Source organism: Saimiri boliviensis, chromosome 3 (assembly GCF_048565385.1).
Source record: "Saimiri boliviensis isolate mSaiBol1 chromosome 3, mSaiBol1.pri, whole genome shotgun sequence".
Classification (NCBI taxonomy): domain Eukaryota; kingdom Metazoa; phylum Chordata; class Mammalia; order Primates; family Cebidae; genus Saimiri; species Saimiri boliviensis.
The window spans coordinates 129,688,801-129,760,889 of NC_133451.1; positions in this window are offsets into that span (position 1 = coordinate 129,688,801).

A 72,089-nucleotide genomic window follows, 5' to 3' on the forward strand; every position below is an offset into this window, starting at 1 on the left:
TAGTTTTCTTGCTTTCTTTTATCCACAGTAATTTTTCTTTCTGGGGAAAAAAATGAGAATATCGTAAATTATCCCATGATTTTATTTCTTCTGATTGTTATGGTCTGAATGTTTACTCCTCCCCTCATGCCCCCTGACAATTTATAGACTGATATCTAATAATACTCAATGGAATAGTATTGAGAGGTGGGATTGTGATTGAATTCCGGGACCTGGGGGAGGCTCAGCTCGCACCCGGGTGGGCTGTGTTCTTCCAGGCTCTTGGTCTCTCACTCACCCAAGAATGCAAGAGGATACCACGCCAGGCGCAGTGTGTTTGCAAGGAAATATCGAACCCCAAAGAGTTTTACAGAAAGTGATTTATTTAGGCAGAGAAAAGAGAAAAAGGAGAAAGAAAAAGATAAGAGAGAAAAGCTTCCGCAATGATGTGGAAGGGGACCCAGACAAGGAGTCCAAAGAGGTGCGGAAGAAGGGGACTTTTAATCTAGGAGGAATTCCCACCTCATCCAAGCCTTTGGCCTATGTAAGGAGTTCCTTCAAACTTCCGCTGGAGTGTTTGATTTTTCCCATGCACGCCAGATGACCAGATGGAGAAGTGGGGTTATGACACTGGGAAGTTCTTGCCTTTGAAACTACGCCCCCTCGTGGACCCGGAAAGGGAGTACATTCCCTCAGGACCTTTGTAAATTGATTAGGTTGTGAGGACTACAGATTCATAAGTGAGATTTGTGCCCTTCTAAAGGAGACCCGAGGAAGCTCATTGGTCCTTTCCACCATGTAAAGATGCAGCAAGAGGGTGCTGTATGTGAAGCAGACACCAAGCCCTCACCAGACACTGATCTGCTGGTGCCTTGATCTTGAGCTTCCTATCCTCCACATCTGTGAGCAATAAATTTTCATTGTTTGTAAATTACCCAGTCTGAGGTATTTTTTTAAGGCATATAAACTTTTAATTTAAAAAAAGGTACAATAAAATACATTATGGCACACAACATGAGGAAGTTACACGTGGGAAGGGAGCTCATGCCTCAGGTCTCCTGGGAGAGGCCACATGGCATGAGGGCAACAGCTTGGGCCCAGCCCCAGCACCAAGGCTGTGCCAGCTGTATACTCATTAGTATCGTGCCCCACGTACACAGATGTAGGAGAAATAAGAGTGCTGCGGCCCCCACCGGGGGTCCTCCTTGCCGCCCTGGCTGTCTAGGGCCAGCTCTGGGCCATACTCGGCATTTAATAAAGACATTGATGTATGCATGGATGAGTGGATGAAAAAAATAGATGCATATAATTTATGTTTAAATTTTATTTGATGAATCAAATGATGCAAATCAAACTTGAGTTATAAATGAAGGGGATATAATTGTAGGAGTTCAAAAAGAGCAGAGAAGTTTACTTGCTTGCATGTTTGGTTGGTTGTTTTCTCAATACTGCCTTGAAAGGATTTCTAAAAAAAAAAAAAGAAGAGGGTAGAGTAGAATTCTAGTTTATACTACAACATTGGATGGTGAAGATAGTCCCCTTAAGGGGAATTACATGAGCAAAAATATAGGATCAGAAAAGAGAAAACCATGCTTGAGAGCAGTGAATAAATTGTCTTTCCTGGAATGAAATGTTCATGCCGATTAAAAGAGGGTGATACAGTTGAAAAGACTTGAAAAAGACAATGTAGGACTTTGATCATGGAGTAAGAATTGCATAATGATTTAGAAGATAAAGAGAGAGAAGAAATGGAGAAAAGAACAATATGAAGGAAGGAGCACAGTAAGGCAGTAAATGAAAGAAACAGAGAGAAACAGGTGAGTGGGGGGAAGAAATGAGGAAGAGATGAAAGGAGAAAACAAAAATAAGAGATTATGAGTTAGAAAAGAGACATCAGAAGGTAAATGGCCTGCATTAGCGTCCTGCTGTGAGCCAATCCTTACAATAGATTAGTTATACAATCTAGTACAATCTAGATCTCTATAGACACATTCATCCACACTATAACTACTTAACATTCAGAATTTACCTAGTATGATTAAACCACAGTGTTAAAAAAATCAGTTTTAGTTACACATTGCAATCTTTTTATTATATCATGTTACCTCTCACTGTAACATGCAGGTAAGATTTTTATGAGTGTGAGATCGAAATGTCATATAATCATATTAATGACAGCTTATCCAACTACAATCATATCAGCATTTAGCTTCTTTCCTTATCCTAAACTATTAACAGACATTTGGAAAAAATACTTTATATTAAAACCAAACGTTATTCCAACTCATGTCTGAGAGTGGCTTTAGCAAAGCTTTTGCAAAAGAGTATCTGGCATAAGGGCCAGCATCCTTCCAGATTTCACAGGATTGATTAAGAATGATGATTTTTCTTAACTCGGCCATCTGCTCATGGAGAGAATCATGGCCCAAACTGCCCTCAGATTCCCTTGTTATATATTCATTTTGTTAATTCAAGACCTTGGGAATTTTCCAAGGATTTCTTCTAAATTAAGAGACCAGAAAACTGTCCTTTGATTTTATGATCTTCGTATCACCACTTGCCTAAAAATTGTATTCAGACATGGAGACCAGAAGTAAGAAATAAAATATAGTTGATAAAGAGATGTATTTTGAAATGCCAATGATTTTCCCAAGTCGTATCAACATGGGAAACAAGGTTCTTCTCTGTGTATAACTCAGATCAGGCCAGCAGGGATTATGGCAGTCTACGGATATCCCTCACCTGAGAATTTGGGGTCTTATATAGTCAAGGATCAGGAGAGTCTTCTAACTTTTCAGGTGAAACCAAAATGTGGTCTACCCTCTATCAACCACGAAATCATTTACTGCCATTGCTTCTTTTCTTTTTTCTATTGCTAACACCTTATCCCTGAGACGACTAAAACTTATCTCTTCCCCCCTCTTATCCAAATATATTTAGTTAAAAGGATTCCAGTTTTCGAAGGTTCAAACAAGTTAGTAATTGAGACTTAGGTCTATGTTATTTCAATTTGCAATAAATTACCCTATTTTCTTAGCAAGTCATCTTTACTTCACTCTAGGTAGATATCAGTTACTACATCTCACTATAATTGACTATTCCACAGATAATCATCATTCAATCACAGGAGAGCTTTTCACTTTCCTTCTGAAAAAGACCAAAAAAAATTATGAAGTTACTGTTGTATTGCTTTTTAAACTACATCTGCCATTCTTAAGGTAAGCGATTGTCTTCATCGATCAAAAAGAACTCATTTATTTGGTTTGTAACCTGACTCATAAAATACTTAGCATCATTGAGCAGTCCCTTCCTGAAACTGTCCTGTTTTTGAAGACATCATTTGCTTGTCTCTCTGTCTCTCTGATTGCTCTTCTGCAGGGATTTTGTAGATGTTCTTCATGTACATTCCTTTAAATGCCATTTTGTACCCCCCATAATCTGCCTTAGAACCTTTTCTCTTCTTTCTAGAAATATATTCCTTAGATGACAAACAAGCCTCCTAGTTTCAGCCACAACCAAGCTAATATCAAGCTAATATATTTAAAATCTACAGTTCTATTCTAAATGTACTCCCAAACTCTCTGTATATACTACTCTCTAGTCTTGGATATCTAACCGGCAGCTCAAACTCATCATCATGTCACTCATTTGAGAATGTCTCAATAGTTTTCAGGCAGGGATACAATGCATTACTTGACGTACATCTATCTGCTTATTCTCTCCCCCTGCCAATTGCAATATCAACTAACACACAATAGTTCTGGTTTTAGTTTCTTGAGAAACTTTCATATAGTTTTCACAGTGGCTGCACCAATTTTCATACCCACTAACAGTGTTGAAGGGTACCATTTTCTTCACATCTTTGCCAACATTCGTTATCTATACTTTTGTTCATAAAAGCCATTCTAACCAGTGTGAAGTGATATCACATTGTGATTTTGAGTTGCATTTTCCTGATGATAAGTGATGTTGAGCAACTTTTCTTACCATTTATATGTCTTCTTTGGATAAATATCTCTTCATTTGTCCATTTTTAATTAGCCTATTGTGATTATGATTATTGCTATTGAGTTGTAAGAGTTCCTTACATATTTTGGATATTAGCCTTCTATCAGATATAGGGTTTGCAAATATTTTCTTCCGTTCTGTAGATTGCCTTTTCATTTGGTTGATTATTTTCTATTATGTGTGAAAGCTTTTTAGTTTTAAGTAATCCTACTTGTCTATTTTTACTTTTTCATGCTTGTGATTTTGGTGCTATTTCCAAATATTTTTGGAGAGGTCATTGTCCAGAACATTTTTCCTTAAGCTTTTTTTTTTCTACATGTCTTACAGTTTCAGGTCTGCCATATGATCCCTCAATCTTACATGTGGACATATATCCAAAGGGAATAAAATCATGATCCTGAAAAGATATCTTCTCCCCTATGTTCACTGTAGCATGGAATGCTACCTAAATGTCTATCAACCAATAGATTTTTTTTAAATGTGGCAAATACATACAATGGATTATTATTCAGGCTTGAAAAATGAGGAAATCTTTCCATTTGTAACAACATAGATGAACATGGAGGATAATACACTTAAGTGCAATAAGCAGACACAGAACAAAACCTACTACAAGATACCATTTAGACAGTGGATGTAAAACAGTCAAACTCATAGGAGCCAAGAAGGGAATGGTGAATGGCAGGGGCTTGTGGTGGGGGAATGGAAACTTATTAGTCAGAGAGTGCAATGCTTCAGCTATACAAGATAAATAAGTCCTAGAGAGCTACAGTACAACATAGTGTCTATAGTGAGCAATATGACATTATATACTTCAAAATTTACTAAAAGGGTAGTCTTATGTTGTGTTCTAATCATACAATTGTAAGGATAAAGTTAATGGTAATAACATTTATAAATTAGAGGGCAAAGAGCAACTTTTGGAGGCAATGGATAGATTTATGACACAGATTGTGGTGATGGTATCATTGAGTCTACACTCATCTTCAAAGTCCTTAATTTGCATAAATCCATTACGTACAGATTTTTCTATGTCAAAATCCATTTTAAAAAAAGAAAACAAATGGTATGTCAATTCACAAGAAGAAATTACATCCAGTTAGGGGAATGAGTATTAGAGAAAGTTTTAGTAGAAGTAGGTGATAAGCTATTTGCAGAAATTTGCAATAAAAGTTAATTACAAGTTTATTCTGTATATTCTTTTAAAACCTAGTATATTTTTTAATGTTTAACCTTTTTTTCTAGCACTAAAGAAAATAAAAGATTCCTGCCTCAAGTTTTCTTTATATTCAACCTTAAGGTATAAGGTCTTTTTGTAAAAGTTAATGTCATTTCAGAATATTAGCATCCCAAGACAAAATGACGACAAGACTGTAGTTTTCCTGAATAAAAATATAAAAGCTGGCCGGGCGCGGTGGCTCAAGCCTGTAATCCCAGCACTTTGGGAGGCCGAGGTGGGTGGATCACAAGGTCGAGAGATTGAGACCATCCTGGTCAACATGGTGAAACCCCGTCTCTACTAAAAATACAAAAAATTAGCTGGGCATGGTGGCGCGTGCCTGTAATCCCAGCTACTCAGGAGGCTGAGGCAGGAGAATTGCCTGAACCCAGGAGGCGGAGGTTGCGGTGAGCCGAGATCGCGCCATTGCACTCCAGCCTGGGTAACAAGAGCGAAACTCTGTCTCAAAAAAAAAAAAAAAGCTACTTATAAGTGGCACCTCAGTAAATGAGAGATAGCTTGTATAACGTGTGGTAATTTTAGATAAAAACAATAATGTAAAAAAGTAAAGTAAAGCAAGCAGACATATGCGTGTTAGTTAGAATGCAGAGAAACTGGATCTCTCATACACTGCTGAAGAAAATATGTAAGTTTATTTGCAATTGAGCATACAACTATCATACAACCAGCAATTATACTCTTGCACACTTACCCCAGAGAAATGTGAGTTCCCGTTCACACAAAAATATATGCATGAGACAAGGTGCAGTGGCTCATGCCCGTAAGCCCAGAACTTTGGGAGGCCGAGGTGAGCAGATCACGAGGTGAGGAGATGGACACCATGCTGGCTAATGCAGCAAAACCCTGTCTCAACTAAAAATACACAAAATTAGCAGAGCATGAAGGCACATGCCTGAATTCACAGCTACTCGGGAGGCTGAGGCAGGAGAATCACTTGAACCCAGGAGGTGGAGGTTGTAGTGAGCCAAGATTGTACCACTGCATTCCAGTTTGGATGACAGAGCGAGACCCCATCTCAAAAACAAAACAAAACAAACAAACAACAACAACAAAAATATACACAAACACACACACACGCACACACACACACATAAATACACATGAGTGTCTATATTAGCATTATTGCATAGCATTATAATACTATTATAATACTAATAATTACTATACTATAATACTATTAATCTAGATATTCATATATATAATTTTGTGTGAACATAAACTCATATATATACATAAATATATATGCATACACATATAAAAATATACATATTTTATATATACATATAAAACAGCCACAAACTGAAAACAAGCCAGATTTCTTCAATAGATGAAAGGTAAAACTGTGGTGTACCTGTACTATGGCATACTACTCAGCACTGAAAAGGAATGGACTACTACAGCAACCTGAATTAATTCCCAGAGAATAATGCTCAGCGAAAAAAAGGACAATCCCAAAAGGTTACATGCTGTGTGATTCCATTTATATAAAACTCTTGAAATGATAAAATTATAGAATGGAAAACAGGATTGCGAATCCTCCTTGCGATACAAATGTTCTGCATCTAGATTGTATCCTTCAGTATCCTGGTTGCAGTATCACACTAGTTTTGCAAGAGGTTACCATGGAAGGAAACTGGGCAAAGGGTGTACACAGTCTCTCTATATTATTTCTTAAAATGCCATGTGAGCCTACAATTGTCTCAAAAATTATAAAATGTGATTTTTCAAAAAAGAATATAAGCTATTAAGGATCAATGGTATGATTCTCAACAGACATTTATAAGAAAAATTATTGTGATATAGCAGAGGAAGAGAGAAAAGACATACAGGAAGAATGAAGCGGTAGAAGATACCCAACTGCATTTACAAATGTCAGCTGATGTTATAACTCACATATCTACTCCCAATACCAAGGAGAATCTGATGATTTATTCCACTGTCACATTCAACCACACAAAAAAAGAACAATTTGTTATCAAGATGACAAAGAGGAAAATAATCTCCTGGATTCCATTTCAACCCACAACCGAATTAAATATGAGAAATAGAAAGAAGAAAAATAATGTAGAATGTAAGAAGACAGGGAAAATGCAATAAGGTACAAAAAAAATGTGAGAAATGTATTTATTCAGCATCATGTATTAACTGGTGGATTTTCTTACTTATAGACTTATGTCAAGAGGCCATGGTCTAGAACTTGTGTAAAAGAAAAAATGATTGTGTTTTATTAAGCTAAATATCTAAGCAGAAACTAGAAACTTTCATTATTTCTGAATAACAGAGAAGCTTTAAGGGAGCAGTAATGAAACAACAGGCCTAGTGTGTTACAGGTTAATGAATTGCTGATCTAGCTGGTTTAATCAAAGTAGGCCAATACTGATGTCCCTTTAGAAAGACAGGTGGGATATTGCATGTGTCATTCAATGTAATGAATTGTCAGGGGAAAAAAGTCTCCAGTATGTGTATAATCATTTTTGATCAGTGAAGGAAGAAACTAAATTATAAGATGATGTATTTCAATTCAGCTAAGAAATAAGCAAGGACATTTTTTAGTATAAAAAAGTGTTTTTTAATAATCAATTATTTTACAGGAATTAGCTGTTTTTCAAAGTGATTCATATATTGAGTCTGAATACAGGCATGCAGTAAGATGACCTCATTACAACATAAAAAAAAATACATTTACAATTCACTAATGAGAAAAGAGAAGATGAGGGCAATTTCAGATATAGACAGAATTAGAACTGAATCTAAAATGTCTAGAAGTAGAATAAGGTCATGTAAGGCTGTGTACACGACATTTTTGCAGCTTACATGTCTAGCACAAAACAAGTAAATAATCAATATGTGCTTAATAAAGGAAAACAAAACAAATAAAAACTCTAAAAAACTAAGACTTTTAGAGCAAGGGTATGTGCCAAGGATGTTTATACTTCCACTTACATTTACATCACAAGTGACTACAATTACACTTCTCATTTATATTAATCCTCATGCAAACCCTGCAAGGCAGGTATTATTATGCCCATCTTGAAAAAAGAAAACCGAGGCTCAAAAAATATGGTAGCTCCCCAAAGTCAATATGGCTTGTAGATGGCAGAAATGGGTGTATCCCTTATTATGTATTTATGGTTTCAAATTTTATTCTCCCTCCCTCTCTGTCTTGTTCTCATTAAATTGCTACAAAGTTCATTGCATATTGACAAGAAATGTAAGAAAATATTTTAGAGCAGACATTCTCTAGATCTCTAAGTAGATCAGTTTCCTTGGTGACATCATCAGATCAAATAAAATGGGAAACAGGTACTAAAAATGTGATTCAAATTTAATGTTTTTTAAATTGGAGGTCAGGGTAAAATGAAGGATGAGATTACTGGTCATTTTCATTGAAAATATTTCTTCTCACCTCCTCTAACCATTCTCCATGGAAATAGCATATGGAACTTGATTTTAACATTCAGTAAAACAGCTATGAGATAGCATGGTATTTCACAATATGCTAATGAGGAAAAATGTGCATTGTAGAAAAAAAGAAACAGGCAGAGACAAAGAAGAGGTCAAAAACTAGTACTAACAGAAAAAACTTGACTAGAGTATTGACCTAAGTTGGAAGTGTTCCAAGGATCTATATCAGTAGTAGATCACAGTACCCTTAGACACTTCCCCTTATTTTCTCCCAAACTACCACATAGAATTTACAAATCTGAACTAACAACATCCAACATATGGGTACTACTTTCTCAAGAGAGCTCTCAGAAATCTCAACTATGCTTCCTTTGTCCAGCAGGTAGTAGAGTCGAGACCCATCTCTATGATGTCCCAAGAGAAGTTTCCCATTAAAAATACTATTAATAATGGCATTGTATTCATTCAACAGAGTTTATTGAGTGTCATATCACAGGCTGTGTTCTGCATGCTGTAGATATAAACTAAATAGACAAAAACACTGCCTTCAAGGAGCTTACATTCTAATCGGAGAAGATAGAAAGTAAACCAAAGAAATGGAATAGGAAAGGAATGAAATAAGGTTAAGAATGAGTGAAACTTAGAACAGGTTCATTGGAAAGGCCTTGGTGATAAACTGACCTTTGAATAAAAACCTACCAGGAAGGAAGGATTGAGCCCTGTGGAATCCGCCACTGGAAGTGCTTTTCAGGCAGAAGTAACAGTAAGTGCAAATCTTGCAGTGAAATTGTGTCGGCTGTATTTGAGCCAGGGCAAGGACAAAAGTGCACCTGGATAGAATAATTAAGGATGCAGTAAGATGAGATCAGCTCTGAGGTGTAAGAATAGCCTAGGCCATGTAGGAATTTACTGGCCCTTATATAGATGTTGACTTGGAAGTCAGTAGATTTCTTCTGCAGAAAGAAGTGATATAATCCAACTTCTGGCTGCCGTGTAGAAATTAGTTTTTCCAAGGTAAATATAAAATCAGATTAAGACCCTTGTGTGCTATCTTAGAGATGAGATGATGGTGATAGAATATAATGGAAACAGAATAGAAATAGAATGGAAACAGAATGGAAAGCAATGGAAGCTGTGAGAAATAGCAGGCTAGTGAACATTTTTGAAAGTAGGTTTTTTAAATTTGCTGGAAAAAAAATGAGTCAATGTTGACATTGAGTTTTTGTGGCTTTCTAGTACTGATCGACATTTAATCAGAATTGTGGAATTGATCCTTATTTTTCCTGCAAATCTGGAGATGTTGGTTTTCTCCCTGTTGAGTGGGTCATACTTGATGGTATTCCAGACTGCAGATTTTTTTTAAAGAAAATCAACAACAAAAAAGTAATTACTGAAAACACAGCAGAAGAAGAAGGAGCACAAAACAACAATGAGAAAAAAAAGTTTGAATTAAACTGAGTTAAAAATAGCTTAAGAAAGATTTTAAATGGGTGAAAAAATTTACATCGGATCCCAACCATAATTTAAATCACTGTTTAACTGGTCTCTTTACACTCTTGCCATCTCTTGAACCTTTTCAACATATTGCAGTACTCTTTAAAAATATTAATTCGACAGTCACTCTTCATATCCCTCGCAATCTCTCAATCATTCCCCCTTACACTTATAATAAAATCTTGATTTTTTGTCTAACCTGATTCCCATCTACTATTCCAGGCTCATCTGGCCCCATTTTTGTGGATTTTGGCCCTTCTTTCAGCAGTAAATCATCACGCTCCTTTGCCACTCGGGATCATTTTATGTGCTGCTTCTGAGGTCTACAAAGTTCTTTCCCTCTCCTCCCCTTCCTTAGCCAGATCCCCTCATCGGAGTAAGGCATTTTTTCAAGTATTAACTCAAAAGTCACATCTTCAGAAAAGTATCAGAATAGATGACACTCATATTATAGAATTCAATGATATCTTTCGTTTTTATTTTATATTCCCTTTTTTGTAATTATATGTTTATTTGTGTGATTATTTGATTAAGTTTTCTGGAGGGAGAGGTAAAACAGACAAAGACAGAAGATAAAATTGACTTAATACGTCTTAGGAGGAGGCAGTTGCTTGGTTAATCAATCATGCACAGGGCAAAAGGAGAAAAAAGGCACAAAAGCACGAGAACTTATTAAAACTGAAGATCGAGAGACACTGTCCTAGGGTTTATTATGCCCTCCACCCATTCTCTATTTCTCTCTTGCCACCAGCACAGAACAACTAAGATGGGAGCATTGTCTTTGGACCTGAGACTTCCTTGTCAGATTCTGTTACCTCTGGTTTAATCCTCCTGGAGACAGGGATTATTCAATGAATTGCTACCATGGTAACAAGATGTAAAGTGAATGAAAATAACTAACAAGGCTCTTCTTTCAGTTTGTAGGAAAGTGTTTCAGAAGCCTTTAAAGATTCCTGGCTTTCTTTTTCTTTGTTTTTTCATACCATTCTTAAGTTGTTTCTATAATTCTTTAAAGATGATAACTAAAAAACGAAGTTTAAGAGTTAAATAAAAAGTGTATATATTTATTCCTTTCAAAGAAAGGCAAAAAATAAAATCACACATTAACCTATGATGAATAAAGTTCCCATTGTTGCAGTCTGTATTGTGTAGGGAATGGCAGGGTGCTCCCTTGACTTAGCTAAGAGGGAGTTGTAACCAAGAAACCTGTCATAAAATAGCACAGCACCTGAGAGAGATCAATGTGAGAGTGTTCATTAAACTAAGACAAGAAATATTGATCTGCAGGAGGGGAGAAGAGCCGCAGGGGACATTACAGTGGTGCGGAGGCAGGAAGGGGAATCAAAGATGAGTGAACTAAACAGTGCTTTTATTCCTTTTCCTTTATCCAAAGTAGTTTGCAATGTAACTATTACAGCACATAAAAAAAAAGAAAAGAAATCAAGTACCAGAAAAACAGTGGACTCATGCAGTCTATAGAGAAGGATAGGAAAGGGCTCACCGAAACACACATGCAACTGAAGATGTCTTTAGGTGCTTTTGGTCCAAAATATAAGCATTATTTTCACTCATGTTTTAGATTTCTTTGATTTGACAGTGTTGATACTTAAAGAATATTCTTAATTGCACAGCCAAGATATTTATAAACTAGAACAACACTGTTTATGAATTTCAGAAATTGAGAAAAAGTAATACAGCATCCCTTTAAAAAAAACCCAAAAAACATTTTTTAAGATGGAAATAACCCATGGGCTAGGAAATCACTCCAACAAACATTCATTTTCACTTACCCACTAGCAAAAAAAAAGTTAATTTGTTACTTACCAAACACTATTTACCACTTAGCAATATAAAATTATAAATACTACTAAACTATCCTGACTAGAAGAAAACTGAAATAAGTGATTATTTGGTAAAAAAACATTTCTTGAAGGAAATAGCCACTTCTTCTTTCACTCAATAAAGATATATTGCTTATGTTGTCACATTGATTAGAAGCACTCTGCTGAGTTGGGTTTTGAAGTTAAATTCAATTTCAGAAGCAAATATAGGCCAGTCTGCATGGAATTTATATACACTTATTTATTTACTTTCATGATTATTTTTTGTAACTATATACTTTATACGTATATATACACATGTATATACTTTGTCTGTAATGGTATATAGTATATACTATCTGTAGTATATATATATCATATGGTATATATACTATATGCTATATATGTATATATACACTATATAAATCATATGGTGTATATATGTATATGTAGTATATAATCAAATAATTACTCTATAAATCATATGGTATAAATATAATCATATGGTATAAATAAATATATACTATATAAATCATATGGTATATATATAGTATATAATCAAATAATTATAAAATTAAATATACAATTACAAAAGATATATGTATAAAATAAAATCACACAATTACATGACAGAAGAGTGTCTTTGTTTTCTGATGATGTAACTTTGAGTTAATATTTGAAAATATAGTATGTGTTACTCAGATGAGGGAATCTGGCTAGGAAACGGGGAGAAAAGGAAGAGCTTTGTAGACTTAGGAAGCAGCACACAAAACGATCTGGAATGGCAAAGGAACAAGATGATTAACAACTATAAAAAGAGTCAAAACCCATAAAAATGGGGTCAAATGAGGCTGGCGTAATGGCTAGAAGCCAGGTTAGACAGAATCATGAACCCCACATTAGGACTTTATTCTAATTGTAAGAGGGAGCGATTAAAAGATTTTGAGTGAAGCGTCACTATCCAATTAATATTTTTTTGGAGACAGAGTTTCACTCTTGTTGTCCAGGCTGGAGTGCAATGGCATGATCTCGGCTCACCACAGCCTCCACCTCCAGGGTTCAAGTAATTCTCCTGTCCTGCCTCAGCCTCCTAAGTAGCTGAGACTACAGGTATGTGCCATCATGTAAGCTAATTTTGTATTTTTAGTAGAGACTGGGTTTCTCCATGTTGGTCAGGCTGATCTTGAGCTCCCAACCTCTGGTGATCTGCCTGCCTCACCCTCCCAAAGTGCTGGGATTACAGGCGTCAGCCACCACACTCGGCCTCCAATTAATATTTTTAAGGATGCTGCAAGACACTGAGAAGACTGAAGAGGTGGCAAGAATGTAAAGTGACCAATTTGAAGTTGATTTCATTAAAATAAGCATGAGATGATGGTGTCTTGAAGGAGAACAGTGGCGGTGGAATTACTGAAAAGTAGTTGGATCAGACAGTCAGAACTGGGAGAGATTTTAGGGATCATATTTGTATTACTTATTTGGTATTAATAAATGTTAAATCACTGTCCATTAAAAGAATAGCAGGGATAACAGATAGGAGGGAGGGAAGCAAATAATGACATTAATTTTTTAAAAAAATATTTACACAGAAAAAAACGATGAGGGAAGGAATAAGGAAAGGCAATGAAGGAGAGAGGGAGGAAGAAGGGAAGTAACATCATGGCAACTTGGCAGAAAATTGATGAAATCAGAAACATTACATTTCAGGTCGAATTTAAAACCTACAGCATCTCCCAAATATTTGCGAAATTTACACCTACAGATACTACATTCATTTTTCTGAGATATCTCTTAGTTTCACCAATGACAAAATTAAATACCTAAGGTTAGTATGCATCCAATTCTATCAACATCAATACACTAAACTATTTTGCCAGGAGAACTTCGTATAGGTCAAAATTGAAAATAAAATATCTAGATACTGGGTGACTTCTGATGGTCAACAGTAACCTACACATCACCTGGGAATAGTGCAATCAGAAGTTGATCTTTTAAACAATTTATTTTAAATAAGCAGATTTTAATTGTCATAAAAATAACTACATCAACCAAAGAATGACCTTGGTTCATTTTCAAGCAACTCCTCCACATTCACTGGTAAAATTTAAAGTCATTCTGGAAAAGAAAAAAACTATAGAAACATGAAAAAGATCAATGGTTGCCAGGGGTGTAGAGTGAGAAAGAGAAAGATGATGGGTGGGACTCATGAATTATTAGGTCAGTGAAATTATGTTACCTGATGCTCTAATGGAGGATACATGTCATTAAACATTTGTCAAAAGCCATAAAACATAAAACACCAACAGTTAACTCTTCTGTAAACTATAGACTTAATAATGATGTATCAATAATGGCTTATCAATTATCACAACTGTTCCACAGTAATGCAATATGTTAAGGAAAACATTGTGTTGGGGGGTGAAGGACTATATGGGAACTCTGTAATTTCCACTCAATTTTCATAAGGATAAAACTTCTCTAAAATTTAAAGTCTATTAATTAAAGACAAGTGAAAGTCATTGCAATCTTTCCATTTTGGTGAGCATCGTAATATATTTTGTTGAATAATTATATTTTATTTTATATTTGTCAGATAATTATATTTTGTCAGATAATAATGAGCCCAACTACTTGAAGTAAGAACATACAGAAATAAACACATCAAAAGTTAAGAGAGAGCAACTGTGACAAGCTAACCATGTTGGCATCTTGCACAGGTCTAGAATTAAAGATGTGGTATTCTATTTTTATAACTAGAAAAATTCAATTTTGACAAAGCCGTCAGCTTTGGGAAGGCAGCTTATAACAACAGTGAATGGGTGAGATCTCATTACTTCGAGGTTCATACAACAAACAATACACCTGACAACCTGACAAGGGATTAATATCCAAAACATATAAGGAACTCAAACAACTCAATAGCAAGAAAACAGGTAATTAAAAAATGAACAAAAGACCTGAATAGATATTTCTCTAAAGTAGGTATACAAATGGCCATGAAGCATACGAAAAAGTGTTCAGTATGAATAATTCCTATCAATGCTTTTTTGGTCCTCTCATTGTAAGAATAATACTTCATTAGTAAATAATGTAATTGATTTTCAATTAAAATTTAATCAGAAGAGAGGCAAATTTAGAAAGGCCTAAAATTTTTACTCAATAAAATTTTTGTTCTGCCATCAAAGGGGACTTAACTTTCAACCACTTTTTGGTTACGTTTGGCCAACCTGAGAGGAAAAACAAACCTTTAGATAGCCCTGCTTTATAATCTTAAGTGTAACATTAAAGAGATGGTGATATAGTTAGGATATTTGTCTCCGCCTAAATCTTATGTTGAAATGTTATCCCTAATATTGGAAGTGGGGCCTGGTGAGAGGTATTTGGGTCATGAGGGAGGACTCCCCATGGTTTGGTGTGATAGTGAGTGAGTTCTTGTGAGATCTGGTTATTGAAAAGTGTGTGACATCGCCCCCAGCTCCCTCTCACCCCTTTCCTCCTGCTTTGCCTGTGACACGCCTACTCTCTCTTCACCTCCCTTCATGACTGTAAGCCTCCTGAGGGCTCTTCAGGAGTCAAGCAGTTGCCAGCACCACGTATCCTGTAAAGCCTGCAGAACTGTGAGCCAGTTAAACATTTTCTTTTAAATTACCCAGTCTCAGATAGAAATTCCTCTATAGCAAAAGGAATGGGAACACAGATGGAAAGTTAGTGTCTATCACTTCCTTTGTGCACTCCATCCCAAAAACGAAGTACATCACCTTTCGCCATTTTTGTTGTGCTGTTTTTACATGCTTCATTTTGCATTCATAAACAACACAGATTATATAGAAAGGATGGTATAGGAGTTTTAATTAATTATTTTAATTTATTTTGGCCCTCTCTATTTAACGCACCTATTTATTTATAAACATTTGTAAATAAAATGCAGCTACTTTATTTCCATATAGATCCTCAATCATGTTCAAAATTAAGTAAACACTTGTCAGACTGGAAAATATGAGCAGGGCCGTATCTGGGTCTAGGTTATCAAATAAGTTATTTGGATATTCATGAACAAGATATTGTGATTCTCAAAGTTATATGAGTTGTCTCACGACAACTGGAAGCCCATAAAGGATTACATGAGAAATTACAATGGGGTATCTAAAGTTAGCAAAATATTTAGAAGCAAAGTAGAGGGAAGCATTGAATAGTCATTTTAAAGTATTTGTTACGTTCCAGATTCTGCCACATGGGTTACAGAATTTTTTATTCATTTGGCAAGCAGTTATTGTGCTTCTGTATTAAACCAAGAACAGGTCTAGACATGAGAGATAAAGCAGTAAACCACAAATCCTGCCTTTAGAAGACTTGATGTTCTAGGAAGAACAGGAGTACACAAATCAGGGAGTTGGTAATTACACACAAAAAAATTGAATGGAGACTTCACTCTGGCAGGGATGCTTGAGCTAGGTCTATTGGATGGCCCTTCTCTAAGTGGAAAGGACACACAGATTTGTATATACATGGATGGAAGGCTTAAAGAACATGGGGCATTTGGAAAAGAGAGAATGGTTTGTGATGAGCATTGTACACAAGAAGAAATGTAAGAAAAAGACCAGGAAGGTTAGCCAAGATTATGAAATTTATAATTTATCACGATGACAATATCGTCCATTGCATCTTTTTAATCCAGAAAGAAATATGATCAGTCTTGTTTAAATTGCATGTATATTGAATCTCAGAATGTGAAAACGAGAAGCTGTGAGCATTGTCAGGAAGGAAATACAATAGTCTAAGTGAAATATAATGAGGGCCCAAAGTCAGGTTCAGGCAATGAGAATGCAGAAAAAAGAGTCACCTAAAAACAGAATATTAAATGTACAACGTGGAGCAGATGTCATGAGCCTGGGCTTAGAAAAAGGCAGCAGGATTCCTGTCAAAAGAATAAGAAATAAAGCATGGGTATGTCACACAGCAACAGAAACAACAGGAGGAAAATCCCCAGAAATGGAAATTGAACTTTTGTTAAGACTTAGAAGGCTGTCAGAGTGTATAGTCACTTGGAATATTACTTAAATAAATACTGCTATTTTATAACAGTATTTTATAACCTGAAACATCCTTTATATCTAAAAAGATGTAAAAAAGACTCTATAATGGCAGAAAAATAAAGAAGGGGGAAAAAGGAAAGAAAAAAGAAACGGAATGCAAAAGTGTATGGAGATTTAGACGTGATTACCAAATCCCACATTTGCATCCTCTTACAACTGTGACATAGTAGTAGTTTCTGTTATACTCAACATTGTTTTAGATGATCCATGCATTTTTTAAGTATGTGTTCACTTTCTATCTCCCCAATCCTAAAACTTCCAAGATGTCTTCCCTTGTAGTTACTTTCTGATGATAAATTTGCTTCTTATTTCAGTGAGAAAAAAGTGAAAAATAGCAATTGCTCAAGCATCAGAAAATACTCTGTTAACTTTCTCATTATAACACAGTTTTCTCTTGACTTCATATCTCCTTATAGCCATTCCCCCATTTTTCTGCTTTGCTCTACTGAGGAAAAATATTTCAAAGAGATGTCTGTACATCGGTACTCATCATCAATTCCTCTCCTTTCTTTCTTTCCTGAATCCACTTGTCAAGTTTTCTTCTCCAACATTATTCCAAAATTGCTTCTGTCACAGACACTGATAGTCCTCCATTTCTAAACCCAAAGTCAGTTTTCAGTCCTCCTCCTACCTGGCCTGTCAGTAACTTGTGATACAACAGTTACTTTCTCCCCAAAACATGTTCGTTCGTTCTTTCTTTCTTTCTTTCTTTCTTTCTTTCTTTCTTTCTTTCTTTCTTCCTTCTTCTTCTTCTTCCTCTTCTTCTTCTTTCTACCTCCTCCTCCTCCTCCTCCTCCTCCTCTTCCTCCTCATCCTCCTCCTCTTCCTCCTCCTCCTCCTCCTCTTCCTCCTCCTCCTCCTCCTCCTCCTTCTTCTTTTGAGATGGAGTCTCACTCTGTCACCCAGGCTGAAGTGTAATGTTGCGATCTCAGCTCACTGCAATCTCAGCCTCCTGGGTTCAAGCCATTCTCCTGCCTCAGCCTCCCGAGTAGCTAGGATTACAGGCACCCACACCATGCCCAGCTACTTTTTGTATCTTTAGTAGAGAAGGGATTTTTGCCATGTTGACCAGGTTGGTTTCAAACTTCTAGCCTCAAGTGATTCACCCACCTCAGCCTCCCAAAGTGCTGGGATCACAGGCATGAGCCACTGTGCCCAGCCAACATGTTCTTTTGGCTTCTGGGAACTGCTCTCTTCCATTTCACTTTGCCTCATTGGCTAATAGTGTATTAGTCCGTTTTTATGCTGCTGATAAAGACATACCTGAGACTGGATAATTTATAAACAAAAAGAGGTTTAAAGTACTCACAGTTACACGTGGTTGGGGAGGCCTCACAATCATAGCAGAAGATGAAGGAACAGCAAAGAGATTTATTATATGGCAGCAAGCAAAAGAGAGAATGAGAGCCAAGCAAAAGGGAAAACTCCTTATCAAACCATCAGATCTCCTGATACTTACTCACTACCACAGGAACAGTAAGACAGAAATCGCCCCCATGATTCAATTATCTCCCACTGGGTCCCTCCCTCAGTACATCAGAATTATGGGGGCTACAATTTAAGATGAGATTTGGGTGGGGACACAGCCAAACCATATCAGTTAGACACTTTTGTCGGATCCTCCTTGTCAGCCTGATCGTCTATGGATGTACTCCAGGACTTTGGTCTTGATTGACGTTCACTCCATTGATGACTTGATCCAGTTTCTTGGCTTTAAAGAGCATCATCTGCTGATGATTCTCAAATCTATATCCCCAGACTGGACTACTAACTGCAGGTTAGAACATACAACTGTCTATGCACAATTTTTATTCTGATGATAACATATACTGCAAACTCAATATATGTTATAAACAAATGTTTAGTTTATCAAAAACTAAACTTGTTTCCCCTATACCCAATCCTTTTTATCTCAGTTAATGTCATCTCAGTTCTTCTGGGTGCTTAGGAAAGAAACCTCAGAGACATCCTATCTTTCAGACCAAAATTCAAATCTAAAACCAAATCCTCTTGGCCCTATGTGCAAAATATGTCCAGAATCTGACCATTTTTCAGCACCTTTTCTGCCACTACCCTGTTTGAGGTCACCATCATCTTCCATAACATCCTGTAAGTTTTAGTATGTTGCTTCCATTTTTATTTCTTTTAAGGTATTTTTTTAATTTCTTTTTTGATTTTTTCTTTGACTTATTGCTTGTTCAGATTGCATTAATTTTCACATATTTGGGAATTTTCTAATTTTCTTTCTGTTACTGGTGTCCAGTTGAATACACTTGTGAACAGAATGGATACCTGATATATTTCAGTATTTTAAATTTGTTAAGATTTGTTTTGTTGCCTTACATATAAATCATCCTAAAAATGTTTTGTATGTGCTTATAAAAAAATATGTATTCTGCTACTGTTGGATCAAATGCTTTGTATATGTCTCATGGTCTCTTTTGCTTACCATCATGTAGAATATTTTATTTTCTATCCCTTCACTTTAAGACTATGTGTGCCCTTAAAGCTAACATGAGTATCTTGTAGACACTAAATGTTGAATCTTGTTTTATTTATTTTTAATTCATTCAATCACTGTATGTCTTTTAATTGGCAAATTAAATCCCTTCACATTTAAAATAATTATTGATAGAAAAGGACGTATCTGAATAGCAAAAGCAATCTTGAACAAGAAGAGCAAAGCTAGAGGTATCACACTACCAGCTTTCAAAATGTACTAAAAAGCCATATTAACAATACAGCATGGTGTTCATATAAAAGCAGATATATAGACCAATAAAACAGAACATAGAGCACAGAAATAAATCCACACAATTTTATTCAATTGATCTTTGATGAAGATTCCAAGAATGCACAATAGTTAATGGACAGTTGCTTCAATAAATAGTACTGAGAAAACTGGATATCCACATTTAGTATAAAATTGGACATTTATCTCACACCATATATAAGAATAAACTCAAAATGGATTGAAAACTTAAATGTAAAATTTGAAACTCTAAAACTACTAGACGCAAACATGTGAAGAAACTTGTTGACATTGGTCTGGCCAAAGATATTTAAAATATTACCCCAAAACAAAAGCTACAAAAGCAAAAAGCAGACAAATAAAATTTCATGGAACTAAAAGTCTTCTTCAAAGCAAAGAAAACAATGAAGACACAACTTACAGAATAGGAAAAATATTTGCAAGTCATATATCTGATAAAGAGTTAATATCTAAAACATACAAGGAAATCCAACAACTCAATAGCAAGGAAACAAACCAATTTAAAAATTGGTAAAGAACCTGAGTAGAAATTTCTCAAAAGGAGACATATAGATAACCAAAAAGTATAAGGAAAAACATGTAACTATGTATTTCAAGTCACTAATTATCAGGGAAATGCAAATCAAAACCACGAGATAATACCTCATGCCTGTTAGAATAGCTATGACCAAAAAGGCAGATAACAACTTTTGGCAAAATATGGAGAAAAGGGAAACTTTGTATATTGTTGTTAAGACTATAGATTGGTTCATTCATTATGAATAACAGTATGGAGGTGATATGCTTGGCTATGTCCCCACCCAAATCTCATCTTGTATTGTAACTCTCACAATTCCCACCTGTCCTGGGAGAAACCCAATGGAAAGCGATTGAATTATGAAGGCAGGTTATTTCCTGAGCTGTTCTAGTAATACTAAATGAGTCTCACAAGATCTGATGGTTTAAAAACAGAAGTTTCCCTGCACAAGCTTTTTCTTTTTGCCTGCTGCCATTTACATAAGGTGTTACTTGCTCCTCCTTGCCTTCCACCATGATTGTGAGGGCTCCACAGCCACGTGGAACTCTAAGTGCATTAAGTCTCTTTCTCTTGTACCTTTCCCAGTATTAGGTGTGTCTTTATCAGCAACATTAAAATGAACTAATATAATAAATTGGTACCAGGAGAGTGGGACACTACTTAAAAGATACCCAAAAATGTGGAATTGACTTTGAAGTGGATAACAGGTAGAGGTTGGAATAGTTTGGAGGGCTCAGTAGAATTCAGGAAAATGTAGAAAAGTTTGGAACTCCCTAGAGACTTGTACAGCTTTGCCCAAAATGGTGACAATGATATGGACAATAAAGTCCAGGCTGAGGTGGTCTCAGATGGAAATGAGGAACTTGCTGGGAACTGAAGCAAAAGTAAGTCTTCTAATGTTTTAGTAAAAAGAGCTGTGGCATTTTGCCCCTACCCTAGAGATTTGTGGAAATTTGAACTTGAGAGAGATTATTTAGGGTATCTGGGAGAAGAAATTTTTAAGCAGCAAAGCATTCCAGAGGTAACTTGGATGCTATTAAAGACACTCAATTTGAAAAGAGAAGCAAAGCATGAAAGTTCAGAAAATTTTCAGCTTAACAGTGAGATAGAAAATAAAATCCCATATTCTGAGGAGATATAGAAGCCAGCTGCAGAAATGTGCATATGTAACAAAGAGCCAAATGTTAATCCCCAAGACAATGGGGACAATGTCTCCAGGGCATGTCAGAGGTCTTCATAGCAAGCCCTCCCATCACAGGCCCAGAGGTCTAGAAGGAAAAAGTGGTTTCATGAGCCAGGCCCAGGGTCCTTGTGTTGTGTTCAGCCTAGGGACTTGGTGCCCTCTGTCCTAGCCACTCCAGCCATGGCCGAAAAGATCCAATGTAGAGCTCAGAACATGGCTTCAGAGGGTACCAGCCTCAAGTCCTGACAGCTTCCATATGGGGTTGAGCCTACAGAGTGTACAGAAATAAAAAATTGAGGTTTGGGAACCTCCACCTAGATTTCAGGGGATGTTTGGAAATGCCTGGTTATCCAGGAAAAAGTTTACTGCAGGGGTGGGGCTATCATGGAGAACCTCTGTTAGGACAGTGCATAAGGGAAAGGTGGGGTCTGAGCCCACACACAGAGTCCTTACTGGGGCACCACCTGGTGGAGCTGTAAAAAGAGGGCCATCTTACTCCAGATCCCAGAATGGTAGCTCCACCACCAGCTTGTACATGCACCTGTAAAGGATGCAGACACTCAACATCAGCCCATGAAAGCATGGAAATGGAGGCTGTACCCTGCAAAGCCACAGGAGTGGAGCTGCCCAAGACCATGGGAACCCACCTCTTGTGACCTGGATGTGAGACATGGAGTCAAAGGAAATCATTTTAGGGTTTTAAGATTTGACTGCCTTGTTGGATTTTAGACTTGCATGAGGCCTGTAGCCCCTTTGTTTTGGCCAATTTCTCCCATTTGGAATGACTGTATTTACCCAATGCCTGTAGCCTCATTGTATCTAGGAAGTAACTAACTTGCTCTTGAATTTACAGACTCCTAGGCAGAAAAGACTTGCCTTGTCTCAGATGAGATGTTGGACTGTGGACTTTTGAGTTAATGCTGAAATGAGTTAAGACTTTGGGAGACTGTTGGAAAGGCATGATTGGATTTGAAATGTGATGATATGAAATTTGGGAGGGGTTAGGGGTGGAATGATATGAATTGGTTGTGTCCCCACCCAAATCTCATCTTGATTTGTGGCTCCTACAATTCCTACATGTCCTGGGAGGAACCCAGTGATCGAATTATGGGTGTGAGTCTTTCCTGTGCTGTTCCCATGATAGTGAATGAGTCTCACAAGATTTGATGGTTTTAAAAACAGGAATTTCCCTGCAGAAGCTCTCTCTCTCTTTGCCTGCCACCATCCACATGTAACTTGCTCCTCCTTGCCTTCTGCCATGATTGTGAGGCCTCCCCAGCCATGTGGAACTGTTAAGTGCATTAAACATTAAATCTCTTTATTCTGTAAATTGTCCAGTCTCAGATATGTCTTTATCAGCAGAGTGAAAATGGACTGATACAAGAGGTTTCTCGAAAAATTAGAAATAGAACTACTATATGATCCAGCAATTCTGCAATTGTGTATAAATCCAAAGGAAATAAAATCAGTATTTCAAAGAGCACCCCCATGTTCCTTGCAGTATTAATAATAATAACCAAGATATGTAATCAACCTAAGCAACTAACGATGAAAGAATGGACAAAGAATATGTGATGTATACAAATACACACACACACACACACACACACACACACACACATACACGCAATGGAATATTATTCAGTCTTAAAATTGAAGGAAATCCTGTTATTTGTGACAGCATGAATGAACCCAGAGGACAAATAATAGAGTGGCGATTGCCAATAACAAGAGAGTGGAGAAATTGGGGAGTTTTTGATCAATGGGTACATTTCAATTATAGAGAATGAATACATTCTGGAAATCCAGTTTGTGGCATTGTGACTACGATGGTTTGGATATGTGTTTCTACAAAATTTACACATTAAAATCTAATCACCAAGTCATGATATTCAAAGGTGGAGCTTTTAGGTGATGAGGGCTACCCCCACATGAATGAGATGAATGCCTTTCCTGGAAAAGCTGGAGATAACTTGGTAGGTTGTTTGCCCTTCCTCCTTCTGCCATGGGAGGGGCCAAGGAGGCAGCAACAAGGTGATATCTTGGAAGCAAAGAACAGCCCTCACCAGACACCAAATTGGCTTGTGCCTTGATCTTAGACTTCCCAGTCCCTGGGAAGTGAGAAGTAAATTTCTGTTGTTTATAAATTACCCAGTCTGTGCTGTTTTGTTACAGAAGCAAGAAGTAACTAACTCATCACTGACTACAGTTAAAAAGTCTTGTTTTATATACGTACTTGAAAATTGCTGAGAAAGTAATTTTTAAGTATTCTTACCACAAATGCAAAAAAGGTAACTGTGAGGTGATGGATATGGTAACTAGCTTGATTATAGTTATCATTTGACAATATATATATATATATATATATATATATATATATATATATATATCAAAACATCACATTGTACGCTATCAATATATACAGGTTTTACTTGTGAATTATGCATCAATATGGTTGAGGAAGGGGAGCCACCATCACTTTTCCCATGGATAATTGTAACTGCCTGCAAACTCTTCTTAGTCTTTGTCTATTATCTGTTCTCAAATAGGCAGAGTGATCACCTTAAAATATAATTCAGAACATTTTATTCTGAGCTTGAAACCTTCCCCTTGCTCCCCAATTAACTCAGAGTAAATGCCAAAGCCTTCATCAGCCACTTCTGTGGACTCATCTTCTACTACCCGCTCCTCGCTCATCTGGCAAAACCTTGCTGCCTTGAATTCCATTCCCTCAGATATCCCATGTTTCCTTCTTGACATTATTAGAGAGTCTATGCAAATATCACTGTCTCTGGAAACCTTCCTTGATGACTCTACATAAAATTACAACACATCCCATCAGTACAACCTATACCCTGCCCTTCCTCATTTTATGAATAATATTTTTCTAAAATAATTAAGTGATCTCATTTTTCTCTGACCACTCACCAGAATGTCACCTTACTGAAGACAGAGATTCTTGTCATTGTTATTTATTGTTGTTTACTATTGAATCTACAGCACAAAGATCCATTTAGCACTTAGAAGTTATTTAGTAAATAGTTGTTGAATAGACAAATTATAAATCTTTCAGTCTGTTAAAATACTATCAGGCCGGCCAGGCACAGTGGCTCACACCTGGAGTCCCAGCCCTTTTGGAGGCCAAGGTAAGCAGATTGCCAGAGGTCTGAAGTTTGACACCAGTCTAGCCAACATGGTGAAAGCTGTCTCTACTAAAAATATTTTTAAAATTCACTGGGCCCAGTGGCGTGTGTCTTTAATTTCAGCTACTTGGGAGGCTGAGGAAGGGAAATTACTTGAAGCGGGAGGTGGAGGTTGCAGTGAGCCAAGATTGCTCCACTGCACTCAAGCCTGGGTGACAGAGTGAAACTCCATCTCAACAAACAAAAAATACTATCACACTGAATATTAGATATAAGGTGTAGTGGCAGGGAAAAAAAGGGATAAATATACAAGTTTTTCCCTCTAAAACACCGGTAGAAATGAAGAGGTCCCAAACCACCTGGTAGTTGCAAGCATTGGAACGGTCTTCAGTGCTCATTTTCAAACCCGTATTTATATAATAGAAACATTTCTAGCAAAGTTGTTATTTTGAAAAAGTCTATTTGGTTAACCAGATTGTATTTTGCATTCATTTTCTCACTGGGTTAATCTAGGGCATGATAATTTCTTTATATTAATTTCATGGTTTCATAAGCTGAAGCACAGAAAGGCTAGATCCAGAATTTATCCAGAATCTTAATTTTCAAACCCATATTTATATAATAGAAACATTTCTAAAAAAGTTGTTATTTTGAAAAAGTCTATTTGGTTAAACAGATTGTATTTTACATTCATTTTCTCACTGGGTTAATCTAGGGCATGATAATTTCTTTATATTAATTTCATAGTTTCATAAGCTGAAGCACAGAAAGGCTGGATCCAGAATTTATTCAGAATCTTAAAGGCAAGGCAGTGATGGAGCCAGAATAATAAAATATGATTTCCTCATTCCTGGACAGTCTTTCATTTCTCTAAGAACTGCTTTATAAGGCAAATCGATTTTTAAAATATAGCACTTTGTAGTTACAATATTATTTTCCTGAAGAATAATGGCATAAGGTTTTTGATATTATTACTGCTATAGTGACTCACAACCAGAAAGAAACTGGTAGTTACGATGAGGGCAGAACTTGTTTTTATGTCAAATTATAGCCATTTACAAGGACAGATGCACATATAAAACATGGCTCAAGTCCTATTGATTTTGCTTAGGCCCACGATGTTTCTAAAGTGTTAGATGTTCAAATGCCTCCTAGCTTCCATTTCTACCTGCTAAGTTATTCCCATTAACATTAATAGTTCTAGAACACATTCAAAGGATGTGTAGTATTTCACATAATTTATTAGCAATTATGTTATGACCAGTTATGATATTTCCAGTCATATTTACTATGATGTTATACAAGCATATTTTCCCTGAGAAAAATTTGAAGTGGTCATCAAAGGTCCATGGCATATTTTAAATGGAATTACTATTGTGACATGATTAACTTTTCATTCTTGAGCGTTAAAAGCATCATCAGTCATTTCTTTTGCATTGAGACCAGGGTATCATTACTCTACATCACCTAAATGAAGGCTAAGGAGCAGCACAATAAGATGTAAATACCTCTCCTTTTATGGCTCAGTGTCTTCAAAATGTATGCCCAAGAGAGATGTCTGGTTTCTGGTCTTTAAGTTAATTTATTCCAGTTTTTCATAGACTGTCAAATAACCTGGAGATCGTAATTGCTCCTATGTTTACCTGTTCATTGTTAAGGTCTTTATCAAGTACATTTTCAGAGTCTTAAAATTAGTCCCTTAGTAGCAGAGACTCTCTTTTGCACTTTTTGTAAACATAATGTATAAATGTTGCAGTCCTAAGGTCACAACAGTTAAGAAAACATTTCAAATACAAAATAACTAAGGTAGAAGAAATCTAATCAGTTGCCTTTTTGTCTGACTTTCCTTCCTGCAGAGTGTGAAAAGTGGGCTCTCAGGTACACGTCGGTTGTGAAAGTAATTTCCTCTCATTTCCTGAAATGTCCAAATTATTTTCTATCCATCTTGCCTTTTCTAGTGTCAAAGGTATGAGAACAAAACCTTTGCTTTCGATCTAATTATTTTGACTCTGACTCATACTCTCCACTTTCTATTGAAACCATAATTCTCCAGGCCAATAAGTATGTTACTTTTTGACTTTTATATCTCCTTTTTGACTTGTTTCTTAATATTTTCCTTGGTTTTCATTGAGGTCAAGAAGAAAGAATCAATAAAACCTGTAACAAATAAGTCATAAAGATGCAATCTGCACTACTTATTGGACTAGATTTATTCTAACACAGCATATCAGCTGAATGTTAAAAATGTTAAATTGTCCATAACAGAACAAAATGAGTTACTAACAGATTCATTTATCCTGCAGGGAAACTCAAAAGTCTCGTATGTATGTTTGTATGTGCATGTATCTGTATTAGTTCCCATGTCTGCCTCTCTCTCTCTCTTTTTTCTCTCTCTCCCTCCACCGTGTGTGTGTGTGTGTGTGTGTGTGTGTGTGTGTGTGTGTGTGTGTGTTAGCCAACAGGCTATCAGTTTTAAATGTTTTAGATATTTAAACATTGATTTTTTAAATTAAGATGTATTATTACAGTCCCTCTTATTCAATTTGAACCTGTATTCTTACAAAATTTATGAAACAAAGTAATAAACTAGGAACAACACATAGTTTTTTTCATATTTTCCCCTTATAGTTTATTAAAAGTCAGTTGAATTTAAATAAAATAATTTACCTTACAGGTAATGCTAGTGAAACCATTTTTCTTCAGGCTCCCTAAACACAGGTTTTTGCATCCATAGTGTGCTAATTTTTTTTGTTCGTTTGTTTTAAGTACTCACGTGCTTTATGGCAGTTTATAGCTTATATAAGAGAAAGGTGAGGCCGCCTTGGGGGATTATTTCTACTCTTAAAATCCCCTCATCTCTGAAACAGCTTTGGATTGGCAGCAATGGCACTACAAAAGTGACCTAATTTTTCTTTTTCATATATATATCTATATAGATATAGATATAGATATAGATATAGATATAGATATAGATATAATTGTGTTTTGGATTTTGGGGTACATGTGAAGAACATGTGAAATTGTTGCATAAGTACATACATGGCAATGTGGTTTGCTCCTTTCCTCCCTATCAACTATATCTGGCATTTCTCCCCATGCTACCTCTCCCCAACTCCCAACCCCTTGATGTCCTTCCCCTAGTTCCCACCCCCACAGACCCCAGTGTGTGATGCTCCCCTCCCTGTGACCATGTGTTCTCATTGTTCAACACCCACTTATGAGTAAGAACATGCAGTGTTTGATTTTCAGTTCTTGTGTCAGTTTGCTGAGAATGATGGTTTCCAGGTTCATCTATGTCCCTACAAAGGACACAAACTCATCGTTTTTTATGGCTGCATAGTATTCCATGGTATATATGTGCCACATTTTCCCTGTCCAATCTATCATCGATGGGCATTTGGGTTGGTTCCAGGTCTTTGCTATTGCAAACAGTGCTGCAATGAACATATGTGTGCATGTGTCTTTATAATAGAACGATTTATAATCCTTTGGATATATGCCTAGTAATGGGATTGCTGGGTCAAATAGAATTTCTATTTCTAGGTCCTTGAGGAATCACCACACTGTCTTCCACAATGGTTGAACTAATTGACACTCCCACCAACAGTGTAAAAGTGTTCCTATTTCTCCACATCCTCTCCAGCATCTGTCTTCTCCAGATTTTTTTAATGATCGCCATTCTAACTGGTGTGAGACGGTATCTATTTGTGATTTCCTCCACGCTCCATAATGAAGGAAAAGAAAGTTATTTTGTGTTTATAGTCTATTACAAACTCTTATTTACCTTGATACCTAAAATGAAATATTTTCTTTCTCATTTCTTTATTTTGTTTATTCATTCATTCTTTTGCCATTTGTGGAGTCCTACTTAAGGTTTTAACCTCAGTTTACAGTTTATTGAGAAGTGACATAAATAAAAATACAGTCTGATAGATGCCATAAGAAAGATATGATTAGGCACTATGCAAACACAAAGAAATTAAATAATTCTGCCTGAGTAATTAAGGAAAGCTGTACATGTGCTAATAAAAATTGAATTTTGAGAGTTAGAGATTTCTTAGGTTCCTTTCCTGGTCTCAGATGTGGCACCTTGATACCTAAAGAATACGTGAAGGAATTAAGAAACTAATAACTCCTGAGAAAATAGTAGATTGATCTATGTGAGTGGAATATAAGGTAAACAGAAGGGCATAGCAGGAAATAAACTTTCTAAAAGCTAAGGAAACAAATCACTAAGGAATTTTTATGCTGTATTAAAGCTTTTAACCTTGACTATGTTGATAATATTGAATTTACCAGTGAGAGTGGCCTGATTAAATAGGCATTGTTCAAAGAATGTAGTGTCATGTCATATAAATCAGGTAGGAGATCCTCCAGACACCATTTTTTTAAATGCATAACTAAATAGAATGATAATAATGATGGCAAAAGGTGGAGTTATTTGAGGTATTAGTTAGAGATGGATTTTCAAGGGACCTAAAAATATGAATCAAATTGGAGAATTCATCAAGTATTAGAATGAAGGGAATATGTGTCTGTTAATTATTTACACTCTGTCTTATATCTCAAAGCTTTTGTGATAGTTTAGAGAAGTCTATATACTTCAATATGATTATAAAAAATAAAGAAAGAAAAATAAGAGGTAAAAGAAGTTCAAAATATATGGTAAAATAGGTGAGAATATATCGTGTATATCCAGGCAATAAAACTGGTCATACTATTTCAATATCACTTATTTAAACACATAATTAATTCAAATGTTATTGTTCAGAGTTTTAGAAAAAGAAACTAATGGTAAGAAAATTATTTAAACTCAATAAATTTAAAAATACGTGAAAGGCTGAATAGCTAAATAATTGGAGAATAAAAGGATATGTCATAATGAAATGGAAAGAAAAGAGGAAATAAAGTATTTATTAAGTGCTATTTCATGCAGGAACCATTACGGGAATGTGCACATGATTTCTCTCATCTGTCTATGCATTTGACTCATACTCTACATTTCTTTTTTTGGCTCTGTGACAGTGAGGCAAGCGTGAATAATGTTTATCTTCTAAATTTTCTATAATATGTTTGTATTGGATTTCCTAAAACTATATTTAAATTTACATTAATTATTTTCTGTTTTTTATGAAATATTTAATTTGAAAAGGATCATAATCACGGGTACTCCTTTTACTTCTGAGAAATTAGAATACAAGTGATTAAGAAGTAGAGAGTAGGGCCGGGCGCGGTGGCTCACGCCTGTAATCCCAGCACTTGGGGAGACCGAGGCAGGCAGATCACGAGGTCAAGAGATCGAGACCATCCTGGCCAACATGGAGAAACCCCGTCTCTACTAAAAGTACAAAAAATTAGCCTGGCTTGGTGGTGCACGCCTGTAGTCCCAGCTACTTGGGAGGCTGAGGCAGGAGAATTGCTTGAAACAGGAAAATGGAAATTGCAGTGAGCTGGGGTGGTGCCACTGCACTCCAGCCTAGCGACAAAGCGAGACTCTGTCTCAAAAAAAAAAAAGTAGAGAGTAGCAGAGTGGTTACTAGAGGCTGAAGAGGGTAGGGAAGAGGAGGGAGAGGGAGAGGTTGGTTAAAGCATACAACATTACAGTTTAATAGGAAGAACAGGGTGTAGAGCTCTATAGCACTGTGAGATAACTACAGTCAACAATAATTTGTTGTATTTTTTAATCGCTGATAGAATTTTGAATATTAACACAAAGAAATGATGAAGGTTTGAAATGATAGATATGCTAATTACCCTGATTTGATCATTACACATTATGTGTGTGTTTCAAATATCACACTGTAGCTTTTAAATATGTATGGTATTATACGTCAATTTTAAAATGTATGTTTTTTACAAATTAAAAAAAAGTTTTAAAAAGAATCTCAGTAATTAGAATTGATATGTGCAAAGCCTATGGCTTGTTAGTGCCAAGCTTACCAAACCTAAAATATCAGTTTCTGAATTAAACTAAGTATAAAATCACTACATTTGAATTCCTATGGCTTTTGTAAAAGAAGATGATATAGTGATTACTTCCAACATAAATGTTTACATGAAATTCAAACCTATATGCATGGACTACTGTATATACCATGTTGAGCATAATTTTAAAAAAAGAAACAGGAAGACTAGTCTAAGAATATAGGAAAAAATAATAATAAAGAAGATCAAGAATAAAGACTTTTTAGAAAAAAATTGGGACAGGTAAAGGAAATGAAAGAAAAATGAACTTATTCTCCTAGGCCTACTTTCCCATTTAAATTAGAAAAAAGACCATCAGAATGCATGCAAGTTGACTTGTTATAGATACTTTTGCAAGGCTTATTATGAGCAAGATGAAGGCTATCCTTGTTTGTCAAAGACAAATGCCAATACAACTATGAAGAGTAAATTACATAATTTACTCCCCATCATTTTTCCAACTAAAAATCCCATTTTATTTGTAGACACAGTTAACAAGAGAGACATTGGATATTTTAATACAGAAAGAGTCAAAAATAGTCACAGTAACCTAAAAACTTCTTATTAAGCATCTAGTTACCTGCAACAAAGTAAAACAAATGTACAAGCAAATTATTGAAGTTGGAAAGTTTCTATAAAGAAGATGATAATTAACTATACACTATCCATAGTACCATTATAAGATAACAAAAATTTGTTATTGTTTAAATTTTAGGTATACAATGTGATGTTGTGATATATATGCACAGTGAAATAACTACTGGAGGTAAATAATGTAACATGTATATTATCTCACATAGTTACCTCTTGGAAAATGTCCAACATACAATACAATACAATACAATACAATACTATACAATATTATTAACTACAGACCTACAGACATCATGCTGTACTTTAGTTCTCTACATTCATTCATTCTACTTAACTGCTACGTTGTACCCTTTGACCTATATCTTCCCATTCCCACTCCCATTCTATTCTCTGTTTCGCTGTTCTTTTGTTTCTGTTTTTGTTTTTGTTTTTGGTTCCACATATAATAGAAATCGTGAAGTAATGTTTCTTTCCATGTTTGGCTTATTTCACTTAACATAATATCTCCAGTTTCTTTCTTCTTTTTTTTTTTTAGACAGAGTCTGGTTCTGTCGCCCAGGCTGGAGTGCAGTGGCATGATCTCAGCTCACTGCAACCTCTGCCTCCCAGGTTCGAGTCATTCTCCTGCCTCAGACTCCTGAGTAGCTGGGGATTACAGGTGCTCACCACGGCCGGTGTGTAGTTTTAGTAGAAATGGGGTTTTGCCATGGTAGCCAAGCTGGTCTGGAACGCCCGACCTCAGGTGATCAGCCCGTTGGGATTACGGGCGTGAGCCACTTTGCCCAGCCAGCCTCCGGTTTCATCCATGTTGTAGCAAATGACAGAATCATGTTTTTAGCAAACTGAATAATAATTCTAATCATCATATATATAATTGATACGTTTTATGGGCTGTGTTTATAATTTTATTTTTTGTAAACCAGGTAAATTTTCTCAGGATATTATAGGCACTATAGAAATCTGTTTTCCCTCTTCTCTTCTCAACCTTGCTCCACAGTAAACTTAAAAATGGTCCTGATTCTGCACAATGTGCATCTTGAAATGAGAACTCATATATATTTCTTCACTTGTGGATGGGAGATTAAGCACATAATGATTATTGCATTTCTTTCGATTCTCATTCTTTTCAGGTTTTTCAAATTTGAAATAGGCATCTCTTGAGTTCTCCTTATGCCTCTCAATAAAATAATATTTTATCAGAACAAAAAATCTGAATATCTTTTTCTACTGTTAAATAATGATTGGTCATCAAAATTGGGTAAGTGCAAGTCTCTCTTAAAACACAAATCTGTATACAATGCTGAGTTTTGTCTTTGGTGCAGATTTCTACATTTATGATTGGAATATTTACTAGGAAACCACATAAGAAATCAAGGGGGCTCATGAGAAATGGGTGCTGCGATACAGCACATAGACGCTAAAGCGGTTCATAATGGGTCTAAGAGGCAGTGGGGAAATGGTAATAAAAGAAACGAGGGAAATTATTTCTGTTCTAATCATACCCCTATCTTATTATAATAGCATTTTTTCTGTCTTCTTGAGATATTGCTGATTCTCAAATCTTCAGTCAGCAAAAGCAATCAACAGTAAACTGACAAATAAGTCAGTAAGTTCAAACTCCTCAATCAGTAAGATTGAACTCTTGAAACATATTTCAACTTTGCCAAGGAGATAGCGACATAGCCCATGTCACCATGGCCAGCGTAAAGTGAAAAACTAAATTTTTCTTTATTTGTTCTGAAAATGTCCACCTTTATAATGACTGCAGAAATCCATATATATATATATATATATATATATATATATATATATATATATTATATATATATATATTTAGGTGTGATGTGGTGCTGAGAAGAATGTATATTCTGTGCATAACTGCAGAAATCAGAATATGTAACCATTACATTTAAGTGTCTCTTCACACTTATTAAATTTTAAAACCTAGATGGGACTTGAAAAATCATCTCGTGACTACTTCATCTTCATTTTATAGAAGACAGGGTTACACGTTCAAATTTATATTTCCATTTTTCTGCGTATAAAATTAAAGAAAACAGACACTTTTACCGAGTGACATCTTGATTCAAATGACACTCCATATTGGCATCAAAGGCAGTGCTAGACATCCATTTATTCATCTTTAAAAGTTACAACTATTGAACATCAGGAAAAACTTTGAATAAGACAGTCACTAAAGCAATTAAGCAAATAATGCTTGTTCCTCTCCTCTTATAATAGGACATAGAAGCAAAGTAAGAAAAAGGCATTTACTGATGACAGAGTCTAAACCAGCAGTAAAAAAAAAATTCTATATTTTTTATATAATTAGAGGAGAAAAAGTCAATTCTGTACACTTTACCTTTGGGTGAATGACTTGTCCTGAATTTCGAATTTTTTAAATTTTTTATTTCCACAGGGTTTTGGGAAACAGGTGGTGTTTGGTTACATGAGTAAGTTCTGAGATTTTGGTGCACCCATCACCCAAACAGTATTCCTTGAACCCAATTTGCAGTCTTTTATTCCTTACCCCCCTCCCACCCCTTCCCGTGAGTCCCCAAAGTCCATGGTATCATTCTTAGGCCTTTACGTCCTCATAGCTTAGCTTCCACTTATGAATGAGAACATACAATGTTTTGTTTTCCATTCCTGAGTTACTTCACATAGTATATTAGTCTCCAGTTCGGTCCCAGTTGCTGTGAATGCCATTAATTAATTCCCTCTTCATGGCTGAGTAGCATTCTATCATATATATATATATATATATATATATATATATATATATATATATATATTTATTTATATATGATATATATATTTAAATTATATATATTAAAATATATAAATTAAATATTTATATAAATATATATTTATGTATTTACTATATACAGAAATATTATATACATATTATATATATTTATATAAATATACATATTTATTATATATATTATATATAAATTATATGTTTATATATTTATAAATATATATAATTTATAAATAAATATATATATTTTTGTATAATATAAATATATATATATATATATAAAATGGGAGATATATATATCATAATTTCTTTATCCACTTGTTGATTGATAGGCATTTGGGCTGTTTCTGTATTTTTGCAATTACAAATTGTGCTGCTATAAATGTGCATGTGCAAGTATCTTTTTTGTATAAATCTCGTGACTGCTGGCCGGGCACAGTGGCTCATGCTTGTAATCCCAGCACTTTGGAAGGCCGAGGTGGGTGAATTACCTGAGGTCGGAAGTTCTAGACCAACCTGATCAACATGGAGAAAGCCTGTCTCTACTAAAAATATAAAATTATCTGTGCACCGTTGCACATGCCTGCAATCCCAGCTGCTATGGAGGCTGAGGGAGGAGAATCACTTGAATTCAGAAGGCGGAGATTGCGGTGAGTTGAGATTGTACCATTGCACTCCAGCCTGGGAAATCAGAGAAACTCTGTCTCAAAACAAACAAACAAAAAATCTCATGACTTCTTTCTCATGACTTCTTTTCCTCTGGGTAGAAATTCAGTAGTGGGATTGTTGGATCAAATGGTAGATCTACTTTTAGTTCTTTAAGGAATCTTCACACAATTTTCCATGGTGGTTGTACTAGTTTACATTCCCACCAGCACTGTAGAAGTGTTCCCTTTTCACCCTATTCATACCAACGTCTACTATTTTTTTATTTTTTTTTATTACGGCCATTCTTGCAGGAGTAAGGTGGTATCAAATTGTGGTTTTAATTTGCATTTCTCTGATTATTAGTGATGTTGAGCATGTCTATGTTTTATATCTTGAATTTCTCTTTACCTTAATAATAGTGTATATAATCAACAATAGTGCCATGAAATCTCAGGAAAAAAAGTATATTCTCTAGTGTTAAAAGGGAAAATTTTAGCAATTATAGCACAAATCACTGAAAGCATTTTTTTAATCTTTGAGAAAATATTGCTTTGCATCACAAAAATGTGTGTTGTCTTAAGGATTTAAACTGCAGCAATTAATATCAGCCTTGTATATTTATGTTGTGTTCATGTTCCTTCAAAATGAACAATATTTTTATTTCATAGAAAAAAATCTCTTGTTTTTATCATCTATCCAAAATTTTAGTGTAATATACATTACAGTACAATTTTGGTGAGACTATGAAACTAATTATTAGAAATAATGGACCGAATTTTTTTTCATGGATATGCCAGTACAGCATTTGAGGATAAACGTTATGCAAACCCAGTGCCCGGATCTTGATTTCTGCTACCATTGTCCAATAAAAGGACCAGCACTCCTTAGAGACATGGCTAATTCAAGGACTGGGATACGAAATATACAATATGAGCTTGAGCAACTCATAGCACCAGAAATGAAGCAGTGCTCAAAAATAAGAGCAGGGAGGTATATCAATGTGACCCAGGAGCCAACTGAAAGAGCTTCTAGTAGTCAAAGATAGAACAATGTGAGCAATAAATAATGTATTGCTATATTGTAACCTATAGTATATTTTTATCATAAAGATACATAATGAATATCCATACTGATATAAATAAATGATTGAATAAAGAAATGGAGAAGAGAAAATTTCCATGGTTAGAAAAACTCCAGTTTTTGTGTATATCCCCTTTCAAGGAGGTGGAGCATAACTCCCTGCTCCTTTGCTGTGGGTTACACAGTGACTTGCTTCCAAACCATGGAGTATGGAAAGGGGGTAATAACTTTGCAACGAAGAAACATGGCAAACATTACCACCACCAGGTGTCAAACTGTTGTAAAATAAAATGCTTAGAATGTTCTGTATTTGAACAACAGGTAAAATTCCCTTTTATGTGGATGCAGTCACTAGAGAATTATTTAGTATATTTTTTCTAGACCAGCACATCCTCTGTTTCTTACAGATAAAGCTAGAAAATATTTTAGAACAATTCATAATGACTTATTCACCAAGGATTTATTAAGTATCTAATATCTGTCTTCACTGCTGAGGATAATAATTGTAATGTGTAAGTAGGAAAAATGAGGTGCAGTTATACTTTTCATGCATTATCTTAATCATAACAAAAGGTTTTTACATATTAGAACAAGGAAGTTGTAAGAAGTGTTGGTGAGTCTCAATTTTATGAGAGGGATGGCATATAATTTAAAAGTCTTAAAGAATCTGCAACTGAGGAGAAATAAAACTTTAACCATAATTCCAAGCATGCCATTTAAGCCCAAGTCTTGCTGTCTCCGTAATTATAGCCACAGATGCTTCTATTTTAACTGCAGGAAAGACAAACAGGTGTAACAGGTGTCGGGCTTAAGTCACAGAAATTCAAGCTTCTATTTCCTGATGGAAACTACATGATTCACCTGTATATCATCAGGGTGAGTTGCTTATTAAAGTTTAATAACATAGGAGTTGTCCGGAATGCTTATGAAATAACTAATTAAAACTAATTATTATCCACATATGTGGTTAAAAATAAAAGTAAAGATAATTTCTCCAAATATGTTCTGTTCATTCTATCTAAAGCCTAGAAAACGTTCTTAAATGCAAAACTACAAATAACAGATAATTATTTTAGCCTAAAACCAGAGTACATTAAAATATGGTCATAATTGTCAGGGGAAAACGTGGAGAGTTCCTATAAATTTCAGCAGCAACACCTTTGCCAGTAGTATATACATTTTATCAAATTATTTTCTATCAGTGTATTTTCTATAATATTGTTATACTGTAATTATAGCAGCTTTACAAACAAACACTATTTTTAAACAGGTGCCATAAACTTAATAAAGTCAAAGTCCTTTTCTTCCGAAGATTAGGAATAGTCTCTCCTTAGCCTGACAAAGCATAGGAATGAGGAAAAAATGAAATAATGTATCTGAAACCACTCTGTAAATTTGAAAAATACCATAAATATATATTATTACACTTTTTGCACTAGATTTTTACGGGAAAGCATGCTATTCCTATATAAATAGAATTTATATTTTCATTCTTGACAAAGATAAAGTTATTTTTGAATTTGTTGACTAGTAAATTATGCCATTTGCAATAAAGTGGCCCTAATAACTTAGTTGTAAATACACAAATCTGATTTTCCAGCTAATTGGTGGTACTTTAAAAGTTTGTATTAAATAAAAATATATATACAGAACAGTACACATACCATAAGTTCATAAGCTTAATGACTTTCTTTAACAGAGTTTAATAAACACCCATACTGGACATTACTGCATTACCAGCATCCAAAGTCCCTCAAATGCCTCCTCCAGTCACTATCCCAACTATATTCACTTCTCACAGGACAGTTTATTTTTGCCTGTTTTGAACTGTATTTATATAGACCCATTTAACATGCCAGCTTTTGTATCTGGGTTCTTTCACTCATCATTCATGTTTGTGTGATCACTCCAGGTTATTAGGTAGAGTATAGTTTGCTCATTTTCATTATAGAATTCCATTTTGTGAGGATGCTGTAATATATTTACCCATTTCTTTCTTAGCAGGTGTTTGCATAGTGTTCACTTTGAGACTAATACAAATATGGCTGAATACGCAGTGAACATTCTACTGCGTAACTTTTGGTGAATATATGTACATATTTCTATTGGATTTCTAAGTCTTAGATTATGTATATGTTTTCCTTTAACAGCTATTACTACCAGCTTTTGATAAATACATAATAGGTAGAGAATACTTTTCCTTAAGAAAAGTACAAATAAACTTTCCTGCAAAATAAATAAGGAAGAAAACGTAATCTACCTCTGAACTCTTGGTTAAATACCAAGGAGGAAATAAATCTATTATTAAAAAAAAGTTCAAATAAATAGAATAAAATCTTTTTAAGTTATGTACCAAAAGAATTCTCATTTAGGACTACTCTTCAAGTGGTTGACTTTTGAGAAAGGCATGTGATAATATAGGTGATGTATTCTCAATTTTCACTTGTGAATAATGAAAAGAATGCTTATTGGGGCCTGAAACAGGATCCAGAATGCCCTTTCACTGTATAACATGTCAGAGTAACAGATGGCATACTCTGTAAGGAAAATTAATTTAAATAAGTCAAGTAAGAAAACCTACCTGTTTTGATAGAAAATACATTTTGCATAAGAAGGTAATCTTATTTATTGCCTACCTGGGCTGGTAATGTATTCAGGTTTTCCAATCTATTCCTTTGTGATAAAACAGACTTGAAACTCTTATCTTGAGAGCTACCACTTCTCAAATCCTTCTGCATTTAACATGTTCTCATTATATTTATCATTTATTTATAAAGTTTTGTGTTTCCAATTAACAGTATTTGCCTCCTGTTCTTAATTATACCAATAGCAGGAAACTATCCATTTTAAGCAATGACCTAAGCCTTGAAAAACTGTGAGAATGTAATTACGATTCTTTAGTAAGTTAGATACTACATATACATATATATAATGTTCTAATTTTAGATTCATAAATAAAATGTGTTAATTCTTAAACATTTTATTTTATAAATTTTACATTTTCTAATTATCAATTACGAATATTGAAACATGCAATGCTTCTCCTTAGTATAATAAACTTTTAAAAAACATTTATCTACATAATGTTAATATCCATTTTACATGCTAATGTCAGAACATTAGCCTTCAAAATACCGAAAATACCTTTTTTATTTGACCTTCAAATTACTGAAAATAACTTTTTTATCAGCAATATTATATAATGTCTTCATTGATGATTTAACTATATTGAAAATATCAACACTAGAGCTTATATCTGCATAGGTATATGTATGGAGGTATGTGTATATATCTGTGTACTTGCACATAAATTTTGGTGTAAATAGATTATACAGGTGTATATAATGCCTCAATAAATATGAATGTTATTAGTCATTAACTCAAGAATCGTCTTCAGTTTTCTATTATGTGCTAAAAACTGGAAGTATGACAAGACTGAGCACAAGTAAAATATGGCCTAGAAAGGAATGCAATACATGCACATAAGTGAACATAAGTTACACAAATTATGAGCCATGAGAAAGGTACACAGCAATACTTGGTTTGCGAGGGTAGTGTTGTATTTTATGGAGAGTGAGGAGCATGGAAGAATGATAAAAACAAGATGTGAGTTTTCAAAATGATTGGCAAGAGACTAGATTTATGGATAACAGAGATAGGCACCATATGCAGGAAGAATAGCACAGGTAAAGGCATGGCGCCAGGGCAAAGGATTGCAAGCAGTTTCATTTAATTGAGGTAGAAAGTATAACTAAGGGAAGGAGTAATCTATAGAGATATGCTATGTCAATTCTCTCTGACCCAGATGACTTAGTCATCTTAATTCTGAGTCAATACTAGGCAGCAAGTTTCCGCTGGGTCACTTAAATTCCTAAATCTTTCTTCTCTCATATGTAAAACATGGAAGTTGAACAAGATTAAATGTTGCCAAACAAAAATTCATGAAACTCCAGTGGTAAATTCATGTTATGAATAATATGTGATATTTAATTATATGTACATATAAATATTTCCATTTGAATAATATGATATGTCCTTCTACCCTAGTAGACAAATATGCTTCAGAAACTTGTGTCATTTAAAATTTTTTTAATGTATACTTTTAGATATAAAAATTACTATCATTTTGGATAATATAATTTTTTACTCAGAAAACTAAAAGAAAATTTAAAAAGAATAAATAGAGAAATCAGAAGTATGCCTGCAAAAAGTGTATACAAATGATAACATACTTGATGATATTTTTAGAAGAAAATAATAACTAGGATAAAAAGAGAATTCCAGGAGTAATTTAAACAAGACATGTATAATATCTATGTAAAACAAAATTTAAGAGGTTGATAAAGAAGTAGCATGAATTTTACCCCACGCTTTTAATTAAAACCATCACAAATCAGAAAAATAATTGGAAAGTCATACTGCCTTCTTGGATAGGCGCATTAAATGTTAAAAAACATACACATTCCCTCTAAAAGAGGAATATGTTAATTTTTAGAACTTTTTGGAACCAGGGAAGCTAATTCTGATATTTTAATGGAAAAAAAAATAAGCATTTCAAAGAACATTCTGACAAAAAACTATATTGAGGAATATATACCTTCTAGATGATATAAAACCACAATTTTAAAAACTATTTTACTCATACATGAATAGATAAATCAAAAGAACACATGAAAATCCTCGAAATGGACTAGACTCATAAGATGTTTGATTAAAAGGTAACGAAACTGGTGGGTGGAAAATAAACTACTTAATAAATAATATTGAAGACACAGAGGGGTTCCAAGACTTTTTAAGTATATTTATAAAATAAACATAAAGAAAAATAAATTATATGTAGTTCAAAGGCTGAAACACAGAAAAAGAAGTCTGTAACAGCACTAGAAGAAAATGTAAAAATTTTTTAAGTAAGTAATGAATGAGAAAAGTACTTCTAAACACAAAACAAAGAACTGTAAAAATATAAGTAGATTTGAACACAAACTATTATTTTTTTAATTTGCTAAGTATGAAAAACCATGACAAGAAACAAACTTGAAACATCACTTGCAACTCACGTAACAAGGAAGGAGCTATTTTCTATTTTTCTTTATGTATCTTCACAGATTAAAGATAATTCTAAGTTTGTTAACACTTTTTCCTTTCAGAGATATAGTATATTTCCCTCCCCTCGGCTTTGAACTGACACTTATTATTTTGAAACTATAGTTAAGCAAAAGTGATGCTGATCTTTTTAAAGAAAAGGCCTGAAACAGGCATAGCATCACTTTATGTAAATAAATAAGTATTCAGATAACTATAGTTCCAGTTGTCACCTGATTGCCCTAACATGATAAACACCAAACAAAAACCAACCAGTTGTGTTCATTAACCCTCAAAACCATAAAACAAACTTATAAATTGTTGATCTGCCATTGAGCTTTAGAGGTAGTTTATGACGCAACAGATAACCAGAACAATACAAAAAGAGTCTCTATAAAAACAGTTGGAAAATACTATAGCCAAACACAAAAATGAGCAAATAAATTATATTTTCCGAAGAGGGTAACAATAGCAGTTCCCACCCTATACACTCTTCTGCACTGACTATTCGATGACCCCATCAAGAGGTTGTTTTCTCAGCACTTTTAATCTAAGCTAACCAAAATCCTTTGCCTTTGACATCCAAGGTGAAGTTATAAAAAGTCTTACAGTTTTTACATAGGTCTTTTAAAACACTCATTCTCAAACTCAAGCCACATGAAGCAGTCAGGGGTAAACGAACCAGTCAGTAGCTCACACTGAGCTCCTAGCACAAAACCAGCATCAACTGCAGCCATGCCACTGTGTCTTCTTGGATATCTAGACTAGATGAGAATTCAGATTACTGAAGTCTTATCTAGTATCTAACTATGACTGCCTCAAGAGAAAACTGCTCCCATAAAACTCATGAGACTGGTTTTAGAGCTACTAAATTTGGGAGCAGATTTTCACAAAGCAATTGGAAATGAAAATTATAGTTTATTATATATTTCCATCCCACAATTTGACTTCACAAATAAGAGAGCTGATGTTGATCTGTTGTCTTCACTTTCTTAAATCTGGGTAGGTCTTGTGGCTGCTTTAACCATATAGGATTATAGAAGGTATATTATGCTGTGCTATTTTTTGGTATACTGCCAAAATGATCTGGCAGCTTCTACTGCCTGATTCTTTAGAATACTTGTTCTAGGGGAGTTCCTCCTTGGAAGCAAGCTACCAGGTAAAAAGTGTTATAACCTTGGTGTAACCATGCCCTTGGAAAGACAAGTAATGTGGATGAATTAAAATTAGAAGTCAATACCAAGAGAAACTCTCAAAACTATATGAACATGAAAACTGAACTATATATACCTGAGCAATTTTGGGCGAATGATGAAAATAAAGCAAGAAATCACAGAAGAAATTTTGAAATGAATGAAAATAAGAGACACAACATATGAAAACTTCTGACATGCAGCAAAAACAGTGCTAAGAAGGAAGTTTGTAGCATTACCTGGCAATATCAAAAAGTCACATTTATCTCAACCCATTAGTTATTAACAACCTAAAGCCACACTTCAAAGAACTAAAAATAACAGAAGAAATGGCAAAGACAACAGCAGAACTAAGTAAAATTGAGACCAAAATAAAGATACAAAGAATCAATGAAATGAAAACTTGGTTCTTTGAAAAGAGAAACCAAATTAATAGACTGCTTACCAGGTTATCCAAGAAAAACACAGAAGATTCAAATAAGCACAATCAGAAATAAAGATACCAATCATTACATCAGATACCACAGAAATACAAAATATCATCAGACACTACTGTGAGCATCTGTACATTCACAAACTAGAAAACCTAAAAGAAAAGGACAAATTTATGAAAATATACAACCCCAAGATTTGAACAGGAAGAAATATAAACCTTGAACAGACCACAACAAGTAACAAAATGAGGCAGTAATAAAAATTATCTCAACAACAACAAGCTTAGGACCAGATGAATTTAAAGTCAAATTTGACATGACATACCAAGGGTTCCTACCAATCTTACTGAAACTATTTAGGGAGGAGAAGGGATTGCTCCCTAACTCATTCTGCACAATCAATATAAACCTGATACGAGAATCAGGCAAGGAAAAAACAACGAAAATACTATAGGCCAATATCCCTGATAAACATAGATGCAAAAGTCCTCAACAAAATACTAACAAACCGAATTCAGTAGCATATAAAAAAGATAACACATTATGATTAATTGGTTTTTATTCCAGGATCCAAGGATGGTTCAACATATGCGTATTGATAAATATGATCCACCACATAAACAGAATGAGAAACAAAAACCATATGATTATCTCAAAAGATACAGAAAAACATTCAATTAAATGCAGCATTCATTTCTTATAAAAACCCTTAACAATCTAGGTATCCAAGAAGGATACCTGAAAATAATGAAAGACATATATGACAAATCCATAGCCAACATTATACTGAATGGGGAAAAGTGAAAAGCAGCCGTCCTAAAAACTAGGACAAGGTAAGGATGCCCACTCTCACCACTTCTATTTAACATAGTCCTGGAAGGCCTAGCCAGAGCAATCAGGTAAGAGGAATGAAGAGAAAGCATTAAAATTCCAAATGAAGAAGTCAAATTATCTCTGTTCTCTGATGACATGATCTTATAACTAGAAAACCTTAAAGACTCCTCCAAAAGACTCCTAGACTTGAAAGATGAATCCAGTAAAGCTTCAGGATACAAAATCAACATACAAAAATCAGTACCATTTCTATACACCAATAATGTTCAAGCTGGGAACCAAATCAAGCACTCAATCCTATTTACAATAGATACAACATGCACAAAATACCTAGCAATAAATACGTTTAACCCAAGGAGGTAAAAGTCCTCTACAAAGAGAACTACAAAACACTGATGGAAGATATCATAAATGACAGAAACAAATGAAAAAGCATCCCATGCTTATGGATTGGAAGAATCAGTATTGTTGAAAAGACCATACTGCCCAAAACAATCTACAGATTCAACACAATTCCTGTCAAATTGTCAATCTCATATTTCAAAGAATGAGAAAAAACATTCTAAAATTTATATGCAACTTAGAAATAGGGCAAATAGTCAAAGCAGTCTTGAACAAGAAGAATGAAACTAGGGACATTTCACTACCTGATTCCAAATTATACTATAAGGATATAGTAACCAAAATGCATGATACTGGTTGATAATTAGATACATAGATCAATGGAACAGAATAGAGAACCAGAAACAAAGCCACATGCCTAAACCCACCTGATCTTTAACAAAGTTAACAAGAACATGCAATGGAGAAAGAACCATTATGACATGGAAAATCTGAACAAAGTGAAATCAATTATTTTATTGAAACTGGACCCCTTCCTTACAACTCACATGAAAATTAACTCAAGATGGGTTAAAGACTTAAATGTAAGACCTAAAGCCATAAAAACCCTGGAAGAAAACCTAGACAATACCATTTAGGACATAGGCATGGGCAAAGACTTCATGACTGAAACACCAAAAGCAATGGCAACAAAAGCCAAAATTGGCAGATGGGATCTAATTAACTAAAGAGCTTCTGCACAGCCAAAGAAACTATTCATCAGAGTGAACAGGCAACCTACAGAATGGGAGAAAATTATTGCAATCTATTCATCTTATGAAGGGCTAATATCCAGAATCTACAAGGAACTTAAACAAATTTACAAGAAAAAAAAAAACATCAAAAAGCGGGAAAAGGATATAAACAGACATTTCTCAAAAGAAGATATGTATGCATCCAATAAACATATGAAAAAAAGCTCATCATCACTGGTCATTAGAGAAATACAAATCAAAACCACAGTGAGATACCGTCTCATGTCAGTTAGAATGGTAATCATTAAAAGGAAACAACAGAGGCTGGAGATGTGGAGAAATAGGAATGCTTTTACACTGTTGGTGGGAGTGTAAATTAGATCAACCATTGTGGAAGACAGTGTGGCAATTCCTCAAGGATCTAGAACTAGAGATACCATTTGACCCAGTAATCCCATTACTGGGTATATACCCAAAGGATTATAAAACATTCTACTATAAAGACACATGCACATATGTGCTTATTGCAGCACTATTTGCAATAGCAGAGACTGGGAACCAACCCAAATGTCTATCAAGAACAAACTGGATAAAAAAATATGGTACATATACACTATGGAATACTATGCAGCCATAAAAAGGATGAGTTCATGTCCTTTGCAGGGACATGGATGAAGCTGGAAACCATCATTCTCAGCAAACTAACACAGGAACAGAAAACCAAATGCCACATGTTCTCACTCATAAGTGGGTGTTTAATAATGAGAACACATGGACACAGGGAGGGAAACATCACATACCAGAACCCATTGAGTGGGGGGTGAGGGACTAGAGGAGGGATAGCATTAGAAGAAATACCTAATGTAGGTGATGGGTTGGTGGATGCAGCAAACCACCATGGCAAATGTATACTTATCTGACAAACCTGCACCTTCTGCACACCTATTACAGAACTTAAAGTATAATTTTAAAAATTAAAAATAAAATTAAAAAGGAAAAACAATTACAGTTAAATAGCTAAAAATATTAAAGAATAAAAATCTCAACAACCTTGAGCTGTTACAGAACTATCTTTCAAAAATAAAACAAAACAAAAAATAAAGACTTTCTCAAACAAATAATGGCTAAGTGAATTTACTGTCAGGACTTTTGCACTGAAGAAAATGTTAAAATGATTAATTCAGACAGAAGAAAATTAATATAGCTTAGAAATTTGATTTACATCCACCTGTCGTCTTTGTAGTTGTTGGCTTTCAGATTGGGTCTCTGAGTGGATGTCCAGTTTGTTGATGATGAAGTTATTTCTGTTTCTTAGTTTTCCTTCTAACATTCAGGCCCCTCTGCTGTAGGACTGCTGAGGTCCACTCCAGGCCCTGCTTGCCTGGGGAGCACCTGCAGTGGCTGCAGAACAATAAGGGTTGCTGTGAGTTTCTTCTGCTATCTTTGTCCCAGAAGGGTACCCACCCGATTTACATAAAGGTAAAAAAGAAGGCCAAAAGAAAGGGAATAAAGAAAGGCCAAAGAATCTTTTAAATTTTTAATTCTTAATTGATTTTAAAGTAACTTTTAAAGTTTTCATAGTAACAATGTATTGGGTGCTATATTAAGTAAAATTAATGACAGCAATATCACAAAGAAAGAGAATTTAAAATATTTTGCTTTAAGATGTCTTACTCCTCTTGAACTGGTATAGTATGGTTTGAAGGTGGATTTAGGTTAAAGTGTATATTGTACATTTAGATCAACCACTAATTATTTAAAGAAGTACAATTTATATGTTAAGAAAAGAAATAAATTGAATTTTGCTCAGTTAAAACCAGAGAAAGCAGGAAATAAGAAGAAAAAAAAGAAAAATGAAAAAAACAAAACCAGTTATAAAAATAGTAGGTACTAATAGATCTATATCAATAATCACTTTAAATTTGAATATCTGATTATGCAACTTGAAAGACATACACTGTAAGACTGAATTTAAAAATCCACATATATGTTGTCTATAAGAAAAATACTTTAAATATAAAGACTTTTATAGGTCAGAGAAATATATACATGCAAACATTAATTAAAAGAAAGCTATTATATTAGTATCAGGCAATGAAGACTTTTGAGCAAGAATTACTAGGAAAAATTACTTGGAGAATTGGTCACTTTGAACAAAGTGACCAATTCTCCAAGATGTTACAATACTGAAGTTTTATGTACCTAACAGCAGAGAACCAAAATATATGGAGCTAAAACAATATAAATGAAAGAAAATAATAGAGAAATACACAATCATAGTTCAGACTTTAACATCTCTCAATTAGTAATCAATAAGCAGGCAGATAATTGGACAGGATAAAGCTGACCTGTATAGTACCATCAGTAAACTCGATCTAATTGACATTTATCAAATATTTCATCCCATAATAGCCAAATACATATTCTGTTGAAGCTCATAAAACATTCACCAAGAGAGACTATATTCTGGGCCACAGCACATATCTTAAAAAACTTAAGAGAATATAAATCATATAAAATATGTTTTTAGATCACTATAAAACACTAAAAAAGATTGAAACCAAATTATGTTTAAAGGAAATTTTAATGACATAGGAATATGCTTATGATGTAAAGTTCAAGGAAAAATAAGAGGATTCAACACTCTACAGAGTTTTATATACTGCATGTGTCTGTGAGATTATAGATGGTTTCTTTCTTCTCCACACTTCTTTTGTATATTTCAAGTTTTCTCTAGTAAGCATTTGTTACTTTTATAATAAAAATTACAGTAAAATTTACTTTAAAAATGATTGAACCTGAAAGGTCCACAAATATTTGGAAATTAAGCAATGTATAACACTTCTAAAGCCATACTGAAAATATAAAACACTCTACATATTGAATAATGTTTTGCTATTTCTTATTTCTTCTCTGAAAGAAAATTATCTCATATTGAAGTTCAGTTATAAACAAAACCTTCTCGATGGTAAAGTTTAAAATCATAAAATATATAATCTCCATTAAGAGAGTTATTAGATCTCATTTCTTCTTAGTTCAAAGGTATGTTTCTTAAGATAGGAAATTCAAACAGCATATTATAATATTATTTGCTATTGCTTCTATAGAAATTTTCTGTTATAGCAAAATCAATCAAGTACATATTATCAAATTAGATTCATTTTTATCAATCAAACCAGTAATTGAAATCTGCTATATTTTAAAGAGCCAAAACATCTTCTATCATGTGAATATGAGTGGCAATAATAGCAGAGCCTCACATTCCCATTTTATATGCAAGGATTAATTCTATAGAGGAGAAGTTCTGCGAAACAAGGTCACAATAGTCACCTTCACTCAAAAGTAAAATGTGAAGAGAAGAATTTGAATCCACTCTTACTCTCAAATTCTTTGAAATTAAGAAGTTTTATAGGGAGTAAAAACAAAATATTGTGATAAAAATACTTTTAAAGAATCTCCCTCCAAAAGGTAAGCAAACAAAAACTTTCTTCATAGTTTCAGCAGCAGATACATATAAAATATAATATAATATAAAAGAAAAGAAAAAATAAAATAAAATAGAATGTTTATAGAATATAGCATAATCTGTGTTCACATAAATTATAAACAAAAAAATTTAAAAATTGTCTCATATACTAAAGCTTTGTTTAGGCTACAGGTACCTCTCTACCTCCCTCTCAATGTAAAATATGGTATTTAAACTCACTAACTTCCAAAATTAGAAGTATTTTATATTACTTTGATTATAGTTTTTATGATTATACTTGCAATTGTATCCATGACCACAAGACTACCAGCAATAAAAAGTAAGCATCTATCAATGAAGTTTAGCTTTCTTTCTTTTTTAAGAATGCACAATGATGTAACATAATAAAACAAATTTATAAATTGTATTTTTTCAGAAGCTTCTCTATAGTAGACAACAAAATAGTTATATTTGATGCAAAACATTCTGATATATAAGGCTATAGTTAGAGGTACCATAAAAACCTATGGGAATCTATACATCCCTCAACGTGATGGACAATACAGTCTAAAAAGTTTAAATCCCTAAATTGTAGAAGAAAACTTACCTTCTTAGAGTATTATTTAAATCAGATAGTTATAACATAGAAAATAATTTATTTCATTTGAGGTTATCAACATTTCCTGTTAGATTCTTCATTATGTGATTTCCAAGGAACATATTCTAATGATGGAAATTATTGAACAAACCTAAAGTTACTATCATCTCTTACAGATATTAAATTATCTTTGCATATTGTCATTTTAAATATATATTTTAAATAGAGCCATTCTTTATTTTCTATTGAGTACTCTTATAGATAATTGAAAATGAAAGTAGTATGAAATTATAAAAACCATTTTAAGTAAATGTGGAGCAATTTGAGAATGATTCAAAGGACAGTAATCAATACCTTGCCAGCAGAGATGAATGAAAAACATAGTAGTCAATATCCCATTAGTAAGTTCATTATAACCTTTATGTAGAACATGTTTGTTGTTGCTGTTGTTTAAGGAAACTAAAACAATTATAAATATATCTTAACAAGTGAATAAATTAATAGGTTATAGTAGCAGAAGCTAAATAAATTAGTCACCATTTCTGCCCTACCAAAAGGAAATTTTGCAAGTCATAATTAAGCATATTACCAATCATTTATTATCACTGCATATAGTGAGGGTCGAAATGTTGTACCATACAGTATAGAAAATGTTGTGTTAGGTTTTTTAATATAAACTCCATTTCAAGGGAAACATCTAGGTACTAGTTGTAAAACATGCTTGTACGTATATCAAATTAGTAAAAAGTATGTAACTAAGATATTAAGATATTTTCTCCTAATTTTAAGTAAAAATAAGAGCTAATCTAAAGACTAATGACTGCTGAATCATATATTCTTAAACCAGAGATAAATTAATTCCAGTTTTATTAATTCTACATTTTACTAAATATAATGAATAAACAGAGATTACCATAATGAATTCTCAGTTCACAAGCACAATTAAATATTTCAGCCACACTTTATGGAATAGGCACAGACCTCCATATGATTGGGCTTAGATTTAAGACGGCTTCAGTGCACAATGACTATGTATCCTTAGGCAAATCATTTAGCCCATGCGATTCTATAAAGTTTTTTTTTTTGTTTTTTTTGTTTGTTTGTTTGTTTTTTTGAGACGGGGTATCGCTCTTGTTACCCAGGCTGGAGTGCAATGGCGCGATCTCGGCTCACCGCAACCTCCGCCTCCTGGGTCCAGGCAATTCTCCTGCCTCAGCCTCCTGAGTAGCTGAGATTACAGGCACATGCCACCATGCCCAGCTAATTTTTTGTATTTTTAGTAGAGACGGGGTTTCACCATATTGACCGGGATAGTCTCGATCTTTTGACCTCGTGATCCACCCGCCTCAGCCTCCCAAAGTGCTGGGATTACAGGCTTGAGCCACCACGCCTGGATCTATAAAGTTTTTATCATTTAAAAAAATTAAATCTTGAAAATGCACATGAACACCCCCTCCAAATAAAACTTTTTGATTGGAAAGGTTAAAACTTCTCTTGATGAGTAGTGTTCTGTTTACAGTACTAGTCAGTTCAATACACTTAAGGTCAGTAGAGAAGTAACAATTCTAGAAGGTATGATTTCTAACTTAACTTTATACAGTAGTTTCCCCTTATCTGTAAAGTATACATTCCAATACATCCAATAGCAAGGGGATGCTTGAAATTGCAAATAGCACTGAACCCCATATACACTTATGAAAAGTTTGATTTAAAAAGTAGGCATAGCAAAAAGATGGAAAACAATAACTAATAATGAAATAGAGCAATTTTAACAATACACTATAACAAAAATTATGCAAATATAGTCTCTCTCCAGGTGTCTGTGTGTGTGTGTGTGTGTGTGTGTGTGTGTGTGTCTGTCTGTCTGTCTGCCTGCCTGCCTTTCTCTGTCTCTCGAAATATTTTAGTATTTTTGAACCATGGTTGGCCATGGATAAATGAAAGTATAGAAAGCCAAACTGTGAATAGGGAAGATTACTGTAATCATAATCTTGCTTTATTGATACCAGATCCTGTGACAACTAGTCCTTTTCTTTTTCAAAAAATGTATGCATAGCTTTTCTGAGGGACAGGGTGAAAGATAAGAAAATAATAGTCCAGTTTTAAGAAAATGTCTAGTATATAAACTCAGGAAAAGTAATTAAAAATTCAATTTTTTATTAGAATTCAAGCCTCTGAGGAATGAAATTCTTCAAGCTCCATCTCTGGAGCAAACTAATTCAGGAATGAATTGTATATGGTGTTTCCAAAATTCAGATAACTGAGGATTACTAAATTTTGTCAACTATATTATTCTACTACTAATGGTAAAATAAAACACACTAGATATTCTCAGAATAATACCACTGGGGCCCATTACTAATGTAATGTGGGGTTCAAATATATTCAGGTGGCAGAACGACTGTAATTAATGTATAATTTTTTGGAATACAGCAGTCTGAAATATCACTATATTTAACAGAAAATAACTACATAGTTTTTTATTTCTAATTCCAAACATGTCAAAATAGGTGAAAAAGGAGCCAAAACAAGGGAAAGTTTATGGGTAAATAAATTTAAACTTGTTAGTATCCATTAGTTTACCTTTTGGGGGATTTTTGCCAAAAAGTAAAAAAATACTGTCATCAAATAATTTAACAACTATTCATAGAATATCTTACTCTTTTAGAGCAAAGCTAGAAAATCACATCTTTTTGGAGCTGATGCTTGCCTTCCAGAGAGGTTCTTTAACCAGGTTTCCTGATGCTATTTTCTTGAAAGAAAAATTTGTCACATTCACTCAACAGAAAACATGATATATGCATGCCAATCACTCTGTCTAAGACATTCTGAATCTAAATGTGAGGATCTCTGCGGCCTTCAGCATTCTTACAGATATATATTGGTTGATTTTTAGGGAACAAGAGTCCAGCAGGAGGAATATGTATTTGTTTGTTTATTTGTTTGTTTGTTTGTTTGAGATGGAGTCTCACTCTGTCACCCAGGCTGGAGTACAGTGGTGCGATCTCAGCTCACTACAACCTTCGCCTCTCCGGTTAAAGTAATTATCCTGCCCCAGCCTCCTGCGTAGCTGGGATTAGGCACCCGCTACTACGCCTGTCTAATTTTTATATTTTTAGTAAAACAGGGTTTTACCAGGTTGGCCAGACTGGTAAACTCCTGATCTCAGGCGATCTACCCACCTTGGCCTCCCGAAGTGCTGGGATTGCAGGCATGAGCCACTGTGCCTGGCCAAAATGATTTTTTTAATAGGAGTACTGAGAACACAGGGAGGGAAGGTAAACATAGAATAAGAGAGGTATAAAAATACAGCCATCAGCATGATATTTGTTTTTCAGCACTGTTACCAGAATGTCCAGAAGGTCACAGTTGGTCTCTATGTCATAAATGATGCTCATGTTGGGGGTTACTAAGCATTTTCTCCATTTTGGAGCAGAAAACAGGACCATGCTGACACTGTGAGAACATCTATACTGTGTTATTCACAATGTCCAAAGATGGTTCTGAAGAACCTCAATGCAGGCTCAGTGGCTCTGTGGAAGAGATGGCAGGCCCAATGTGCCTCATAGTATTTGGTCAGGACGTGGCTGACCACTTTGTGAGACTCCAAGAATTCTCAGAAGTACCAGGAAGGAGTAGATGGGACTTTCTGGAAGTCTGAGATCCTGAATAAGCTTTTGGAAGCACTAAAGTCACTGGAATTTAAATAGTGATGTAAACAGGACTGCCAAGACACCTCCACCTCAAAAAACAACCACGTAATTTTGATTAAAAGTACCATAGAACTAGAAACTCAAGTGGAGATCCGTTTGCACTGACAGTTCATGGTATCACATTGGATGCTTAGTTGGAGGAAAGAAGGTAGAATGGAAATTCTCAAGATAAATATGATTATTTATATAACCTTTTTCTGGTTTGAAACAAAGCTGTCTGAGCAACAGCTATATGAAAATTTATCTAAGAATCTCTACTGAAGAAGAAATTATTCTACACTGTAAATTACATCAATGGTAATCATTGCAATAAGCTTGTCTGCTATAATTTGATGTTTGTGTCTCCAAAACTCATGTTGAAATTAGATCCTCAATGTTAGAGGTAGGGCCTAACGGGAGGTGTTTGGCTCATAAGGTTAGATCGCTAATAAATGACTTGCTGCTGTCCTCATGTTAATAGGGAGGTCTTGCTTATTAGTTCTCACCAGAGCTGGCTATAAAAAAGAGCTGGATGCTTTCCCTCTCTCTTGGTTCCTCTCTCACCGTACAATCTCTGCACACACGGACTCCCTTTCTGCCTTCCACCTTGACTAGAAGCAGCCTGAGGCTTTCACCAGATGCCCAAACTTCCAGCCAGTGAAATTATGAACAAATAAACCTTTTCTCTTTATAAATTATCCAGTCTCAGACATTCCTTTATAGTGATACATACAGACTTAGATATTTGTACTGAAAAGTGAGTTGCTGTCAAGATACTCGAACATGTGGAAGTGGCTTTGGAACTAGGAAATGGGCAGAGGTTGGTTGACTTTGGAGAGCTCAGAAGAAAAGTAAAACACAAAGGAAAGTTTGAAACTGCTTAGAGATTGGCAAAGCCGTTGTGAAAAAAATGCCAACCATGAAATACCACTTAGCCATAAAAAATGAATGAAATAATGGCATTCACAGCAACCTGCATGGAATTGGAGACCGTTATTCTTTTTTTTTTTTTTTTTTTTTTTTTTTGAGATGGAGTTTCACTCTTGTTACCCAGGCTAGAGTGCAATGGCATGATCTCGGTTCACTGCAACCTCCACCTCTTGGGTTCAAGCAATTCTCCTGTCTCAGCCTCCCAAGTAGCTGGGACTACAGGCATGCTCCACCAGGCCAAGCTAATTTTTGTATTTTTTTTTTTTTTTTGGTAGAGACAGGGTTTCACCATGTTGACCAGGATGGTCTCCATCTCCTGACCTCGTGATCCACTTGCCTCGGCCTCCCAAAGTGTTGGGATTACAGGCGTGAGCCACCGCACCCAGCTGGAGACCATTATTCTAAGTGAGGTAACTCAGGAATAGAAAACTAAACATCGTATGTTCTCAGTCATAAGTGAGAGCTAAGCTATGAGGACACAAAGGCATAAGGATGATACAGTGGACTTTTGTGACCCAGGGTAAAGGTTTGGGGGGACTGTACTTTGGGTACAGTGTCCACTGCTTGGACGATTGGAGTACCAAAATCTCAGAAGTCACCACTAAAGAACTTATTCATGTAACCGAATACAACTTGCTCCCCCAAAACCCTTGAAATAAAAAATAAAATAAAATAAAAAGTAAAAATCAAAAAATAAAGACATAAACAAATTCCAATAGAAATGTAGAGAATAAAAGTCAAGCTGATGAAGTCTCAGATGTCAATGAGGAACTTGTTAGGAATGAGAGCATATTAGTTCACTCTCCCATTGCTATAAAGAAATACCTGAGACCGGGCAATTTATAAAGAGAAAGGATTTCATTGGCTCATGTTTCTGCAGGTTGTACAAGAAAAGTAGTGACTTTTGCTTCTGAAGAGGCCTCGGCAAGCCTCCAGTTATGGTAGAAGGCAAAGAGGGAACACACACATCTCATGACTGGAGCAGGAGGAAGACAGAGAATGGGGAGGCGCCACACACTTTTAAACAACCAGATCTCAAAAGAGCTCACCATCTTGTCAACAAACAGTACCACAGGAGAATGGTATTAAACCACGAGAAACTGCTGCCATGATGTAATCACCTCCCACCCGGCCCCACTTCCATCTTTGAGGATTATAATTGAACATGAGATTTGTGTGTAGACACAGATCCAAAACATATCAGGGAACAAAAGTCATACTTGTTACATGACAGTAAAGAACTCGGCTGCATTGTGTCCCTGCCCTAGTGACAGCAAAAGAATGACCTAAAAGTGGAATTAATAATTAAAAGGGAAGCAGAGTACAACGATTTGGAAAACTCACAGCCTGGAGATGTGGCAGAGAAGAAAAGAGTGTTCTCAGAAAGGGAATCCCAGAGTGCTGTGGAGCAACAAATTTCTAGAGAAATTAGCTCAGACAAAAGAGAGACAGGCGCTAATCATCAGAACCGTGAGAAAGAGGCCCCAAAGGAATTTCAGAAATCAAGTTTTTGAGGCAAACCCTCCTATGATAGGCCCAGAGTGAATTTGACGGGCTAGACCTTATATCGAAATTTGATCCCCAGTATTGAAAGTGAGACCTAATGGGAGGTATTTGGCTAATAAGAGCAGATGCCTCAAAAATGGCTAGTTGCCATCCTTGCAATAATAAGTGAGTTCTCATTCTATTAGTTTTTGTCATAGCTGGTTATTTAAAAGAGCCTGACATCCACCCCTTCTTGCTTTCTCTCTCACCCCGTGATCTCTGCACATGCCAGCTCCCTTTCTGCCTTCCACCATGAACTCAAGAAGCCTGAGGCTCTCACCAGATGCCCAGTCTTCTAGCCAGCAGAACTGTGAGCCAAATTCACCTCTTATCTTTATAATTTACCCAGTCTAAAGTATTCCTTTATGGGAACACAACCAGATTAATAACTTGACCATGGCTTAGATGTTTTAAAGAGCTTGAATTCCCGGTCTTTAAATCAAGGCACGTTGCTTCTTGCACCTTCTTTTTTTTTTTTTTTTTTTTTAAGATACATCATAAATTGGTCTTTAAGATTCACAATTAATAAGGTTAGGGAATTGCTTTGTGAAAATGTGATTGAAAACTTTATTTAAAAATTTCAAAATTTTTTAATATGTATTTTATTGCATTTTAGGTTTTGGGGTACATGTGAAGAACAGGTAAGATTGTTGCATAGATATACACATGGCAGTGTGGTTTGCTGCCTTCCTCCCCATCACCTGTATCTGGCATTTCTCCCCATGTTATCCCTCCCCAACTCCCAACTCCCAGCTGTTCCTCATAATTTTTATACAACAAAAATTAATTTGAATTAACAGACTCTCTCAACTTACAGGTAACTAGATAACTTAAGCCTCATATACTAGACTGATTTATACCTTCATCTATCTTAGTTATTCCAATCTCCTCACCAGACTGCCTAAAACAGGTATTCTGTAAGCACGTATGTTTCCCCCAAATATCTGTAAGCTTTTGGAAGGAAGAGTTCATGTCTTTTTTATCTTTGCTTTCTTGGTGTCTAGTACAGTGCCTGACACATAACTATTTCTTGAAGAACCATGTAAAAGAACGGGGAAATATTATTTTGGAATTTGAAATGGGTTTTGAGTAGATGTCATTCTGCAGTATGGGACAACTTAGACACAAGAATGTCTGTGTGAGGCATTGGATAACTCATGGCTGGGGAAAGAAATATGGGCATAAGATATGGGGAAGGAGATAGCAAAGAATCAAAGTTGCATTTTATTCTTTGGCAATTTTTCTGAAAGCTCTGATGGTGGAAAACCCTTCATACTGTCAAAATAAGTTTCTTATTATTTCTAAGCATTACCAATACCTAATAAATCTTTATTACTACATGAGAGAATCATCTCCAGCAAAGTGACTTTGCATAGAGAAGAGTATCTTTTTGTGAAACTTTATAGAGAACAGCTACAGCCAAGTGTTACAGCAATTCACTGTGGTAGGGGGTTGCGGTAGAGAGGATCAGCTCTGGAAGCCTTTGATTCACCCTGCGACCACAATGCTTGGCCCTCTGTTGCTGACTTTGCCAAGCTAAGGGCTTCTTCCATTGAGTGGCTTACAGGCCTTTTGTAAAATGGCTTGTATTTCTCTCCTGATCTTGTGTTTGGACTTTTTAGAGCCTTGTTTTCTACACCAGGATGGGATGAATAACGGGGTATCTATGTAAGAGCTACTGTTTTTTTCTCCATATGTTTCCATAAATACTTTAAATACTGTTCCAGATGTCATGTGTGTCTTGTAATGACTTCGCCCCTTGTTCATTTGACAAAGATCAAATATTGTGAGACTTGAAATCTATTTCTTAACTAAATAGTGTGCCACGCAGATCACTCTGAATTAAACTTATTCAATAAGATTTAGATGGTTATTGTGTATTTTTTTAAATCTACTTAAATTATTTCTACTTAAAATTATGAATGTCTCTAAGCAAAATGAAGAAGTCGATTTACATTTCAAACTGGAAAATATTTAACTAATATATGTAAGCTTTCTCCTCTCATTTTTTCCCTTAACAACAAATACCTCCAGTCAAATAACATAACTAAGAAGGGCGTATTGTGTCTGTACACATTTTTTATTGGATCTACATTTTGTATGTCCCTTTATAGGAATTCTGATTCAGGAACTTAGATTCATAAATTTGGGGTTTTAGCTGCATTCAGTTACTGAGCAGATTTAACAAGCTGCTATTAGCAATCAGGGCTATGAGCCATGAATATGCCTACTGAGGCTTTCTTCTAGATTTAATAAAAAGAATCTAAAGAGAATTGAAAAGGAAATGTTTTCAGAGAGTTGAGTGGGCAATTATCTGAAGCATTGTGCATCAAGAACCAAGGCTTTATTAATTGGTCAATTTTTTATTATCTCAAGTTTATTTCCTGCAAGAAAACAGAAAGTAGTGAAATAAAATGTTGTATCTTTACTACTAATTACTAGTCCTGGTAATAACATTCCCTAACTGAATCACTGTCATATACTAACATCAAAAGATCATCCACATCCAACACAGAATTTTAAAGCTTAAAGCAAAAAGTTACAAATGTTTACTCTTGCTTTTATGTTGCTGTGATAATAACAGAAAGTGGAACATTACATATCCTGCATCCTGACCAATTTTAATCAAGGAAAGTAGCTAATTTAAATTATGATTAGTAGAATTAGACTAATCACATTTTATGATTTGGTTTATTCCATTTTGTTTTAATAACGACTTGTTTATGAGCATTTTAATGATTCAAATAGTAAAGAGGTATATGAAGGAAAAGCAAATAATCTCCCTGTCTTTTCACTTCTAGCTAAACATATGCATTTTTATGCTGATAAATGTTTCCAGATCACTTTCTTTTGAAAGTAGAGGAAATTGCCTAGGGATGCAAAATTCTGCATGAACACAGGTACTAAAATCATTAGAATTTAAGTAATAAAGAAAATGAGACTTCTGTAGACTCCAAAAAGCAAGCATCAAGTTTCCTGAAAAGTATCATGTAACTAAAATATTGATAGGGGGCCAATTACCACATACTGCTATTACCAGATTGGATGCTTGAAAGGAGAGTAATGTGATGAGAATTCTAAAGACGAACACAATTACTTATTTACCCCTTTCTTATTTTGAGGAAAGTGCAAGTTTAGTAGGGCATTATCTGTATAAGAATTCACCCTCCTGCCATTAGAATGTGAGTGATGATTTTAGCACACACCTCTAACATTGAGTGTTCTCAGTCATGTAATGAAAAACAAAAATAAAAATACTGAACTTGTGTCTTCAGCTGCAATCTCCTGGTGATAAGTAGTTTAAGACTCTTAAAACTCTGTGTTTCGTGTACATATTAACCATTTAAAGTTTCTGTCTCTGACATGCTTATTCACACTTTTTGTCAATTTTTTATTTGCCCTTTTCATGTAAATATCTAGAAGAATATTGATGAATGTTACAGTTTTAACAGAAATTTATGGTTTCAATGTTTTCTGTTTTAAATGTTAATACTCATATAGTCAAAAAGAAACACAAAGCTTAAATAAATAAAATATGGAGGTCCAAATGGGACAGGACATTTCCTCACAGCTTGCTTTTTTCCACAAAGCATGACATTGTTTTTTATACCTCGACATATGCCTTTCTCATTCCTTATGCTTTATTTTGGAGTAATGTTGAAATTAGTTTTTGAAAATTCTATTGCATCAAATAGGCTCCTTTGAACAGCATGAGCACATTTTGCTTAACTATATACATGGAGGCCAGAAACAGTTATTTTTAAATCATTAATTTTAAACTATCTGAAACCTAGCAAATAAATGAGTGACTTGGGAAGCCCTCGAGGCCATTTATTTCTTTGATATCTCCCTACCTATTTCTTTTTTTTAAATTTATTTTTTATTTCAATAGGTTTTGGGGAACAGGTGGTGTTTGGTTACATGAATAAGGTCTTTAGTGGTGATTTCTGACATCTTGGTGCTCCCATCATCCAAGCAGTGTTCACTGTACCCAATATATAGTGTTTTGTCCCTCACCCCTTCCCATTCTTTCCCCAGAGTCCCTAAAGGCCGCTGTATTATTCTTACGCCTTTGCATCCTTTTAGCTTAGCTCCCACTTATGAGTGAGAACATACAATGTTTGGTTTTCCATTGCCGATTTATTTCACTTAGAATAATAGCCTCCGCTTCATCCAGGTTGCTGTGAATGCCATCACTTCATTCCATTTTATGGCTGAGTAGTATATATACATATATGAATCATATATATAACAAGGCCAAATGGTCATCAATCACAAGTGGATAAAGAAAATGTGTAAAGAAAATGTGATTGTGTATACATACATATATATATATATATATATATATATATATATATATATGGTGATTATATATAAGTATATATAATCACATTTTCTTTATCCACTTGTTGATTGATGACCATTTGGGCTTGTTACGTATGTTTGCAATTGCAAATTGTGCTGCTATAAACATCCATGTATAAGTATCTTCTTCATATAATGACTTATTTTTCTCTGGGTAGATACCCAGGAATGGAATTTCTGGATCAAGTCATAGATCTACTTTTAGTTATTTATGGAATCACTACACTGTTTTTTATAGTGGTTGTATTAGTTTGTATTCTCACCAACAGTGTAAAAGTGTTCCCCTTTTCAACATATTCAGGTCAACATTTATTATTTTTTAATTGCTTGATTATGGATATTCTTGTAGGAGTGAGGTGATATTGCACTGGGGTTTTTATTGTATTTCCCTGGTAATTAGTTGGGCATTTTTCCATATGCTTGTTGGCCATTTGTATATCTTCTTTTGAGAATTATCTGTTCATGTCCTTAACCCACTTTTTGATGGGATTAATTGATTTTTCTTGCTATTTGTTTGAGTCCTTTGTAGATTCTGAATATTAGTCCTTTGTCAGATGTATAGATTGTGAAGATTTTCTCCCACTCTATGGGTTGTCTGTTAACTCTGCTGATTATTTTTTTGTTGATGTACAGAAGCTCTTTAGTCTAATTAAGTTCCATCTATTCGACATTGTTTTTGATGCATTTGCTTTTTTGGATTCTTGGTCATGAAATCTTTGCCTAAGCCAATGTCTAGAAGGGTCTTTCTGATATTATCCTCTAGAATTTTTAGAGTTTCAGCTCTTAAAGTATTTGATCCATCTTGAGTGAATTTTTATATACAATGAGAAATGAGGATCCAGTTTCATTCTTCTACATGTGGTTTGCCAATTATCCCAGTACCATTTGTTGAAGAGGGTGTCCTTCCTCCACTTTATGTTTTTGTTTGATTCGTCGTAGATCAGTTGGCTGAAAGGTTCACCTTTATTTCTGCGTTCTCTATTCTGTTCCATTGATCTATGTGCCTATTTTTATACCAGTACCATGGTATTTTAGTGACTATGGCCTTATAGTTTAAAGCTAGGTAAAGTGATGCTTCCAGATTTGTTCTTTTTGCTTAGTCTTGCTTTGGTAATGTGGGCTCTTTTTTGGTTCCATATGAATTTTAGAATTGTTTTTCCTAGTTCCGTGAAGAATGATGGTTGTATTTTGATGGAATTTGCACTGAATTTGTAGATTGCTATTGGCCTTATTGTCATTTTTACCATAGTGATTTTACCTGTCCATGAGCATGGGATGTGTTTCCATTTGTTTGTGTCATCTATGACTTCTTTCAGCTGTGTTTTGTAGTTTTCCTTGTAGAGGACTTTCACTTCATTGATTAGGTATATTCCTAAGTATTTTATTTTATTTTATTTTATTTTATTATTTTATTTTATTTGCAGCTATTGTGAAAGGGGTTGAGTTCTTGATTTGGTTATCAGCTTTGTCACAGTTTATGTATAGCAGAGCTAATGATTTGTGTACATTGATTTTGTATGCTGAAACTTGGTGAATTCATTTACCAGTTCTAAAAGTTTTTTGGATGAGTCTTTAGAGTTTTCCAGGTATACAATCATATCATTAGCAAACAGCAGCAATTTGAATTTCTCTTTTCTGGTTTAGATGCCCTTGGTTTCTATCTCTTGTCCGGTTGCTCTGACTGACTCCCAGTCCTGTATTGAATAGAACTGGTGAAAGTGAGCATCCTTGTCTTGTTCCAGTTCACAGGGCAAATGCTTTCAACTTTTTCTCATTCAGTATAATGTTGGCTGTGGGTTTGTCTTAAACGGCTTTTATTATCTTAACATATGCCCCTTCTATGCCAATTTTGCTGAAGGTTTTAATTATTAAGTGATGCTGGGTTTTGTCAAATGTTTTTCTGCATCTATTGAAATGATTATGTGATTTTGGTTTTCAATTCTGTCTATGTGGTGTATCACCTTTACTGACTTGCATATATTAAACCATTGCTGCATCACTGGTATGAAACCCATTTGATCATGGTGGATTATCTTTTGGATATGCTGTTGGATTCAGTTAGCTAGTATTTCACCGAGATTTTTTGCATTTATGTTCATCAGGGATATTGGTCTGTAGTTTTCTCTTTTCGTTATGTTCTTCCCTGGCTTTGGTATTAGGTTGATACTGGCTTTGTAGAATGATTTAAGGAGTTTCTCTCTTTCTCTATCCTGTGGTATAGTGTAAATAGGATTGGCACTAATTCTTTGAAGTCTGATAGAAGTCAGCTCTGAATCTGTCTGGTTTTGGACTTTTGCTGACAGTCTTTTATTACCATTTTAATCTTGCTGCTTGTTATTTGTCTGTTCAGTTTCTATGTCTTCCTGGTTTAACTGAGGGAGGGTTGTATATTTCCAGGAATGTATCCATCTCCTCTAGGTTTTCTAGTTTAGGCACATAAAGCTGTTCATAGCAGCCTTGAATTATCTTTTGCATTTCTGTGGTATCAGTAGTAATATCTCCTGTTTCATTTCTAATTGAGCTTATTTGGATCTTCTCTCTTCCTTCCTTGGTTAATCTCACTAATAGTCTATCAGTTTTACTTTATCTTTTCAAATATTTTTGTTTCATTTATCTTCTGTATTTTTGTTGTTGTTTCGATTTCACTTAGTTCTGCTCTTATCATCATTATTTTTTTCTTCTGGTGGGTTTGGGATTGTATTGTTCTTCTTTCTCCACTTCCATGAACTGTGACCTTAGACTGTTGATTTGTGATGTTTCAGACTTTTTGGTATAGGCATTTAATGCTAAGAACGTTCCTGTTAGCACCACTTTTGCTGTATCCCAGAGTTATGATAGGTTGTGTCACTATTATTCTCCAATTCCAAAAATATTTTAATTCCATTTTGATTTCATTGTTGACCCAAAAATCAGTCAAGAGCAGGTTATTTAATTTCCATGATTTTGAAGGTTCCTCTTGGAGTTGATTTTCATTTTAATTCCACTGTGGTCTGGAAGAATACTTAACATAATTTTGATTTTCTTAAATTTACTGAGACTTGTTTTGTGTTCTATCATATGATCTATCTCAGAGACTGTTCCCTGTGCTGATGAATAGAATGTATATTCTGCAGTTGTTGGGTAGAATGTTCTGAAAATATGTTAAGTCCATTTGTTTTAGCGTATAGGTTAAGTCCACTGTTCTTTGTTGACTCTGTCATGATGATCTGTCTAGTGCTGTCAGTGGAGTATCAAAGTCCCTCACTATTATTGTGTTACCATCTATCTGATATCTTAGGCCTAGTAGTACTTGTTTCATAAATTTGGGGGATTCAGTTAAGGTGCATATATATTTAAGATTGTGATATTTTCCTGTTGGACTAGTCCTTTTATCATCATATAATGTCCCATTTTGTCTTTTTTCACTGTTGCTGTTTTAAAGTTTGTTTTGTCTGATATAAGAATAGCTACTCCTGCTTGATTTTGCTGTCCATTTTTGTGGAGTATTTTTTTGCCACCCTTTACCTTAAGTTTATGAGAGTCCTTATGTGTTAGGTGAGTCTCCTGAAGACAGCAGATATTTGGTTGATGAATTCTTATTCATTCTGCCATTCTGTACCTTTTAAGTGAAGCATTTAGGCCATTTACATTCAACATTATTATGAAGATGTGAGGCACTGTTCTGTTCATCATGCTATCTGTTGCTTGAATACCTTTTTTTATTGTGTCATTTTTATATAAGTCTTGTGAGATTTACACCTTAAAGATGTTCTATTTTGGTGTCTTTCCAGGATTTATTTCAAGATTTAGAGCTCATTTTTAGCAGTTCCTATAGTGCTGGTTTGGCAGTGGTCAACTCTCTAAACATTTGTTTGTCTGTAAAAAGACTATCTTTTTTTATTTATGAAGTTTACTTTTTCCCAGATGTTCTTTGAGCTTCTTATATTGGACGTCTAGATCTCTAGCAAGGCTAGGAAAATTTTCCCCAACTATTCCCTCAAATTTGTTTTCACAACTTTCAGAATTCTCTTTTTCTTTGGGAGCACCAGTTCTTAGATTTGTATGCTTAACGTTGTCCCCAACTTCTTGGAAGCTTTGTTCTTTTTTTAAAAAAAAAAATTTTTTTTTCTTTGTCTCTGATGGATTGAATTAATTCTAAAGTCCTGTCTTTGAGCTCTGAAGTTTTCATCAGCTTGTTTAAGTGTACTGCTGAGACTTTTTGTTGCATTTTGCATTTTTCTAAGTGTGCTTTGATTTCTAGAAATGTGATTTTTTTTTAATTTAAGCTATCTATTTCACTGAAGATGTTTTCTTTCATATCTGATATCATGTTTTTCAGTTTTTTAAGTTGTACTTCAACTTTCTCTGGTTTCTCCTTGATTAGCTTAATAATCAACCTTCTGAATTATTTTTCTGGTAATTCAGAGATATTTTCTTGGCTTGAATTCATTGCTAGTGAGTTGGTGAAATCTTTTGGGGGTGTTAAAAAATCTTGTTTTGTCATATCACCGGAATTGGTTTTTTGGTTTCTTCTCATTTAGGTAGACTATGTCAGAAGAAAAATGTGGGATTCAAGGGCTGCTGTTCAGATTCTTTTGTCCTATGGGGAGCTCCCTTGATGTGCTGTTCTCCCCCTACTCCTGGGTAGGGGGCTTCCTGAGAGTTGAATTGTAATGACTGTTTTTGTTCCTCTGGGTCTAGCCACCCAACAGAGCTACTGGGCTCTGAGATGTTACTGGGGAGTGTCTGCAAAGAGTCTTGTTAAGTGATTCATTTTCAGGTCTTCCACCAGTGGATACCAGTAGCTGCTCTGGTGGAGGTAGCAGGGGAGAAAAATGGACTCTGTGAGGGTCCTTGGTTTTACTTTTGTTAGTGCACTAGTTTTGTGTTGATTGTCCTCCAGCCAGAAAGTACTGCTTCAACAGCACATCAGCAGCAGTACTATAGGGAGGATTCAAACTTGTCCTAGGGTAACCTGGTTAAGTATTCAGGTTTCTTAGCTGGTGTGCAGGCCATAGAGCTCCCAAGAAGTTATGTCCTTTTTCTTTGGCAACCAGAGCAGGTAGAGAAAGACCACCAGGTGGGGACAGGGATAGGTATGTCTGAGCTCAAACTCCCTTGGGCAGGGCTTGCTCTGACTGCTCTAAGAGATGGGGATGTGGTTCCCAGGCCAATGGAGCTATGTTTCCAGGGGGATTATGGCTGCCTCTACTCAGTCTCACAGTCACCAGGTGATATAGTTTGACTGTGTCCCCACTGAAATCTAAACTTGAATTGTATCTCCCAGAATTCCCACGTGTTGTGGGAGGGACCTAGGGCAAGGTCATTGAATCATGGAGGCTAGTCTCTTCCATGTTATTCTCGTGATAGTGAATACGTCTCATGAGATCTAATGGGTTTATCAGGGTTTCCACTTTTGCTTCTTTCTCATTCTTCTCTTGCTACCACCATGTAAGAAGTGTCTTTCACCTTCAGCCATGATTCTGAGGTCACCCCAGCTATGTGGAGTAAGTCTAATTAAATCTCTTTTTCTTTTCAATCTCAGTTATGTCTATCAGCAGCATGAAAATGAACTAATACAGTAAGTTGGTGCCAGTATAGTAGGTTGTTGCTGAAAAAATACCTGAAAATGTTGAAGCAACTTTGGAATTGGGTATCAGGCAGAGGCTGGAACAGTTTGGAGGCTTCAGAAGGAGACAAGAATATGTGGGAAAGTTTGGAACCTCCTAAAGACTTGTTGAATGGTTTTGACAAAAATGCTGATAGTGATAAGAACAATAAGGTCCAGGCTGCGGTAGTCTCAGATGGAGATGAGGAACTTGTTGGGAACTGGAGCAAAGGTGACTCTTGTTATGTTTTACTAAAGAGCCTGGTGGCATTTTGCCCCTGGCCTAGAGATTTGTGAAAGTTTGGAATTGAGAGAGATGATTTAGGGTATCTGGTGAACAAAATTTCTAAGCAGAAAAGCACTCAAAAGGTGACTTGGGTGCTGCTAAAAGCATTCCATTTTAAAAGGGAAATTGAGCATAAAAGTTCAGAAAATTTGCAGCCTGGTGATGCAATAGAAAAGAAAAACCCATTTTTTAAGGAGAAATTCAAGCTGGCTGCAGAAATTTGCATAAGCAACAAAGAGCCTAATTAATCCCCAAGAATATGGGGAAAATGTCTCCATGTCAGAGACCTTCATGGCAGCCCCTCCCATCACAGGCCTTGAGGCCCAGGAGGAACAAGTGGTTTCATGAGCTGAGCTCAGGGTCTTTGTGCAGTGTGCAGCCTAAGGAATTGGTGCCCTGTGTTCCAGCTGCTGTCATGGCTGAAAGGGGCCCATGTACAGCTTGTGTGGCTTCAGACAGTAGAAATTCCAAGCCCTGGCAGCTTACACATGGTGTTGAGTGGGTGTGTACACAGAAGTCAAGAACTTAGGTTTGGATCCTCCGCCTAGATTTCAGAAGATGTATGGAAATGCCTGGATATCCAGGCAAAATTTTGCTTCAGGGGTGGGGCCCTCATGGAGAACCTCTACTAGGGCAGTGTGAAAGAGAAATGTGGGATTGGAGCCCCCAAACAGAGTCCCTACTGGGGCACCACCTAGTGGAGCTGTGAGAAAAGGGCAACCATCCTTCAGACCCCACAATGGTAGATCCACTGACAGCTTGTAATGTTTGCCAGGAAAAGCTGCAGACACTCAATGCCAGCCTGTGACAGCAGCTGGGAAGGAGGCCATACCCTGGAGAGCCACAGGGGCAGAGCTGCCCACAACCATGTGAACCCACCTCTTGCATCAGTGTGACCTGAATGTGAGAGCTGTAATCAAAGAATATCATTTTGAAGCTTTAAAATTTGACTGCCCCACTGGATTTCAGACTTGCATGGGAACTGTAATCCCTTTGTTTTGGCCAATTTCTCCCATTTGAATGGCGGTATTTACCCAATACCTGTACCCTGATTGTATCTAGAAAGTAACTAGCTTGCTTTTGAATTTACAGGCTCGTAGGCAGAAGGGACTTGTCTTGTCTCAGATGAAACTGTGTACCGTGAACTTTTGGGTTAGTGCTGAAATGAGTTAAGTCTTTAGGGGACTATTGGGAAAGCATGATTGGTTTTGAAGTGTCAGGACATGAGATTTGGAGGGGCCAGGGAAATTATATGTTCTGGCTGTGTCCCCACCAAAATCTCAACTCAAATTGTATCTCCCAGAATTCCCATGTGTTGTGGGAGGGACCAAGGGAGAGGTAATTGAGTCATGGGGAAAGTCTTCCCCATGCTGTTCTCATGATAGTGAATAAGTCTCATAAAATCTTATGGGTTATCAGAGGTTTCTGATTTTGCTTCTTCTCATTCTCTCTTGTCTCCACCATGTAAGAAGTGCCTTTCACCTCCCACCATGATACTGAGGCCTCCCAAGCCATGTGGAACTGTAAGTCCAATTAAACATCTTTTTCTTCTCAGTCTTGGGTATGTGATTATCAGCAGTGTGAAAATGAACTATTACAGAAGGGAAGTAGGGAGAAGCTGGCAGTCACAGTCCTCACCTCATTCCCACACAGCCCACAGTCCTGAAGGGTGGTCTTACTCCCTTTTTGCCCTCCCAACAACACTGAGTCTATTTCCAGGCAGCCAGTGATCAGGGCTGAAATCTTACCTCAGACCACCAGTTTGCCATCTGGGAAAGCAAGGTGACTCACAGTTTTTTGGCATCTCAGGGAGACTGCAGCAACAATCTAGTTCCTTCAAAATTTCTGTGGATTCTCTCAGCTTTCCTGGTATGTTCCTTTGGTAGGTCTTTGAGCAACTCTTCATGATGTGAGTCTCCACACACTGCTCTGTCTGACAGACTAGGCAAGCTAGTCTTGCCTTCTATCCACCATCTTCTCATCCTGTCTGTTTCTTCTAATGTGTGTACATGTGCATATGCATGTATATTGTCTTTTCTTGTACTGTTCAATCAATCACTCCAGCAGCAATTTAACCCTTTAAAAAATCTTCCAGTTTGTGATTTATTAAAAATAATTTTAAAAGCAATAATTCCAGTTGCCCGATACAAAAAATGTTCAAGGTATAACAAGGTGATAATTTTTCTTTGTTTGTTTTATGTATTGGAGCCAATACTCATATTGATACAGGAGCTAGAAAAAAAATTATTTAGGCAGATAGTGAGGGTAAAAGTCCTCAGCAAGGCTTCCCTTTTCACAAAAAGCAGCTCCAAAATCATTTCTTTTCTAACAAAGAGAAGCCTAAAAAATTGAGCTGTAGACATGATAAACAAGCTGGAAGCTTGCACTGGTGAATGCCAGCAGCAGTACCAATAGAAAAGGGCTAACTGGATGCCAGGCATGTTCAACATGGAGGCTCCATTTTTCCTTTTCTTTGTCACCACAGGTACAGTGGAGAATGAGGCAACTTGACACCAGCCAGATAGAAAATTCATTTCCATAATAAAAGATTAGGGTGGGGCAGCCAGCTTCTTACATGCTATATAAATGGAAAACCTGATAGAACTGATCTTTGGAACCCTGTGTATATCAGTCACTGTCTCAAGTTCATATATAAAACCTTCTGCATTTCACTGCAGAAATGGAAACCCATTCAGGACTCCTCTGCCTGCAGGAGAAAGCTTTTCTCTTTCTTTCACCTATTAAACTTCCACTCTGAACATGACTCTTTGTGTGTTCACGTCTTAGTTTTCCATGGCTGTGAGACAGCGGATCTCAGATATTTACCCAGACAAAGAGGCCACCTTAATATATTCAAAATTACAATGAGACACCTTAATACAAATACACAAAGGCTATATAACATGTAAATTAGACATGTTTTTCTAGGTGGTTACTTAGAAGGATTTCATGTCACCCATCTATCTATTACACCATTGAATGCTTTGAATCATTTTCAGAGAAAAAGCACTAATGCCATAGTCAAATCTCATATTTTAATACCAAAGTATATGTTAGGTTTTGCCATTTTCCTGTTCAATGGACAACTTTGGGTAATTTTTTTTATTTTTACTATTGCCTAAATTTATTGCTTTCATTGCAGTTTTGGTAGTATGCGTCTATTTGTCCTATTGTGCAAACTCCTTAAGAATTAAAAACTGTTTCTTTCTTATGTTTGAACATCCTATGCACCATATAAGTGTAATGTACTAGTCAGCAAATGCTAAATGAATACAGATGGTCCTTGACTTACTACGGTTCAATTTAAGATTTTTTGACTTTATTATGATGTAAAAGGGATAAACATTCTGTAGAAAACGTACTTTGAGTACCCATATAATCATATTGTTTTGCATTCTCAGTACAGTATTGAATAAATTATACAAGATATTCAACACTTCATTATAAAATAGGCTTTTCCTTAGATGATTTTTTCCAACTGTAGGCTAATGTAAATAACAGAGCATGTTTAAGGTAGGCTAGACCAAGCTATCATGTTTAGTAGGTGAGATGTATTAAGTGCATTTTTGATTTATGATATTTTCAAATTGTGATGAGTTTGGAGGGATGTAACCTTATCATAATTTAAGGAGCACTACATACTTTCTAAAATCTAAGGTATTTATGTTGTGAAGGCAATTCTTACAGTCTAATCCTAAAACTTTTATAATGATGGCAGCATCACTGAAATAAATGCATAGCTTCCAAGCTGACTTTTTTGGCATGGGCAGCATTCATTTGGAAGTCTAAATTCTGGCATGTTTGTTGGAACCAGACTGAAGTTTTATTACCCTGACAAGATTTTAGCAACAATCAGTGCAAAAGGAGTTCACGCTAGAGGATAAGCCATGATAGTCAAAGGCTGGGAGGCAATAATATTTAAATTCAAGGAAATATTGTGAATCAGAATCTTTGGCAGTAGCCAAAAGTATGGCATAGTTTAGTCTTTAAAAAAAAAAAAAAAAAAAAGCATTGAAAGAGCATAAAATAATATCTGACCAAGAACATTGGAGAGAATTCATTGCCATTAAGACTTTCATATTTTTTTCATAAGAACTTAGAACTTTCTTTTCTAAGAAACTAAGGTAAACACTCAGGCATATAGTGGAGAGTGTAAGAGGAAAATTATTCCAGGGCAATTGATTTGTTTAAAAGGTATTCCTGGTTCCTTAAATACTGAATCAATGGTAGAAATTTTAATGAAGTCCAAACAATATGGTCAACTGAGGCTGTAGGTAATATCTTCCGGTGAAATCATGGTTAGTGCAGGAATTCAGTGCATAGCATACAGCCTACTAAATAATCCCAACTAAGTTGGTATGCCACAGAGATGCCCAATAGAAAGTTCTGTTATGATGGAAACATTCTAATGCACTACTCAATAGAGAGTCGCTAGCCACACGTGACTCTTAAGCACTTGAAATATGGTGAGGATGACTGGGAATTAGAATGTATAATATTATTTTAATTATATTTAATTTAAATATAAATAGACGTGTGTCCAAAGGCTGGCTTACTTAACAGCATGGGTCTAGAGCATGGGTTGGAAAACTACTGCCCATGGCCAAATCAGGTCCATCACCTATTTTAATTAAAAAGGTATTGTTTTATTTATAGCCATGGTCATTTGTTCACATATTGCCCATGCTGCTTTTGCACAACATTGGTGCTGAGCAGTTGAGACTGACACTATAGGATCCACAGAGTCAAAAATACGTACTATTTGGTCCTTTAAAGAAAATGTTTGCTGATTCTTGTTCTAGAGAAAGAGGAATTAAGAGCCTTGTTTGATTCATCCTATTTATAAGCTATAAATGGTGAAATCAAAGCAAGAACAGAAATTTAGTGGGTGCTTGGGAAATGTCCGCTTTATCGTTATAATTCTGTTAGGCGCTGACTTTAATTGTAGTTGCATGTTTAGACTAGAAGAGACTGAAGATTTGTTTTATTATACATATTTAAGGTGTACAATATGATATTATGATATACTTATACATATTGAAATTATTATAGTCTTGAAAGCAAAGACAATATAGGTTTGTAGTCACAAAGGTAACTGCTTATTCATCTGTGCATATTTCATAGTAATACAGGACTAGAGAAATGTAACTATTGTAATTATTTCTTGTAATAAATGTAATTATTAACTAGAGTCAATAATTAGCTATTATGTTCAGTGGAATCAAGTCGAAGAGGTATATTCTTGTCTCCAAAAAGATTACACCCAAAGTAGACAGCAAATTTTTTAAATTACATTTTTCTTTGTGTATAGAGTATTAGCTCCATTTCTTTCAATGTAAGATTTTTGCTATAAAAGGTCACTGAGAATGTAGTTTATATCATGAGTTAGCTAGTTTGTAATATTTGCTGTATTTGTAAGATGCAAAACATAATTACGCTTATTAGCTGATTTTAAATGTTCATTTTAGACACAAGACAGGCTTTTTGAAAACAATGCATCTTTTCTCTTAAAAAGAACTAGGAATTCATCTCTAAAATTTAGGGGGAAACTTCTGTTACACTGAAGTATAGAAATGCCCCACATGGCTATAAATTTTTCAAGAGCAATGCCAATGAATTAGTAAAAAAGGAAGCACCTTCCTGGACAGTAACATCAGGAAAGTCAGCCTTACTGACCGGTCCAGTGCAAGAGGTCACTGTCAGATTATATGCACACTCATTGTATGCGCTGGTCTTTCAATAGACACAGGAATATTTAAGTGATGGTGAAGTGAAAAAAAGCTGAATAAGTAGCTAAAAAGAAAAAAAAAAATGTCTTCATTTTGTTTAGTGGAAAACAGATGGTAACAGGCTAAGATGTCAAGGCTGAGAGGAATATTTAGCTCCTAGTTTTTAACTTTGTGTTGCTTTGTATTCTCATTGCGGCAAGAACAAATAACAGGAGATTTACCTCCTTCGAATTTTTAAGTATATGGTACAAAATTATTAACTATCAGCACACTGAGGTACTGCAGCATACCTCTAGAACTTATTGATCTTGCATAACTGAACTTTCACACTGATTGAACAGCAAATCCTCATTTTCCCCTAGCCTGAGTATCTGGCAACCACCATTCTGCTTTCTGCTTCTATGAGTCTGAATATTTTAGAACGCTCATATAAGTGGAATCATGCAATATTTGTCCTTCCGTGAGTGGCTTATCACATTTTTGCATTATCATCTCAAGGCTGATACATGTTGTGTATGGCAGGACTTTCTTTTATCGCTGAAATATTCCACTGTATATATACACCATGTTTGCTTTATCCACTCATAAATCAGTGGACATTTGGGTGGCTTCTATATCTTGGCTATTGTAAATAATATTGTGGTAAACATGATGGTACACATGCCCCTTTGACATCCTGATTTTAATTCTTTTGGATAAATTTCTAGAATTGGAAATGCATACTGTGATTTTAATTTTTGAGGAAATTCCATATCATTTTCCATAGGGGATGCACCATTTCACATTCTCCCCAGTAGTGTATTAGCGTTGAAAATTCTCTACATTTTCATCAAGATTTATCTATTTTTTATAATGAACATCAAAATAGATGTGAGATGATATCTCATTGTGGTTTTGATTGAGATTTTTCTTGTGATTAGTGATGTTGGATATCTTTTCATATACTTACTGGTAATTTGTATGTCTTTTTTATATGAATGGCTATTCAAGTATTTTGCCCATTTTTAAACGGGTTATTTGGTAATTTTTGCTATTGAGTTGTTCTTCTCCATTTTGGATATTAGTCCTAGAGTAGACATGTGGTTTGTGAATATTTCTCTCCCTTTCTGTAGGTTGCCTTTCACTGTGTTCATAGTTTCCTTTGTTATACAGAAGCTTCTTAGTTTGATGAAATCCCAATTGTACATTTTTTGCTATTGTTGTCTGTGCTTTTGATGTTATAGTCTAGAAATCACTGCCAAGATTAGTGTCATGAAGCATTTCTTAGGTTTTTTTCCAGAAGTTTTACACTTTCAGGTCCTTGTTTAAATCTTTAATCCATTTAAGTGTAAGATAAGGATCCAATATCATTCTTTTGCATGTGAATATCAAGTTTTCCCAACACCATTTGTTAAAGAGATTATCCTTCCCCCATTGTGTATTCTGTGTGACCTTGCTGAAGATCACTTGATGATGTATGCATGGGCTTATTTCTGGGCTTTCTACTCTGCTCTATTGCTCAATGTATCTATCTTAATACAAGTACCATGGTGTTTTAAATTCTGTAGCTTTGTAACATATTTTGAAA